The sequence below is a fragment of the Triturus cristatus genome, chromosome 3_2 (assembly GCF_964204655.1).
Source record: "Triturus cristatus chromosome 3_2, aTriCri1.1, whole genome shotgun sequence".
Classification (NCBI taxonomy): Eukaryota; Metazoa; Chordata; class Amphibia; order Caudata; family Salamandridae; genus Triturus; species Triturus cristatus.
The window spans coordinates 865488752-865560840 of NC_140584.1; the positions used below are offsets into that span (position 1 = coordinate 865488752).

General features: G+C 44.5%; 1 protein-coding gene across 1 annotated transcript; it reads right to left on the reverse strand.

Annotated features, from left to right (window-relative positions):
- Nucleotides 1-25710: 25710 nt before the first annotated feature.
- LOC146858339 (beta-crystallin B1-like) lies at nt 25711-36540 on the reverse strand. Its single transcript, XM_085649199.1, has 6 exons — nt 36498-36540; nt 34914-34990; nt 33620-33738; nt 31819-31951; nt 30153-30295; nt 25711-26783 (listed from the first exon to the last, which is right to left on the reverse strand). Exons 2-6 carry the CDS (start codon nt 34980-34982, stop codon nt 26615-26617), a joined length of 633 nt encoding a protein of 210 aa, XP_085505325.1. The 5' UTR covers nt 34983-34990; nt 36498-36540; the 3' UTR covers nt 25711-26614.
- Nucleotides 36541-72089: the final 35549 nt, after the last annotated feature.

Here is a 72089-nt window from a genome sequence, read left to right on the forward strand (position 1 = left end):
TGAAGCATCCTTTCACTGAATCAATTTCGATACCAAGGAATTCCAAACAGGTGGACGGTCCAACCGTCTTCCCCGGCGCTAGCGGAACCCCAAAAGCCCGCATGAGCACACAAAATTCCTGCAACGCCCAAGCACACTCCTGAGATCCCGCCGCACCTAAGAAAAGGAAATCGTCCAGATAATGCATAACCTGCCGGTGGCCCGTCGCCTCTCTCATGACCCATTCCAAAAATGAGCTAAACGCCTCAAAGTAAGCACATGAGATGGAACAGCCCATGGGCATACATTTATCCATATAGAACTTGCCATCGAAAGTGAAACCTAAGAGATGGTGGTCCAGAGGATGGACTGGGAGGAGACGGAAGGCAGATTCTATGTCTGATTTTGCCATCAATGCCCCTGGCCCCAGCGCCCGCAATAAGTCAACTGCCTGGTCAAATGAGGCATACTTTACACTACAAATCCCCTCATCAATCACATCATTCAGTGACGCACCTCTAGGTGCCGACAGGTTGTGGATCAATCTGAACTCCCCTTTCTCTTTTTTGGGTACTACCCCTAGTGGAGAACACACAAAATCGGGGACAGGCACCTTCTGGAAAGGGCCAGCTATCCTACCCAGGGACAGTTCCTTGCTAATCTTAGCAGCCACCACTGCGGGGTTATGTTGTACTGACAGTTGATTCCTGCAATGTGCGCTACCTGTGTACCCCCCTGCCGGGATCCTAAAACCTTGAGAAAAACCTTCCTGAAGTAGAGTGGCCGCTGTGTGATTCGGGTACCTATTCAACCAAGGGATCATTGCCAGAACATCTATAGGGGTTGGGATATCCAAAATATCTGAACTACACTGGCTTCCCCCTCTGACTGTGGTTGCCCTGCTTAGACCTGCAAGATGACTCGGGGTGGGAGGGGTGACCGCAGACTGAACATGCATGTCTGAATTTACAGGTGCCAGGGGCCCTTGTGCAGGTGCGCTTATTAAAATCCCAACACACCCCTTTTCTCTCAGACCCCCCCCCCTACTCCTACCCGGGACCTCGCTCCCCTGGGCCGCCCAAAAGGGGTGTTGAGGTCTGGTGGAGTACCCCCTGACCGCACTGGTGGACTGGAGTGGGGCTGAGCTCCCTGAGAACTGCCTATGCCATGACACAGAGTCAACCTTGTCCCATGTCAATGATGTGTCAAATTCCTTAGCTTTCCTGAAATTGACATCATACTCCTTCCAGGCATCCCCCGGGTACTGCGCGCTCCACCCCACAATCCTACTCTGGTAGCAAGCCAATGGCGCCTGCACATTAGGAGGCCGTTCGGCCATGATGGTCGTGAATACTGCGAAAGCCCTAACCCAATTGAGCAAAGTTTCCTCTACCCTAAATCTAGCACACTGTGCCCTCCATTCACTTGGATACATCCACTCCTTTAGTGTCTTTGCCTGTTCCATTTCCCTGTGATCCAGTAGCAATGAAAAAATGTAAATATATTTTCCCGCCCAGATCAATTCTTTCGTTGCCTGGGACACATGTTGTGCCAAATTCTCACTCCTAGAGGGCAATGACCCATCACCCAAGAGAGGCAGAGCCACCTCCTTACCATTTTCTTGCACCCGGACCGGTTGACCACCATCTGCCTTCGGTTGGGCGGGGCTGGAACCTGTAAGTGAAGAAGATGAGGGAACCGCAGCTCTATCAGCCGCCGCTGCTGATTTAATCTTTTCTACCAACTGTGCTGCTTCCGCAGCATGATCTGATGACGCTGGTAACACGCCCCCCTTTTGTAGCCAAGGCAATAAGGCCGCTATTTGGGATACCAATTCAGGCGGGACCGAGTCCGGGTTATCCGCTGGGACTACGGGCGCCCCCGGGGGCATGGCTGGTGGCACTGATATGGTAGGCAACGGAATGACCAGCGGCGGCAGGCCCGGCACCGGTACCACGGGCGGGGAGGCAGGCCCCACGGGAGGTGGCGCCGGTGGCATGGCAGGAGCCGGTGCAGCGGGCTCTGCAACTACCGGCACAGGTATAAAAGGCATGGGAACCGCGGGTGCGGGTGGGATCGAAACCGGAGTTACCGGGGCTGGGATACTGCACCTGGGCTTCTTGGCCTGAGACTTCCTTGGTGGGCTAGCGAAATCCCCCCTTGGCAAGGGTGCCTTTCGCCGCCGCGTGGGCCTGCCCGAAGGACCTGGGGGATCAGCAAACCTTTCATTCATGCGGGCCTCTAATTCATCCACTTTCCCCAACCTCCTATTAATGCTGTTCATCTCACGCATCATGGCCTGCATCATAACCTCCATCCTGGATCCCCCTTTACCACCCTTCGACCCCGGCATGACTGAGGAGCACTTCCTACACTCCTAGTATTCCAACACAGATGCAAGTGCGCTTTTACCTTCACCAGCTGGAGGATGTACAGGGGGCTGTAAGCACCATGCAACCGTAACCGCAACGCCCCGGCTTATCCGGATTGTCAGGGGTGAGTAAACTCTAACGTAGACCCACCCGGCGGCTACCAGAAGCAATGTAATGCGAGCCCCCCGCTCTCCTCTTACCGTTCCAATCCTGCGCACTCCCCGCCGGAATTCGACCTGCGACCACAACCGCTGTCCACCACTCAGAGCTTACCACGTGAAATTGCAGGAATGCAGTACTAGTATGTCTAAAATAAAGAAAGTATTAGTTCCTGGAAATGTGAAATCAAGCAGTTGGCGAAAGCAGACGATATAATGTTAAACACCGAATGTAGAAAAGCAAATTAAAATTATAATAACCCTCAATATTCAAAACCAAACATTACCGAAAAAAGGAGTGCAAACCAAATTTGCCGCCCAAACCATATATGCCAGATAGCAAACACCACAATAATGTATTGTAGACCATAAATGTACCTCCACTGCCCTTGGCCGTTTCCCCTACCTTCGCAATCACCAATCACTGAACGCAAAAATAATGTCCCCTACAATGCTTAGTGAAGGACACTCCCTTTGTATTGTGCTCCACGACCAGGATTCGAACCCTGGTTCGCCACCAAACCACACCTGCTCCCTGGTAAACAAACAACTCAAATGCAGCTCCCTGCAGCCCCTCTGAGTGCTGTGCCACGTTCTCCCGCTTACAAATAATGCACCCGCCGCCTGGTATGGCCGTCCAATGCCCCCCCCCCACACCTTACCTCGCGATCGAAGCAAAACCCCAAACGTGCGTCCGCCTCGCACTTGGGCGCCGAGCTAGCGCGCCACACCTTGCTCTACCAACGACCCCTGAGCGGAATCAGTCAGGCTGGATGTTAACCCGGTCCACGCGTCAGCCCGTCCGTAGTCCGACGAAGGAAGGCGCCGAAAGCAGAATTGCCGACCAGGTCTCCCGCTTGCATCCGATGACTGCAGGAACCTCCAGCTGGCGAAACGTCCGTGGCCCTGAAAAAGAAAATAAAAGAAAATTGAAGCCCCGAACGCCGGGGCACGTCCGTTGTGGGGGAGCGTCCAGGCAACAAGGGAGTCACCTGGGCGCTCCCCACCTCTTTATTCCACAGTGGCCCGCCCCCCTCCCCTCCGACCCGGACGTCGATTAACGACATCCGGGTCATGGTGGCAACCAATTGGTGGCAGGGCGCGCCCCAGAGGACACGCCTCACCACCGAGAGGTCCGGAAGGAAAGGGGGAGGTCGCCGCACCGCCATGCAGGCGGGGGGCAAAGAGCCCCCCCTTTCCAAATGTCAACTCCACCAATGCAACCCAACCCGGAGCTGCAGCACCAGGTGCTATTCGAGTGCTCAATCACAAGCAAATCTATGCCTGGGACACCCATTCTTGACCCACAGCACTCTCTGCTCTTCCTAATCTGAAACAAGCAGCTCTCCAAATTCAGGACTGGGACCCATTCACAGCCCTGCGATGCACCTCCATTCTAAGCTCCAGCACCCACCGCAATTCCATTACTGAGATATACACACACACACAGCTGTGTCAATACACCCCAATCACTCGCGACAGTGCTGCATGTTTTTCCAGAAACTGAGATATACACATGCTGCTCTGCCAATGCACCTCAAACCTGAGCCTCACACGCCTGCTAGTTTCAGAGGGCTCGACGCTCAGCTGTACCGAAACTCCCCAGTACTGAGCTGCGCCTGCACACAACTGCTACCCCAGTAGTGCGGTCTGGATCAGTTCACTTATGCCCCGCCTGCAAGCAGGGGGCAACTGTGAGTTACCCAAACAACCCGGCTAATCCTGTCAGAAAAGTCTTTCACATGTGGAACACAAGACCACTGGGATTCCATACTGCCTCAAGAACGTGAACAGCCACCAATCACTGCGGTAAAGACAAGAAATGAGGTGGGGGGTAATCAAGGGGTCTGGAGGGAAAGTGTTTTTTGCTTTCTGACCTCTTACGTTTGGACGTCTGCTGTGCAGGTGTCTCCATTCCAACCAGTCCATCGCAAGCTACCAGTAGCTCCCAGACACCTTCAAAGTAACTACAAGGCTTAATTTCATTTTTAAATAAAAACAGGGTTACATTTTTCTTTTAACTTTAAGGTAAGGCTGTGTTTACATTATTATCATCAGGCTGCAGATAGAACTTGATAAGGAGCAGTGCTCAGTCATATTTATGGGCCAGGCAGGGTCCCAGAGGATACCCCTGTCCCCATCATCAGTCCAGGTTCCCAATAATGGTTGGTATCAGGTGAGCAGGGGAAATAGTCTTTTCAATGCTATGTTTACCATGCATTACTGAATGTGGGTGTCGGGAGCGGGCGGAGCGGAGGGGGGGGGGAATACAAAAAACTATTTGACTTACCTGGGTGCCGCCGCCTCTCCTCCATCGTCTTCTGGCGCAGCAACAGGAAGCACACAGCCTCCCAGAATCAGCAGTGTTGTGATTGGTCTGAGTACCGTGGTTCGCTGCTCAGACAGTGGCTTGGAGGCTGGGCATGTTCCCCCACCAGGCTGTGTAATGCAGCCTGGGGGTGAAGATGCAAAGTAATCAGAACTTTTATGACAGGTGAGTACAACTCAGATAAGTTCATTAAAAGGTGTTCACCATTACCAGGGTAGAGGTAAAGGGAGATACGGTCGAGGTAAATGGTGGTAAGGGTGAGTTTAGGGTTAAGGGATGGATTGATTTAGGGTAGGTAAGGGTAGTTTTAGGGTTTAGGGTTGGGTAGAGGTAAAGAAATCTAAGAGTAATTTTAGTGATATGGGGAGGGTAGTGGTAACGAGAAGTAATGGTCATTTTAGGGTTTAGGTGTGGGTAGAGGAAAAGGGCTGTAAGGGTAAATTTGGGTTTCAAGGGAGGGAAGAGGTAAACTGAGGTAAGGAGTTAGAAAAGGAGAAGTTTGCTCCCCACAAAAAATTAAATATTTATATATTATATATGTATATGCATATATTACCTCCTGGAGGTTGGCAGTAGGTGGTTGTAGTTAGGACCTGGTTGCCGTTGGAAAAGCGTTTTTTGTTTTGCTAATAACTTTGGCGCAGTTTGACGAATCTACACATAATTTTCAAAACTAGTTTGGCACTCACTTCAGCTTTCTGTCTGGCTAAGCTGTGGGGTGATTCGTCAAGTGGGGGCCAAGAAAAAGGGGGGGTCCCAAAAAACATTTTACTAATGTAATTTCTAATAGGGAGTTTCGACACGCCTACATCACAAACGGAATTACACCAAATTTGCAAGAAAGCTAGATCTTGGTCCAGAAAGATCTCTTTTTGTAATTTGGTGTAAATCCGTTCAGTAGTTTTGGAGTTTTTAAAGAAAAAAATATTTATGTATATCTAGAGACATGGAGGGTCCGTGGATCTGACAGATCTCAAAATGAGATCTGATTGGCTGCCACCACTTCAACTAGGAAGTGGTGGCAGCCATCTTGGGACACGGACTTGGCCGAGTCCCAAGAAAAAAATGGGAAAAAACCTATAAGGGGCAGTGTTGGAATACCCTGACCCCCCTCCCCAAGGTCTGGTGGTGGGGTCGCACAGGCCTGAGGCAAAACATGTTTTTATTTAATTATATTTGATTTTTAACCGCAAATTTGCAGTAAAACAAATAAAAAAACATGTTTTCCCGAGCTTGTTTTTTATACCCTGCGGATACCCCAAGTCTGAGGGGGGAGGAAATACATAGATTTGGGAGGAGGGGGCTCGTGCGGCCCCCCTCCTCATGCTGAATACAGCCCAGGGACCCCATCTCCCTGGGCTCAGCCTTTAAAATATACTGGGAGGGGGGACGTTGACTCCCTCCCTAGCTGATTTCAGTGGCAGCAACCTCAATCCCTGGGACCAGGCTGTAGATTCTGAGGGGAAGGGGGCATGCATGCCCCCCTTCCCGGGCCGATTTCGGCCATGGGGGCTCCATCCCCTCAGACCTGGCCAAAATTAGAAAGGAGAGGGGAACCAGACGGCGCCCCTCCTGAAGCCATTAATAACAACTGGGGGCCCCATCCCCATGGGCCTGTTCCAGCGATCTCCAGGGGTGTCCACCCCTAGTACACAGTGGTTTCCCTGCCCGCACTGCTGTGGGCAGGGCAACCATTGTTTGCTCCTCCTTGGCAGGAGCAATTTCAAAGCTCCCGCCAAACGAGAGCAAACATGAAGTCTGCTCCCAGTGTGCAGGGGCATGAAAAATGCTCATGCCAATGGGAGTAGACTTCAGATCTGTTTTATGAATAGTGCTTCCGGCCTCAAGGAGCAGCATTTTTAGCTGCTGCCTGCGGACAGGAGCAATGCTGACTCCTGCTGGATGTGGGGAACAGGCGGGGGCCGTGGGAGCATTGGGACTCCCCCCACGGCCCTCAACTAGTACATGGTAGGTGCCTTGAATGGGCACCAGGGCAGCCACCCTTTATTGGCCAGCCCCTGGGGTATGGGGTCCTCGATGTCAAATCTTCCCAGGGAGATGTGTGGCTCCCCACCGTCATTAATTATTGGCCGTTCCCTAAGGGATAAGGCTCCTGGGGCCAAAATCAGCCTGGGGGGCAATGCACCCCCCAACCCTTCTTAATCATTGCTAGGGCCTGTGTGATGGTGTCCCCTGGAGTGAAATTGGCATGGGAAGGGGAGTTGTGCAGCCCCCCTCCCCCTTTAGAAATTGGCTGAGTCCGGAGGATGGGGTCCCCGAGGCTGATATTTGCCCAGGGAGGGGGGGTGCAAAGCCCCCCTTTAGTAATCGGCTGGGTCACGGGGGGCTGCATGCCCAGGGCTGGACTGGGAACCAAAACCGGCCCTGGCAAACTGCTTGTCCCCCCCCCTATGGTGAGGTTGGTGCGGCCGAGCAGTTTGCGATGGCCGGTTTCGGATGATTTTGTTACAGGGGGTCGATATTGCCGACCTCTGGTAAAAAAAACAGCCCCCAGGGGACCAAAACCAGCCCCCACCCTAGAGGCCCACTGGGGAAACGCCCGGTGCCCGCTACGACCAGTCCGGCCCTGTGCATGCCTCCTCCTCCTTATTTACCTTGGGCAGGGGATGGGATCCCTGGGGCCAAAATCGTCCCAGGAGGGGGCCTCGTTTTAATAAGGCCAGGCCCAAGGGTATGGGGTCACTGGGATGCAATTGGCTAGGGGAGGGGGGCTGCGTGCAGCCCTCCCTCATAATTACAATGGTGGGCCCTGGAGGATGGCGTTACCAGGGCTAAAAGCAGCCTAGGGTGGGGGCCAATGGGCTGGCTGCCTTTGGGGGCTTAGCCACAGGGCCTGGCCACAGTCCAGGCCTTGTGGCCATCCCTCCACTGGGAACAGCCAAAGAGGGAGTACGGCGTGGTGTCAGCTGCATTCAGAGGGTTGGCAGCAGGGCACAGCCAATTGCCAGCCCCCCTGCCTCGCACACACTACGGTAACAATAACTTTCGCCTTTGCCATGCACTGCTAATTACTCCATATATTGTAACATTGATGACATCTTCTATGACATCATTAATATGACTGCAACATTTGCAGTAAAATTATTGATGAGAAAACCGTGCATGGCAGGGCTCGAGTTATAGTTACCTTAGGGCACAAGTTATTATTTCTTTAGTTAAGTATAACTAAAACACTAACGGTTTTGTGTGTGTAAAATCTGAACCTAACTATAACATCCCTTTTTAGTGAGCGTCAGCCGAAATGCTTTGGTCGTTTAATTTTGAATTATTTGGTATTTCGAGAATAATTTGGGAAATCACACGCAAAACAGAAAAAGCAGATTGAAATAAAAAATTAATAATTACTCCTGGTTGCCGAAAGCTTGCTGTGCCGCTGCATTGGTGGTTCCTGAAATAAACGCAGTGAAGGAGTGTGTGTATATATATATATATATATATATATATATATATATATATATATATATATCTTTGTGTGGAAATAATCCGAGAAATCTCAGTAAATAATCCAGCGGCACACCCAGGACAAAACAATAAGTTTATTATTGTTTCAAACGTTTTGAAACAATAATAAACTTATTGTTTTGTCCTGGGTGTGCCGCTGGATTATTTACTGAGATTTCTCGGATTATATCCACACAAAGATACAAAAAACGGAGTTGCGACTGAGGCTGGCACCGGCGTCGATAGGAAGGAGAGCGGAGGTTCGCAACAATCTTCTCGTAAACGATATATATATATATATATATAATATATATATATATTATATATAATATATATATATATTATATATATATATATATATATTTTATATATATATATATTTACTGAAAAAAACGTAGGTTTCAGGGGCGTTATAGTTAGGAATTAGCATTTACAAAACCTTAGAAATTCACTGAAAAAACCATAGGTTTCAGGGGCGTTATAGTTAACTGGACTTTTCACTCGTACAAAACCATTGAAATTCCCCCGTTATAGTTAGTTCATCTAGCTATAACTTGCGCGCCCGCAATGCACTGCTGATGACATCACATATTACATCACTCATGACATGGTCAGTGACATCACTCATGACATCACTGATGACATCTCAAATGACATCACTGATGACATCATCGTTGTGATAGAGTGGCAGACCTCCTCTCCCCCTAATATAACCTTTGATACACACATTCAAAAATAGAAACAACATTTTTCAAAACAATGGACATACCAATATCAGTTACAACAACCTATTCAGTAATTCTAAGATCCACATACACATCCACTCATTCACCAACAGCTGCGTTGCCCCCCTCCTCAGGCCACTTATGGCCCCGGGGACCCCATCCCCCGGGGCCGGCCTTTGTTTTTTATTATTTAAAAAAAATATATATTTATAGAAACACCTAGGACATGCTGGACAAACCGTATGTACCTATCACCATGACGATTTGCGTGATATTCATTAAAAAGCGACTATGCATAGAATGAATCCACATGGAATGTATTTACACCGTTAGTAAAGCTCTGACGTGTCTGACGCCCTACCGTGCCTAATCCCGGCGCCCCCGCCGGTGGGTACTCTCCAAGTAGACACCCTTGTTGTTTATTTATACAAACATGGGTAGCTATTGACGGGCACAGTTAATATACACGCACACCAAGCCATTCAAAGGGGATTCGACAAAAATTCGACCAAACTATGCAAGAAACCCCCCTCACGGTTGATAAAACACACATCCACCGCCGGATGTGTAATACTTTTTATTTTACTCTCTGGAAAGGAGACGAATCTCACTTGAGAGTCACAGCGTGCTCCTGGCTGAGCCCAATGCTGTGTTACACCCACCAGTGCCCGCCGAGTGCCTCACACCTCTGTGTTGTATTCCACCAACTAGTGCATATGCTATGACACTCTCTAGCCCATGTGCACTGTAACACCACTCCGTGAATATGTCATGCCACACTTGCCTTCGCACGGGTTATATTGCCCCATCTAACGTGTCTTCCTCGATGCCTATGTTATAACGCACAGCGCTATGCCATACATATTACAATCTGGGATCCATATCTTTGTCACAGTGCATATGCAACGTTACACTCCCCAGCACATATTTTATATTACAACTTTAGAGACTAGTTAGGTTACCCAACACTGCCCTGTGCATATTACACTCCAAGGCGCATATCGCATAGCACGCGCTAGTGCCTGTGCTATCTCGCGCTCTCCAATGAATCTGTCATTGCGCACAATGTATTGCATATTATATTTCACGCCCCAGTTCATCTTATATCACACTTTTTGGTACATAGTTTATACCATATACTATATCTAGTTTTCATTTTCAATCGTGCTCTCAGGACTATGCTCTATATAACACTGCGTCCACCTACCCTTTTCACGGGCATTACATTTTGCGATGGGGGTGGAGGGTCAGGGGGTGTTTCTGCCAAGTGAGCCCGGAGTCACAGTCACAAACGTCCTCTTCTTCCTGAATAAAAGTGAGATTATGCTGCATACTTGTTCATATTTTAAGTAGTTCGCACAGACACTCATTTTAAAAACAATAAAGTTCCTAATACCCACCTTCTCTGAACAGTTAGCTTGCTGCCCCATCCACCTCCTCCCTATCCTCTGTTGTCTGAATCCATGGACTAGCCTCCTCCCTCCTGCCATGCATGGTCTGATGTGCTGCCACTGCCCTCCATTTAGCATGATGTACCAGTCCACTCCTCCTGCCCTCCATTGCCCAATTCTATGGCCCATCATTGACCTCCTGCTTAGCCTCTGTGCTTAGCTTGCTGCCCCTATTCTCCTTCCCCCTGCCCATCGATGTCTTTGTGCATGCCCCAGCTCCATCCTTTTTGCCCACCATGTTCCATGGATCTGCCACTCCTATCTACTCTGAGTGTTCTGTTGTGCTGCCACTCCCCTCCCACCTGCCTAGCATTGTCAGATGACTGTAACCTGTCCCTGCCACCTCCACCCTGCCTGTCCACATGCCATGCCCCTATCCCCTTCCTCCTGTCCTCCATGGTCCATTTTACTGCCACACCCTTCTGCCCTCCCTGGTCTGTTGTGCTGCAACTGCGCCTCCTGCCTGCCCCTCGCGGTCTGTTGTGAGGCCCCTTCCCCTGAACTCTCTTGTCTGTGCCCAGGTCCTGACCCTCCCTTCTATCCTCCATGGTCCTTTGTGCATGCCCCTGCACCCTCCTTCTTGCCCATCATAGCCATTGTGCATGGTCTTCTGTGCTGCCATGGCCCCTCCCACCTTCCCTGTGTGGTCAGCTAGCTGCCCCTGACCCTCTCCCACCTTCCCTCCATGGTGTGTGTGTATGCCACCATAGTCTCATTGTTGCTCTCTATGGTGTGTCTTGTTTCTAGTGCCCATCCTGCCTGACCTCCATGGTCATCTTGCTGCTCCTGCCCTGCCCCCTTGCCCCCAGCCCTCTGTTTCCATGTGCAGACCCCTATTCCCTCCCTCCTGGCTTGTCTGTTCCATTGTAATGCCCCTGATCCGCCCCTCCTGCCCTTTATGGTCTGTTATGCTGCAGCTTTCTCTCCTGTCTGTCCATTATGGTCAGCTAGCTACCATTGCCTATTTCCCCTCTGTTCTCTGTTGTCCATGTGCATGGTCCTGTCCCCTCCCTATTGCTTTCTATGGATTGTTGTGCTGCACTCCCGTCCCGCATGCGCTGTGTGGTGTATTGTGCTGCTGCAAACCCTGATGCCTGCCCTGTAGGGTCAGTTTGGTGAACCTCTCCATGTCCCTCCTGTCCTCTGTTATCCGAGTCCATGTCCCTACCCCAATTCCTCCTGCCTACCATGATCCAATGTACCATACTTGCGAACATTTTGAACTTGGTAAGAGGGAGATTTTGAAAAATAACTGGGGTATTGATTTTCCCCTTTGAGTTACATTGAAAAAGAGGAGATTGTAGACAGGAGACAGATCAAATAAAGCCCATTTGAGCTTAAAAACATTGGACGTTTCCTGGCTGAAACGGGTCTGTTGGCATGTATGGTTGTACTACCACTGCCTCTTCCTTCTGCCCACAATGGTCTATTATATTGCCACAGCCTCTCTTGCCAGTCCTGTATTGTTGGTTTGTTGCCCCTGCCCCCCTTTCCACTGCCCCCCATAGTCTGTTGTGCTGCCACTATCCTCCCTGCCTGCCCAGTGTGATCAAATTGTTGCCTCTGCACTCTCCTACCTGCCTTCAATTTTCAGAGTCCGTGCCCCTGGCCTCTGCCTCTCAACAGTATCCCAATGAACAACTAGATTGCTAACATTCTATATTTATTACAAAAGTGTGGAACGCCTGACGTCATCTTGATGTAATCAAAACTGTAATACCTAGAGTATTTCCTTTAGAAATTACATATGAGAGGGTCTTATTTGCATCAAAATTATGGTTAGTGCTCTAAAAAACTAAAATGAAGACATATTTTCTGAGTTTTCAAATAGCGACAAAGAACTTTTAAATGATTTGTAATCTTTATGTTTTTTTATCCAGTTGATCACTTGATTAAATGTTGCACCTAGGGGAGAGGATGTGGTGTTACTTCCAGAGCTGCAGACTTTGCAACTTGGGAACCAGCTTGGAGTTTCTGCTTCAGCTCAACATTCTGTGATTCTGGTCAAATCACTTAATCTCCCCATGTCTACAACCAAAATTAATTTGATCTTGTGTGATGTAACCAATGCTCATGTAAAGCACTCCAATACCTGACAAATCTGCACTATATAAAACTGCAAATACACACAAAAAAAGTGTTTGCACACTTCTGTCATTGGGCTACATGTGAGCTACATCTGGGTGATATTTGTGCTGCATTTGGGCTCTTTTGTCTCTGGTGGCCATCTTGGGAGATTTATTTGTTATGAAGTTTCCTAATTTCCTCATTTACTGCAGTCTCCTCAGTAGGAAATGCTTTCAGTTTTTTACTTTGATTCCATCAAGAAGGTATTCAGATATGTCACACATTTGCCATAAATTCTGAATGTTAGCACTCTAGTTGCTCATTAGATCACTGTAGTAAAGCTACTGCTCACCAGGGAAGTCTGCTGCTGGTATTAAAGGTGCATGTTTCAGTCTGCATATCAGAATTTTTTAATGAAATAGAAGAGGATTTGAGAAGTCGCTCAAAATGTGCCCTAATTTTTCTTTCTTCAGCACTAATCATAATTTCTATGGCAAAAAGAACCCCCTCATTGTGTTCCATTTTAAATTAAATGTTGTAAGTGTTACCACTTTATTCCAATCAAGATGGCTTCAGGTGTGCCATACTTTTGTCATAAGTAAGACAGTAAGCGCTCTAGTTGTTCTTAAGAACACTCTGGGACATTCTGTCATTGGGCTATACTTCGGCTACATCTGGGTGATATTTGGGCTACATTTGGGCTCTTTTGTCTCTGGTGGCCATCTTGGGAGATTTATTTGTTATGAAGTTTCCTAATTTCCTCATTTACTGCAGTCTCCCCAGTGGGAATACTTTCAGTTTTTTATTTTGGTTCCATCAAGAAGGCATTCAGATGTGTCACACATTTGCCATAAATTCTGAATGTTAGCACTCTAGTTGCACATTAGATCACTGTAGTAAAACTACTGCTCACCAGGGAAGTCTGCTGCTGGTATTCAAAGTGCATGTTTCAGTCTGCATGTCAGAATGTTTTTATGAAATAGAAGAGGATTTGAGAAGTCAAAATGTGCCCTAATTTTTCTTTCTGCAGCACTAATCATAATTTCTATGGCAAAATGAACCCCCTCATTTTGTTCCTTTGTAAATTAAATGTTTCAAGTGTTACCTCTTTATTCCATTCAAGATGGCTTCAGGTGTGCCATACTTTGTCATAAGTAAGACTATTAGCGCTCTAGTTGTTCGTTAGAACACTCTGGGACATTCTGTCATTGGGCTATACTTGGGCTACATCTGGGTGATATTTGGGCTACATTTGGGCTCTTTTGTCTCTGGTGGCCATTTTGGGAGACTTATTTTTTATGTTTCCTAATTTCCTCATTTACTACAGTCTCCTCAGTAGGAAATACTTTCAGTTTTTACTTTGATTCCATCAAGAGGGCATTCAGATGTGTCACAAATTTGCCATAAATTCAGAATGTTAGCACTCTAGTTGCTTATTAGATCACTGTAATAAAGCTACTGCTCACCAGGGAAGTCTGCTGCTGGTATTGAAAGTGCATGTTTCAGTCTGCATGTCAGAATTTTTTAATGAAATAGAAGAGGATTTGAGAAATCACTCAAAATGTGCCCTAATTTTTCTTTCTGCAGCACTAATCATACTTTCTATGGTAAAATGAACCCCCTCATTTTGTTCCTTTTTAAATTAAACATTTTAAGAGTTATCACTTTATTCCAACCAAGATGGCTTCAGGTGTGCCATACGTTTGTCATAAGTAGGACTGTTAGCGCTCTAGTTGTTCTTTAGAACACTGGGAAGCTGCAGTAGAACACAAAGGAATCAACTGACAGTCTCTGCCCTTGTTGGATGTACATGTTTTACTGAGAATGTCAGACTTCATTCTCACATGACTGAGAAAGATAATGTGAATTTACAGAAAATATGCTCTCAGTTTAGCTTATAGATCACCTTCCAAACCTCTGTGGGAAAAGCATGAGAAAATAGTTTTCTCTCAAACATGATTCATGATATCACAGCAGAAGGCTTTTTCACATGGTAAAATCACCTTAGAACACACCACAATTCCTAAAATGAGTATGGTGCCAAATTTGGTGTAATTCCGTTCAGCACTTCGGGTTGTAGCTGCGTCAACAGGTCCTATGGGAAAATGCATTGGGAAAACGCGTTTTGGGACCCCCCTTTTTTCTCGGCCCTCACTTGATGAATCACCGTGAAATTTTCAGGATAGGAGCGGACCGGAGCTGGCCAAAAGTTTGGAAAATTTCGCGAAGATTCATCAATCGACGCCAACGTTATTCCAAATAGAATGTTGCGGATTTCCTATGGAAAATAGGTCCTAACTATAACTACCTACTGGCGACTGCCAGTAGGTAATATATATATATACATATATATATAGGTTTCAGGGGCGTTATAGTTAGTTGGACATTTCCCTCGTACAAAACATGTTTAATTCCCCCGTTATAGTTAGTTCAGCTAACTATAACTCGCGCGCCCGCAATGCACTGCTGATGACGTCACATATTACATCACTCATGACATGGTCAGTGACATCACTGATGACATCACTGATGACATCACTGATGACATCATCCAGTGAATGTGTGTTTTTCTGAAAATTAAATATGTTTTATATATGTATATCCCAAGGTCGATGGAAGAATAAATGGGTATATAAGTGTCTAAATGGATGATTTTTTTTTGTAAAATTTTTTGTGTAATGGACTGATTAAGTGTATCTTAGTGAATACATGGGTTAATGAGTAATGTTTAAATATGTAAATATATGTATCAGTCTCTCACTTTGTGTAGCTACATGAGTGTCTATATGGGTTATTACTTGGTTGTTCGAGTATCAGTATGAGTGTCTGAGTGTCTGTATGGTTCAGTGGAGGGTATTACTTAGTGCATAGATGCATGAATGAGTGCATCACTGTTTGTATGTGTTGAAGACAGTATGTGTGCAGGACTGTATGGGTGGATGAGTGTGTGTATGGGTGTGTTAGTGAGTGAATGACTGTCTCAATAGTGTCTTTATAAGTAACTACATATATTTTAAACTAGTATATGTGAGTATTGGTGTATATAAGTGAGTATATGTGAGAGTGAGAGATTGGAAGAGTTCCTGTATGAATAAGTATGTGTTTCTATAAGTGATTGTTTAAAAGAGTAAGTATGTGTAAGTTTCTGTAGAAGTAAGTGTGCTGGTGTGTGTATAACTATATATGCAAGTAAATGGATGTTTGATTCTTTATTAGCATGAGTGACTATGTGTGTGAGTAACTCTATGGATGAGTGGCGGTGTGTAACAGGATGTATAGGTGTATGTGTACATATGATGAGTGAGTACATGTACGAGTGACTGTATAGGACTGTTGGTGAATGAGTGGATGTGTATGTAGATCTTGGAATTACTGAATAGATTGTTGTAACTGGTATAGGTATGTCCATTATTTTGAAAATGTTAGTTTCTATTTTTGAGTGTGTGTATCAAAGGTTATATTAGGGTGAGAGGAGGTCTGCTACTCTATCACAAGGATGATGTCATCAGTGATGTCATCAGTGATGTCATTTGAGATGTCATCAGTGATGTCATGAGTGATGTCATTGACCATGTCATGTGTGATGTAATATGTGATGTCATCAGCAGTGCATTGTGGGCGCGCAAGTTATAGTTAGCTGGACTAACTATAACGGGGGAATTTCATGGGTTTTGTATGAGGGAAATGTCCAACTAACTATAACGCCCCTGAAACCTATGTTTTTTTCAGTGAATTTCTAAGGTTTTTTTAAATGCTAATTCCTAACTATAACGTTCCTGAAACCTATGGTTTTTTCAGTGAATTTCAAAGGTTTTTTAAATGCTAATTCCTAACTATAACGTGCCTGAAACCTATGGTTTTTTCAATGAATTTCAAAGGTTTTTTAAATGCTAATTTCTAACTTTAACGTAACTGAAACCTATGTTTTTTTAAGTGAATTTCAAAGGTTTTTTAAATGCTAGTTTCTAACTATGCCTACAGAGGTAGGACATGTGAAGAAAGAAGAAAAAACGCAGAGAAAGAAAAAAAAGAAATGCAGAAAGAAGCAACAGAAGTTCTCAAAGACGAAGAAAAGTGCAGGAAGAATTAAGACATGTTCAGAAAGAACCAACAGAGGAGCAGAAAGAGGCCTTGTTACAAAATCATCCTGTGCCCACAACTTTTTCAGACGGGTACTAGTGTTAACTGACTCTGACTAACCAGGCCTAGAGCCAGTGGTATGCTAAAAGACACTTAGAATACAGTGAAAACATCTACATACACTAGGGAACACTATGCGTTGGGGTACCCCTGTGATTAGCATGACCTCCTCTGTAAGCCCCTAGTACATAATAGGGCAGGGGGATTAAAACTACCTCTTAAAACGTGCCACGGGGTGCGTTTGCACACTGGTGAAGGGAGGAGGGGAGCCTGAGGTGACATGTGTGCAAACACGCCCTGTTAAGTTAGGGGATAAAGTCCCCTTGAATCATGAGGGTCCCTGGGGTCCAACTAGCCCACTAGGTACCTCCAGTAAGCACCACAGAGCTGCGTTGCAGAGAGGTGTAAAAAGGGGCACGGCCTAGACCACCTCTCTGCAACGTAGCGCAGCTTGGAGTGGTTTGGAGTGTTGACAACCAATTAGCATACAGCTCGTGATCGGGAGGGTGGGCGGATCCTCCGCGGCCATAGATATAGAAACTTTTTTACTTTTGATTTTCTCAACAACTACTGAACGGATTTACACCATTTAACAAAAAGGGTTCTTTCTGAACCAAGAACTACCTCTTTGCCAAATTTGGGGTAATTCCGTTCAGCAGTTCGGGCTGTAGCCGTGTCTAAAGTTTCCTCTCGGCCCGCATGTCGAATCACCCCGAAACTTTCAGGATAGGAGCAGACCGGAGCAGGCCATAAGTTTTGAACAATTCGCAAAGATTCGTCAACCGGCGCCAAAGTTATTGGGAATGGAATGTTGCGAATTTCCTATGGAAAATAGGTCCTAACTATAACTATCTACTGGCGACCGCCAGAAGGTAATATATAGATATATATACACATACATATATATATATGTGTGTGTGTATATATATGACAGACATACAGGTACTTTACCACCACTCCTGTTAGTAATTACCTAGGCATTACTGACCTTAAACCTCCCAACTCAATCGCATTTAATGTACCTCCCCTCCCATGACTCTGAGACACTTACACACAGTAAACTCACAATTGTATTGCGGGTCAGGTGTGCTCACTTTATTAGAAAGAGAGGCGGGACTATTTAAAGACATTGCTAGTAGTCCACTGCAAATTCAACATTTGGCATTTGAAAAAGGTATTGCTCCGAAACGCGTCATGCCACAAATTTGATTAAAGCTGCCTCATCGTGCTCCGCTGTGTCCCTCGTCTTTTCTTCAAAGGGGAAGATTTCTTGTTCATATGTGGCGTGTTTGCCTATGACACACAGAAGGGAACCTTCCATTAAGCGTCCTCAGCATCACATGCAACAGTGGCAACACTTTTTTGGATTTCCGAGTTATCGGCAGCTGAGGACCGCCACTCGACCTACGAGGCAAGTGAAACTGCTGGCAGTGACAGTCCATCACTGTATGGAGAGACGTGGGCACTGTGCCGTTGTCTCCAGTTTTTGCCCATAGTGGGAAAGTGCGGCTGGAAGTAGGGGCAAGTGAGGCAGCCTTAGTGACATCTGGACTTGCATAAACATCCCTGACCTTGCTCTCAATTGGCCCCTCACTCACTGTGAGTATTGTAATCCAGGCAACAAGCATTACCCGCCCCGGCCGAACATTGCGCTGCATTGTGGGAGATGCCGTTTTCCATCGTAATCTGCATGGGTGGTGCTGGAGCGCATTGGGGGTCAGGTGTGCTCACTTTATTAGAAAGAGAGGCGGGACTATTTAGAGACCTTGCTAGCAGTCCACTGCAAATTCAACATTTGCAATTTGAAAAAGGTATTGCTTCGAAACGTGTCATGCCACAGATTTGATTAAAGCTGCCTCACCGTGTTCTGCTGTGTCCCTCGTCTTTTCTTCAAAGGGGAAGATTTCTTGTATATATACATATTCACTGAAAAAACCATAGGTTTCACACATGTTATAGTTAGCTGTACATTTCACTCGTAAAAAACCAATGAAATTCCCGCGTTATAGTTAGTGCAGGCAACTATAACTCACGCGACCGCAATCCTCTGCTGATGCTAATACTGTATTTCGACACTTATTTGCCCATGTCTTCTTCCATTAAATTTTAGCTATACATATATTACAAATATTTTTTTTTCATAAAGACACATATGTCATCAGCAGAAGATTGCGGTCGCGTGAGTTATAGTTGCCTGCACTAACTATAACGCGGGAATTTCATTGGTTTTTTACGAGTGAAATGTACAGCTAACTATAACATGTGTGAAACCTATGGTTTTTTCAGTGAATTTGCAAGGTTTTTTAAATGTTAATTCCTAACTATAACGTGTGTGAAACCTATGGTTTTTTCAGTGAATTTGTACGTTTTTTTAAATGCTAAGTTACTTTACGCCATTCGTGGCGTGCGCGCCCAGTTAACGCAGTTCGTTCCGTGCGCGCACAGTGAGCACGCGGTGCGCTTCGCGCACCGCGCGCCCACTTTACGCAGTTAGTGCCGTGCACGCACGGTGGTCACGCGGTGCGCTGCACGCACCGCGTGCCCACGTTAAGCGGGATGGGCCATGTACGCACGATGCGCTTCGCGCACCGTGCGCACATGGGGGACATATTATGCGCATCTTTGTGAAATGTATTCTTTGTTAAATTCATAAATGCAATATGCATTCGGGCACCATTTGCACACGGGGTGGGGAGAATGTGGATAATTTTTTTTTTTATGAATTTTTACCGTACGCGTACGGTAAGCGTAATCGGCGATTTTCCGAAAAAAAAAAAAATATTTTTTTTGGGCTTAGGGGTGGTTTGGGGACCCCTGTATCAATGCTGGGTGGTTAGGATCTCATGAAACTGCCTCTTTACACATTTTTGGGGTTCGTTTTTGCTGCCCAACTCAGGGAGCGAGAGAGAAAATGGCGGCCGCCGCTTCCTGGTTTCGACCGATTCGAATGTTTACTAAGAGCTAAGAGCCAATCAAAATCGCGCTCGCGCACGCCACCGTACGCGTACGGTAAGCGCACCGTAAGCGCACCGTAAGCTGGCTCAGATATATATATTGATTTAAAGGCTATTTTCTCAGAATCTACTGAACAGATTTACACCAAACCTACAAAAGGCACTTCCTTGACCTGAGGACTACCTCTCTGCCAAATTTCAAGTAATTCTGTTCAGCCGTTCGGGCTGTAGCTGTGTCTAAAGGTCCTATGGAAAAATGCATGGGAAAAACGCGTTTTGGGACCCCCCTTTTATCTCAGCCCCCGCTTCACGAATCCCCCCGAGACTTTCAGGGTAGGAGCGGAGCGTAGCGCCCCACCTATTTTGAAAAATTCGCAAGGATTCGTCGACCGGCGCCAAAGTTATTCAAAATAAAATGTTGCGGATTTCCTATGGAAACGTGGTCCTAACTATAACTACCTACTGGCGACCGCCAGTAGGTAATATATATATATATATAGGTCCTCGTTTCTTTCCTCCTGTCGCTGTTCAGCCTTTTTCTCTTTTGCAGGTTCTTGTACTAACTGCTCTGGGGCTGCAGCAATGTTGTAGTTTTCTACGTCTTTTGCCAGTCTGTCCTCTGCTTGCTTTAGGTGTTGAGCTTTATTTGATAGAGCAGGTGAAGGTATTGGTAGCGATGGTGGTGCTACATCTGTTAGGGGTATGATCACTGGGTGTAATGGTGATGGAAGCCCTTTTAGTTCAGAGCTGTTGCTGTTTAGTATGCCCCCAGCATCCCTTAAAAAAGAAAATATCGTATATATTTTGGTGCTGGAATTGGTCATCTTTAATATATATATGTATGTCTGTCATATATATACACACTCATACATATATAAATATATATATATATAAATATATATATATATATATGACAGACATACAGGTACTTTACCACCACTCCTGTTAGTAGTTACCTAGGTATTACTGACCTTAAACCTCCCAACTCAATCGCATTTAATGTACATCACCTCCCGTGACTCTGAGACACTTAACACACAGTAAACTCACAATTGTATTTTCTTCGTAAATTATCACGTTGTAAATCCAATGCAGTGACTTTTTGTGATTTAATTTGATTTACATTTCGTATTGTATATAATTTGACAGGATGATTAATGCAACGAAACACAGTCTGTTTTCACTTACACTTGAGCACACTGCGACGTGCAAATTTCGGAAACCGATATCACTTCCTGGGTTCAGGAAGAGGTCATGTGACCATGGCTGCTTGACGGCCGAAACACGTCTTTTTGTTGTGATTGAAAATAAAGAAATTGATTTACCAGAGCAATCACTGTGGCTCGTCCTTCCCTGCCGGAGGGAGTGTGGGGGATATATATATATAAAAACAGTACCCTTTCAGGCATAGTGATGCATAAACTATGCAAAAAAAATAAGCAGAGAACTCTGGGTTGTTCTCAAGTTTAGGTGGAAAACAGCTCCAGTATAGAGAACTCTCAACACCAGCGACAATCTAAATTTGCTCACCTCAAATGTCTGCTTTTCAATCAAAGTCTTTAAGCATAGGATGAGCACATTGTCATCCACGCCGAGACAGACTGTCCACGTTTAGCCTTTAAGGAAGCGTTTTCAGACTGGAGGCATTATTTTGAAGGCTCTCCTCATTTCGTAATAGTGTGGACAGGCCACAAGCATTTGGAGTTGTTAATAAAATGTGCCACCCCTAGAAATACCTATATGGTCGTTATCTTTTACTCACTTCAATATCATCTATTATATGCCACGGCATTGTTATGGAAAGGCAGATGCTCTGTCAAGGCAGGAAAAAGGAGAGAGATCGCTCAGATTCCACTCCTATCATTCTGACTGCAATCCTTATATGGAGGAGACCACTTTCCTATAGAACCTGGAAGTAGTTCAAGGAACCTTATATCGAAGTGAACCGCTTAAAGAATAACCTAATAAAAGACAGAACTGTTAGTGATTGTTCTGTAGAAAAAAAAAGAATATTTGTTAATTGTTCCTCATTACAAAAGGAAGTACTTAGTTGGTGTCAAAGCACTCATGTAGCCCTCACCCTGGGGAAACAAAGACATGAGATCTATTGAATTGAACCGGTAAGTCTAGTGGCCTAATATACAGACAGGGTTAAAGAACATATGAAATCTTTTTCACATGCACACCTTGGGTTGCCATCTCAATAGACTTTATTGTTGAACTAACACTGTAGAATAGCCATATAATGATATCATTTATGGTGGATTAAGATGGAACATGTTATTACTATAACGAAATTACCCACAGTTAAAGCAGTTCAGTGCTTAATTTGTGCCAGTGCTTTCCGGTGCTCAGCACCGGCACTTAAGTGCCAGCACCGGGGCTTATGACTGTCTGCCACATGGTAGTGGTGTCTGCCAATTTAGATACAAGCACACAAACTTCTGTTTATTATTTAAATTTAAATTTCCAATTAGTAGTATGTGCCTCCAAAGCCATTCTTATAGCTTTGGGGGCCTGTAATAGTATGAGTCGTCACACTTTTAACAGTGTGATGATTAGTAGTGTGTTGGTACTGTAATTGGCAGTGCTGCCAACGGATGGTGCAAGATCTAGTGTCCTCCTGTCGAGGGCCCTGGCACTAAATTTTTGTGCAAATTAATGGGCAGATTATCAAGCCAGGCGATAAAATTATCGCCGCTTTAGCGGCAGAAAACTGCCGCTAAAACGGCGATAATGGGCTTGATAATATGCTCTATGGAATTCCAATTGAAGCCCATGTTAGATGTCCTTCACATTTAACATGGGCTTCAATTGGAATTCCATAGAGCATATTATCAAGCCCATTATCGCCGTTTTAGTGGCGGTTTTCTGCCGCTAAAGCGGCGATAATTTTATCGCCTGGCTTGATAATATGCCCTTAGTACTGAAGCAGTTGTCAAATATATTCTCCAGAATATATTTTGATTTGATTTTTGTGACCAGAAATATTTTTTCGAAATCAACCTATGTGCTAGTAAGTCATTTTGTAAAATTCCAATTTGGAGTGTGGCATAATCTGACCTATCTCACGAATATTAATGAAGTAGGTTGCAATTTGCGACTCACATCACAGCGATGGTTGCCTGCTGGGTCAGCACACTACCATGCCTGTGATCCACTTTCAATAAAGGAAACGGTGCTGCGTTTGACCACTCCAACTCAAGAGTCAGTAACTTCAATTTTTTGAGATCAGATTTCAGTATTAAAACATTGAAATATTGAATATCAAGCGTCCTATTTATGAGGAGGTTTGCATCACGTTTTCACCACGAAATGTGGTACAAACCCTCGCAAACCTTAAGTAAGATTTATGCAGCCATGCAAAGTCACTCTGCTTGCCCTGAGTGGGTTCAGAAATCTGGAGTAACAAATCACTGCGTTGCATTACTCTGCCCTGGGAAGGCATTGCTTGGGTGTTCCCACCCACCTCCATTGGTTTTTGATGCATTCCCAGATTTACCAGTACTGGTAAACCTGAGAATGCGCCAAAACATTACTCCTTCCCAGGGGAGGCGTAACGAGGAGAAAGATCTCTATTTCTCCTCTTTTCTTCCTATTTGTATGTGTAGAAGGAGGAATATCCCCCCCCCCGGTACGTTTTTGTGCCGGAAGGTGCCTCTTCCTGCACAATAACAATCCTGCATGCAACGCAGGCACCCCTGCACATTAGAGGGTGACTGCCTTAGCGCTAGGGCTAGGCTGCTAAAAGGGTGCCAGAGCATGGTAAATGACAGGAATGTGCCATATTGCATTAAATACACCACATTCCTGCCCTTCCCTTGTCACTCAGTACAGCGCCACAAGGTGACTTGCTGCGCTGCACTGCGTGACTTCTTCATAAATGAGCCCCCAAATTTATAGTTGAAAGGGACACTTACTGCGTGCCCATTCAAAATACTTAATTGGTATGGGGTCACAATCCCATTTAAGGAGTCAGCAAAAATGTACAAATTCCTAAAATGAGATTAGTACAATAAAAAATAATTTTACAGTCGCAAACTGCAAATCAAACCATTTGTGATGGTCAAAATACTTTTGACAAGAGTGGCATAAAAGACCTAGATGGTTGCATGATCATGGAATGGACGATATATGAGGCCAAAGGATGCCCGCAGAAACACTCCAAAATATGGGAAGCCTGAGGCCAATACCAAGGGATTGTTCTCGGCCAAATCACTTCACCAATAACAGCCCTGGATGAGTCGGATCAAGGGTATGAGGCCTGACCACCCAAGAGGTGGTTATCCGTGAGACTCAGTCGGCGATTACTGCACAGTCTAGAATATGATATTGACTGTGGGGTGGGCAGGAGGTTGTGGGAGACAGGTCATGGTCTGTGTTCCTCCTGTTGCATCTGCCTGTAAGTACAGATCGAACAATTCAAAATCTGTTATAAATTTAAAATAAATACTTTGTACATCGGGTCCTAATTTATCATGGCCTTCCAAAGTGAATCTTCTGCTAACTGGTGCATTTGTCCTGGTAGAAATCTCTTGGATGCCACATTATTGTAGGTCCATTGTGCTGTGAAGACTAATTTGAAGATTGAAGTATTGCAAACAGTGGGCCAAGTCACTTTTTCTGGTTAGGATCAGCTCAAAAGCTTAATTTCCTGGCAGCTGACCGTTAGCTTGACCCTTTGGTCAAGGAAGTGTATGCTCATGGCAACTTCTCAATGATTTTTAAGTACACTCTCTTAGGGCCTTATTACAACTTTGCCGATCTGACCACCAGACCGCCAAAGCTGTGTGCACTGCAAGACCGCTGTGTCGACGGTCTTAAGACCGTCATGTTCTGATGAGACCGGGGAGCGGGCGCTGTGCCAGCCACGGTCTTGCACTTTCGGCATGCTTTGGCTCACTGAGTGAGCCTGACGGCAATGCAGCAGCCCAGCTGGGCTTGCACTGTTGGGCGCACACTGCTGGTATGCACAACAGTTTAGGAGTAGGGGGGCACAACATGTACCCCTAGTCATATTACAAAAAGGGCACCAATGCCCAGGGTACCTGTTTGAGCCCTCTCCTTGCCTATCTGCCTGCTTTTTCATAGCGGTTTGACTGCCATGAAAAAAGCTTGTAGAAGGGCAAGTTGTGATATGGACAGCGGTGCCGGGCTCAGCACCGCCTCCATTCCTCCCCACTCTGAACACCACCAGCCCTGCGGGATCCAGGATCGTGGTGGTGCTGGCTGTGTTGTAGCGGGCTGGTTGGGGTCTGAACACCGCACTCATAATACGGTGGTCAAACCGCCGAGGTCGGACCGCAACCACAGGTTTGACGGTCTTGAGACCGCCGAACTCATAATGAGGCCCTTAGTTATACAATACATAGTTTGACTTTAGTGTCTTATTGTCTCTAGAACAGAGCTAGTAATAGTCTGCTTTGGGTACTCCAGGCGCCACCTTTAGGGGGATCTAGAACCCAACACCCCATAGCAACACATCCCCGCCAGTATTACACTCTGCGTGTATGTCATGGTCAACTGGTCGGAGGCTCCATCAGCTTCTGTGTGATGAAGACTTCGAAAATGCTATAGGATCCCCTACTCTTGTCAAAAACCTTCTGTTGTGATATCAATTTAGATTTGTAATTTGCAATACCAAACTCAGAAATGTGTACTATTAATACTTCTTTCACCATAGACAGCGCTGTACCAATTACATGGCTTGTTCGCTTTGCCCTGCTATGATTCTACAGAAAGATTGATTGAAACCCCCAACTGCTCACAATCCAGATCTTACCTCCCACTTGCACTCTGCCATTAGCTTTCCTGTGTGATGTGTGAATTCCTCCACTTGAGAATAACCCTGGCATTCAATCACTGCCTCCCCTGCTGTAAAATCATCTGTCTGCTAACCATGTACAGCATTATGCTCATCTATGCACACCTGCTCCAATTCAACTATTCATATCGAAAGTACAGACCCATGAGCCATGGCTCTGCACAAGATAATGTACATATCTTTGCGTTTCTTTCGACGTTCAAACACATAGTATCATGAATGGAGTTAAAGTCAGACACCACACCAAGGTAAGAGACATGTTTTTTATTATGCTGATTTCTGTACAGAGGTGAAGGGGGTGAAGGGGGTGATGGATACAAATGATGTGTGAGATGTATACAGAAGGCCAGTGCTTGGAAGCCGGGAACAGGAGCTCGGATACTGATGGCTTCTCCACTGAGGTCTCAATGTTAAAAGTTCCCTGAGAAAAACAACACATAAAAAGTGTTTCTGAAAAAGAAATGAATTGACAAAACGCTGTTCCTGGGCTGCCCTTCTGCCCTTCCATTGGCAAATGAATTTGCATTGTAAAATGTACTGATGAACTCTGTGGATTCCTGCATTTCAGGGCTGCCTACGCTGAGTCACACCCAATGTGGGAGGGAATGGTTAAAATGACAGCAATAATGGAAAGAACTCAGAATTTTATCTCCCGAGACTTCATCCAGGGCAAGGACAAGCCTGTCATGTGCATGACATGTAAAAGGAATGGCGAAGGGCGTTGTACTTAGGTTGGAAGACACTACGAGGAAGTATGTTCTCCGATACTTGGGTTCGCATTGGTGGTACTTTCTAAAAGGATGCCGGATGATCCTAGAAGGGTAAGCAGATGTGTGCTCCAAAAAGATAGGAGTGCCCTTTTCTATCCCTCTCTCAGAGCCCTGGCTTGAAGGGCCAAAGTTTGTCTCCGGATTTGTGCCACAAAGCCTCCGTCGATCCAGATAAATGCCCCAGCTCTCAGTTCTTTCTTTCAGTGATGCCAGAACCTTGAATGTAATGTCCTCACCTCTCCCGTAGGTACACCGGGTCATTCCCTTGTTTCCAGGTGTGAGTTCATGTGAAGCTTTTGAATCATGACAAAATGAAGAAGCTTAAAAAAGAAAAGAAACAGGTCCCTTTTTGTTGCTGCTAGACTCCGTCCTGGGCGCCAGGTCTAGTTGAAGGCCTCAAAGTTGCCTCGTCTGTACCACTGGCTGTCCTTCACCCGCCGGATAGACTGCATCTGGGGCTGGGTGGCACCCCAGTTGTTCCAGTGCTTGTAAGGTCCACACTCCATGAGGTACTGGAATCCTCTGTAGCCAGGATACTGATAACCAACCCACCTGAAAAGAAGAAGAGAAACTTAGAGAACAGGCAACTCGTCATCAGAAGAACAAAACGTCACCATTACATCTCAGTACCTTGGGCGTGCAGACATAAAAGGAGGGTTACAGGAGGAATGGTATTAAATATCATACTCCTAAAATATCACAGCAAAAGTAACTACGACAAAAATATCAGTATGGTAAGTATACATTAGTAAGTGTAGGTTTACTGTCCTTTACTCCACATATATTTACCCTGTCGATATATATCTTCATTATATGTGGATGTGGAGTCAAACATAGTAAATCTGTGCTTACTGATATATATTTACCGCCACAGTATTTTAGCTGTTGATATTTTTGTTGTGAGACTCTGGTTGCACGAAACGTGTGTAGTTGCCATTGTAGCGTACAACATTACAGAAATATGTACAGTCACAAGCTGAACCCACCGTATCTCAGAGTGTAGTATACTAAATCTTCTGCGTACTGCCAGATTACCAATACTACACGGTCTCCCCTTCTTCCTTGTTCCATGCAGTGATATAGATATGACATAGCACTGGGCTCTCTCACATTTTACAGCCCCCCAGAAGATGAGAGGCGCCCTTTCTGCCCTTCTTTTTGCATGGATTACGAGATCTAAGTGACTGCCTCAGCTGCCATACTGTAGAAGACACATGGCCTCCTGTGTACCCCATAGCACCCTGCCCGGCCCCACAGACAGTACACCAACATCCCCAGTTTCCTAATCTTTTGAAATCCCTTTTCTAAAAGTGTAAGGAGCCAGACTGATAATCCATTCCTTGCCCTTAGGGCCGCTCTGTAAATCACTCAGTAAACTGAACTATGAGTCAGATGTACTAAACTTTTTAGTACTCTCAAACCCTCGGGTTTGTAAAAATCAGAAGTTTTGCAATTGATAAAAAGCTATTTGCAATGCACCCATTACACCATTTTATAAACAGCGACTTATTTGAGCTGGTGGTTGCAGGTGGGGCCCAATGGCACTAATTGTTGGGTACGTATGCCTGGTTTTAAATCATCCAACATTGAACCTTAGCAAGAAAAAGACAGGCAGAAACAGTTGAGAAAATGCAGCTGGCTTCAGACAAAAAGTTAGACACTGCCATTTATTATTTTACAAATTAAGCAGTGTCGATAAAGTGTAATTGTCGCCTAAAATGGGTTGGAGTCCTGGGGTAATGTAAGGAGATATCCTTATATATCCGCTTTCCCAAACCCCTACATGGTATGCTGTTATTAAAATTTCGGGTGGCATTGAATTTTCGATATCTAAAACAGGCGAAGTTTGACCTACTATTTGATTCTAATAACATCTGTACCTGTGGGTTACGAGCGCAAATTGTTATGTTTATGTATTTTTAGATTATTTGAATTTTCATACTACTCGATAATTGATTTTAAAATCACTTTTTTTTCAAATATAATATTTGTCATCACAATGAGGCACTGGAACTTCTCATGAATATGAAGTTTTTATATGTGGCTTGTGCATTAGCAACATTCTTAAAAACAAGCTTGGGCTAGAATTATTGTTAAAGATTAGTATTGGTTAATGCTGACCAAACCCTGGGTTGACTCTGTCGAGGTGTGTTACGCGTCAAACTTATTATTGGTGGAAATGTGCAGAATCGTTTAAAATGCGCTTTGACATAGGGGGCATGAATAGGTTGTTTTAATGATTGTATAATGGCCCGGGTGGTGGGGGGGAGGTTTCTTGGGTAGGGAGTTTTTATTGTCAATGTGTATTTATTGTTTAATAGACATGTGTCTAAACAATAAGAAAGATTTTTTTACCAACCTCAAATGGGTTTAGAAATGTATACTAAATCACAATTTAGAAGGGGAGTGTTTGAGGCATCCTTTTCAAATTGTTATTTGGTACCCCATGTACCCTTAACCCCTTTGTGAATCAGGGTGGCAGTTTCAGGGGGTACTAGACAGTAATCCAGAGGACTATTGCCAAATCTCATTGAAGTTTTTTTTTTCTTTTTTAAAGGAACCGCTGATTTTGCTCAGGAAACTAGGCCGGGAGTAGCTTAGTTAATGAAATTCGAGGGGTGTGAATCGTAAATTTCCAGACTAAAAAACAGTATGCCAGAGGTTGTAGGGATGACCGCAGTTTGGGATACACTGTTCTCATGATGAACAAGTTCAATACGGATTTTCAGTAGGTGGGCTCCTGTCTAAGTTCCTGATAAAAAAATAATAACATTTGAAAACATTTTAATCAAACGAGGACCAACAAAAGCATAGGAGACTTGACTCAGGGCCCCCAGACCCCACTCTCAAGCTAAGAATGCATTTATTTGGGGGAGTGTCATACCCCAAACACCCACCTGGCCGAAACTACGCCCCTGAGATTGAGCTGCTTCCAAAAAACGTTTTTAAATTTTGGAAAAGCAACCACCGGGATTGCTGTCTGTTGACCCTTGCGATTTTATCCAATTGTAGAGAGTCGCAAAATATGACCTGCCAACTCAATATTCTTTAGAAAGGAAGGTGTGCAACCCACTAATGTTCAGTATTTTGTGAACCAACCTATCAGTAGTTAGGTCAGTCCGCACAAAAAGATACTGTTTGCAAAATGTAGAGGTGCAACGTGTGATAATTTTTCTGTCTTAGTACATCTGGCTCTATGTGTTATGATCCTGCTAAGAAAACTAAAAAAATTATAGGTGAGAAATGTGCATGAAAGAAATACTTTCTTGCATTTCTACTTGAAAGAGCCCTCTTCAGTCCATAGTGCTACTGCACCGACCCTTTGTGTATCAGAACTTCTTTTCATCTAAAGATGCTTACTTTTGACTCTATATTTGCTCTCTGGAGAGGGACCCTATATATCTGTATTACATGTCTCTCTGCTCTACTCCTTATGGGTGTACACAGTTTTTAGTAGGTCTTTACCTTAACCCTATCAAAGATATGTGTGGTCTCTGTGCGTTTTCTGTGCTCCTTCTGGGTGATAGTTTTCAATATACACTTAACCTGTCCCTAAAAAGTGAAGCCACTAATACTATCATACACATTCTAGTCGTACAATAGATACTTACCTGTCCCTGATAAGGACACTGTAGCACTTCAATATGAAACAATCTCACCTTCTGTATGTCTAAACCCCTAAGAGGATATTGCCTCTTGAAACTCTAGGAGCTTTTCAACAGTGAATTAGTTCTCTTCCCAGGGATGCACCCACTTTCTCGCCTTCCCCATTTCTTCACTCACAATTGGCCTATTTTAGAAATGCCGCAAATTGCTCCATTGAAGTCCTCCCATATCTCATCAGAACCACCACTAGGAGGCCTCTGGGTTTTCTCAAGTCTACCCCAATTTTTTATTCCCAGAAAAATATATAGAACTTACGTTCCTCCTAGAACTTGGAGGCTGGCAACTCGGTCTTGGAATCCATATGACCATAGGCTGGGAATATCCTCATCGCAAACCTCCATTTTTCTGCCTTCAAAGTTGGGACTTTCAAACATGCAGATCTTGTAATCCTGGTTGTCCTGTGGCATAGCGCAAAAGGAAAGGGATGAACATTAATAACAACATTGGCACCTGCTCCACCGCAATACATTCATTCCATCTTTCATGTGTTTGGAAAGACACTCCCTATTTTACCCTTTTTACTCCCTATAACGTCAGATGATGCTACACAAATTCCTATACCCATACTGGGGCAAAAGGGCCCTTTGTGTGCGAATGCATACGACACTCCCGGCGACTTATTATGCATACGGCGCACTTTCTCTATTTGCACCACGGCTCAGCTTTCAATAGTGCTCTGGGCGCAAACAGGGACAGTGACCCTATTACAAAGAATGCGTGCCCACCTGGGCAGCCTTGAACACGTGCTGCCCTCATGGCAGCACATTCAAGTGAAATACAGAGCGGCTGCTTCAAAGCCGCTCTGTGTTTTACAGTGCAGGTGGCATGACGCTTGAACTGTGAAGAGGGGAGTTAGTGACTGCACCCGCCTGCATGGGGATGACTGGGGGGTCCATGGGACATGCTTTCTTCCCTCCAGAGGGCTGCCTTTAGGTTGCCTTTAGGAGGTGCACTGAACTGCACCTGCTAAGGGCATGTTGCCTCTGCAGCCGCATCCCTAATATTAACAGGTTCAGAGGTAAAGTTATTCTATCATTTGCATGGGGCCACGCCACCATGTAAATGAAGGAACACCCTCTCATGACGGTGCTGGCACTACATATGCCCTACGGCTATCGGTATTACAGAAGAGGACGCACAAGGGTCTGCTGCCCCTTTTTGTAATACCTCTAGAGCGCAGAAAGTGGGCACACGTGCCCTTTGCGTCCCCAGTGTGCAATGTAAAAATAAGGTCCCTGTTGACCTATTCTGGTTTGGGTGGCACAGGTGGAGTCTGAGGTGTTTTCCGAAGGCCTAGAATGAGATGGAGGTAATTATGTTGGATCGCAATGGGCTAGGTTTGATAAGGTTGGTTTGGATTTGAATTCGGGAGGATTGATTTGTGTTGGTTTAAAGTAGGTAACATTGGATTAGGATGGATTGGGTTTAGTTATATTGGTTTGGATTGTCTTCTACATGGTTGATTTGTGTTGAGTTCCATTAGTTTGGTTGGATACAGTTGAATTATGTTATATTGGGTTAGCCTGGGCTAGAATGATTAGGTTGGGTCGATTTGGTTGGGCTTTTCTCAGAGTTTCATATGCAGTATGTTTCAGGTTTCCGGGAATAAATGCCAGAAATACAGGTCTTCTGTGGTGGAGATGGAGAACAGGTGGCTGGTGACGTTGGGAGGTGGACGTCACATTAACTTTGGTTTTATAGTGAGCTATTCATTCCTTAATATATTGTTAAATGTTATTATCTTTGTGGGGGTAGTGAGAAGTTTGAAAATGGACCAAACTTTGACAGGAGCCAAGACAGGACATTGTAGCCGAGGTTCACATGGACTTACTTCTTGTTTTAGACATTTGGATTTTGTGCTCATTACTACCTGTGACTAAAACTGGGATGATTTGAACAAAAAGTAACAGATGCGGTTTACCATGAGGATGGGCCGGATAGACATGATCCTGTCGGCCCGAAAGCAGTTGGACCAGGAATCCCAGCGTGGATATTCTCCTTTCTCCAAGATAAACATTTCACCACCAAAATCCTTCTGTTCAAAAGCCACCCAGCTGTGAAGAGAAAAACACATATCACACTGAGTAACAAACACATGGGTTTGGGACAGAAAACTAGGAACCAATGAAATTTGCCACTCAAAACCTGCCACACTGACTACATTTCTCAATAATCATCCTCTTACTTTTTAATTGTAATCTCCTCTTCTTTAGCATTTTGGAATTTACTCCATTTTGTTTTTTGTCTTTCGGAATTGACTTTATTTTGTTTTTTCCGCTTTGTATTTCTTGTGAAAACAAAAGCTTATCTGCATTTCTTTCAGGAACAGGAGACTCCCTTTCATCCAACCCATTTAGTTGTCATCCTTCCTACCTTAGACAGTCACACATCCCCCCCTCGGTACTGTGTGACTTCTCTTTAAAAGACAGATGCATTTCAGATTTCGAAATTACAACTTTGGCCTGTATTTATAGTTAACAGTAGTAGATTCTTGAATCTGACAGGAGCATACTAAGCTTAACCTCCTACGAGTACAAAAGTGTGACCATGGCATAATTTGTAAAATAATGAATGCGGGTGCCCAATGTTCTGCTCAGAAGTCCATGGCCGCAGCTGTTACATGTGGGTGGATAAATACTAAGGTTGCGTAATCTGGAATCCATCTCATGCCTCTTTAATTGACTACCAGATACCCCCTGCCCTTTATCTCACTCTTGCAGGTTTCAGCTTTCTTTCGTTGCAATAGTCTTGCTCTCGGGAAATGTCGAATGAGGAAAAATAAGTGCTGGTCCCCCAAAATTAGTGTTGGGGGCTCCAGCAGCAACCACCAGCTCAAAGTAAGCACTGGTGTGGCTTTTAGTCCATTTTTGGGGGCAAGGAACACATATTTCTCAATAAAGAATTCGATTAGTACAGAGTAACAGCTTCAATCATGGGAAAATACAGCTCCCAGCTAGAGTGCTAGGGTCACACTGCTGCTTGACATTCGTTCAATAACGGGTGATCAAAAACTCAATATGGGGTGAACATTCGGGATGCAGAGAGACTGAAACTGATTGACAAAGCGTAACTGATTCCTTCTGAGATTATATTTTAACCCTGGCATCCCAGGATCCTATGCACAGTCTGAAGACTTATAGAGTTACAAACCTGAGTGATTACTAGCTAACTCTCCCAAATCAGGCACCTAAACTTGTCACACTGGTCATCCTGCAGCAACAGTTCCGCCAACCAAAGGTGATCCATTAGGCACTTGCATTACATGCCCAGCTCTGTGCCTCAGGTTGCTTCTTAACCATTTAAAGTTTGGGAAAACATTGAGATCTTTTTGAACCCAAGACTTATACTCATTTGCTGCACTGGATAAAACTGAAAGAAGGAATGTGGCATTTGAAGTAATATACCTTAAATTTAAGAGCTGCAAAGTGCTGAGTGAGAGCCCAGTAACAAATGTATAAATTATTAAATATAGACTTGGGCAACAGCAGATTTACACCCTGAATTCAAAGATATAGGCTTATGCTCTGCCACACACTGATACCGGTCACACTAATGATCTTTCATAGCTGTACAAAGTAAGGAACATCTTCACTACCAGACGTGTGTACACCTGTTACTCCTTTCAGGGGTGATGGCTCAATCTCTTATGGACCATTCCTCTACTGATATAAAATACACTGACAGCGGAGGATGTATGCGACCTGCAGAAAACAAACACTTACGGGCCAAACTCCACGCGGATGGATTTCACTTGATCAAGCCCTCGGTCACCCATATTCCGGCACTCAGTGGTGAACTCGGTCTTCCTTCCTTGGAAGTTCTCGTACTCATAGCAGAAGACCTGGGAGTGAAAATTGGATTACTCTGGGCTCCTTCTACTCCCAGCCTACCCTGGAGGCTTTCCCAACAAAATATTTCAAGAGCAGGCAGATGGGGTTTGGAAGAGACTGGGTGAGAGCAGGGGCCATGAGAAATGGGGTCAGGGACAAAAGGTCAAGGATAGACCTGGTAGGATGAGACAGGGTTTGAGTGACAATTTAGTAAGAAAGAGACAGAGTAGAGGAGGGAGACGTGTATGGAGATGCAGAATCTTGGACGTTTGGAGATGGGGTATTGAAAAGGCACGGTTACAAAGCAAGGAAGTCAAGGACAAATGGTTAATGAGTAATATTAATAAGCGGAGAATGGATCAGGGAGAGCTGGTCAGGAAGAGAGCAAACAGGTCCTAGGAGGGGAAGGCAAAGAAAAGATGGAGTAAGGGAGAGACAACATTAGGGAGGAACAGAGCCAAGGAGAGACAGCACAAAGAGCGGTGGTCACACAGAGACAGGGTCAGCGAGATGGATGAATTCAATGAGAGATACAGTAAAGTGACAGGAAAACAGAGCTCTCCAAGGTATCAGTCTACCAGTAATATTCAACATCAGACATCTAACCATGCTGCTCTCTTACCATACTAAACCACATACAAGACTCACTGTCACCGGGAAGCCTGCGGAGCATGGAATCTTTAACCCAGAAGCCATGTGGGACTCATTATTTTTAGCTTGAGGTTTTCGAATAGTTCCATAGATTAAAATAGTTGGTTGGTTGGATAAAATACACCCATTTTTGAAGGGGGGATAGCAGAACCCACCACCATGGGGAAACACCATGTTTTGCTACAAGTATTTTTATACCATAGTTCTACCATTTGTGTGGTCCCACGGTGCTTTCATAATCTGGGCACACTTTATGTAAGCGATCGAAAACAGTGGCGTGAAAGTATTATAACCCATGGCATCATAAGAACATGGCTGATTTAATGGGGTACGGTTTGTCAGTGTAGAAATTACTGCTCAAAGGCCTTACCTCCAAGATTGTGGAACCTGTCCTTCACACTTCCAAGTGTGTAAAGAAGTTCTATAGGGCTGAATATTTACAACACACTTTATCATTTGTAATTCTCGGTTCTGTTTAAATGGCCAATGCAATTATCATTAGTGCATCCGGGGTTCTCCCCACACATGGACTTACCTTGAAGTTGTTGTTATTGGCGGGGGTAGAGTGGCTGCCAACGCTGCCCTTAGCTCCACTGTGAGACATATCGGCAACTGCCAAAGAACAAGCACATATATGTGAAGAAGGCAAGGCATCGCAACACACTATAGTTTTGGTCGAAGTTAAAATCTATATCGTGATAGCGGCACTGCCTCCTATGGAGGGTCCTACCTCATGACGTCACTAAATTAACTAACTAAAAGAATCATTATGCATGTGTGCCACAATCACTACATTATTCTATCACCGTTACTCTGAGGCACATATACTGTGTCTGTGTGTGTGCACTGGTATCACACAACTTTCAGCGACCTCTGCAGTGCAATCATAACGTCTCTGCAACACAATCACAGTGTGAGCCTTTGTCAAAGTCACTGCTTCTCTATGACAGCCACCGCGTGCCTGCCTCGTCCTTTACTAGTGTCACTGTAAACCCCCTTCTTCCTAATCACTGTAGGTTTTCCTCAGTCCCAATCACTGCTATTTCTCTATGAAATTCGCTGTGTCTCCTGATTCTATTTCACTGCATCTTCCTCTATATCGCATCGGCAAATTCTCCCTTACCACGATAACTACACGTTTGTTTATCGCAATCTATGCATCTTCTCTTGCATTAGAATCACAGTGTATTTCCTTTATCACAATCAACCCTTGCCTTCCTCACACTATCTGTACTTTCCTTGTATCTTAGTTATTGAGTATTTCCCACCATTCCAATCGTTACATTCTTAGGTTTGTTCTCAAGCACTCGCCTCCTCTCTCTGGTACCACACCTCATGACTGTAGCCACCAGCACTGAATGTATGCAATTCTGCAGCCACATGTTTCTGCATAATTAAGGATTTGTCACTTTCACCACGTATTGAACCATTTGCTGCATGATAAGTAGATTTCACCAAAAATGCTTCCCGGGCTCACTCGGTTCATAAATTACTAAAAACAAGTTCCACGCTTTGTTCTGCACATTGACAGACTCTTTGCCAAGGATCATTACCCACTGTTCAGTGGCAGATTGCTCTAATCCGATGTTTAACTGGTACTTACAAGATGTAACTTTGCCCAGATAGTTCCTAAAATTGCACCAATACCAAAATAATGATAAAACACTGTCACATATTGTGTTGCTATAAACTGCATGCTTGGTCATTTCGTGCTTCATAATTTTGTCAACTCTGCCATTGCCACACAGTACCAGAGGCCCTGTTTTTACATAGGAAAGCCGCAAATACTGGCAATGTTTGCCTACTTAAGATTATTTTTCCGCCATTACAAACGCACAATCCCAACGGAGCAGCCTGGGTACCACGGGCCCCAATGGAAGCAAAGAAATGGGGGCCCTCTCACCTGCTTTTGTAAAAATGACTTCTCTCCTACTAATTGGTGTGGTGGAGTGGGCCCTCGCGCTCATGGAACCCTGTGCCACTGCACCTGTTGCACTATTGACAGCTATGCATATGGTGCCTCCCGAGGTGACCCAGAGATTATGTTCAGACGCAACCAGTCAACCACCCTTCACCCGCCCTGGTTTCCAGTATAAAACAGCCTGTAAAGGTCACTTACAGTGAAAGTGGCTCTCGACACGACCGACCACAGGGATGGCACGTAAGAAGTTCTACCCTAAAAAAATCCGCCAAGCGCTTTTATACTGCGCAAAGCCGCTTACACGCGACCTTTGCTTGCCCCTCGCGGGGAGGGGGAGGCGGCCTGGGGGTCCGATTCAGGGGCCCATCCCGTACAAAGGCTCGTTTGAAAGGCCCCGGCTCTGCAGACCCGCGTCCGGAGCTGACAACGTTCATTGCTTTGTGTTCACTCGGCCTGTTAGCGGAACACAAAAGAGGCAGCCACACGTGCCGTGCCGCCTCTTTGTGTTTATGCGGCGAAAGAGTGCTGACCGCAGGGTCTTGGAGGCCGCTGTCTCGTGACCGCTCCTGCTGACAGAGGGGTTCGAAAGGGAAGTAACCTGGTTCATATTCAATGTGTTCAGGGAGCCAGGTACACGGCACACCTCACCCGCAGCCCAACCCTAAACCCTAAAGAAAAACATGACAGCTGCCTCGTGAGCACCGTGTGTACCTACAACCTGCATAGGAGACCTCAGACCACTCCACTGACCCCCCAGAGCCGAACCAGGAGTTCAGCCTCAAAAGAGAAACATGGCCTCTGTTACGAGGGCTCACTTGCTGGCCCACGGGCATCAGAGCGCTTTATGTGAGCCCCAGATTACTTTATACAAAGTCAAATTAATGTTTTCTAGGTACGGGGAGATTAAATGGTTTGCCAGAATCACAGAATGTTGGGCTTCTGCTGGGGCTGGAACCTGGCCCCCAAGTTCCAAAGACCACTTAAAACCTGGGTCCAACATTTGAAGACAAACTTAGCCATGGCCTCCTCTTGGTCTCCATGTCGGTAGAGGTTTCAGATGGGAAGTCAACCTTTCTCACCTTCAGTGTGCTCAGGGGTCCTCAAAGCCTCACACCTGGGGCCTAACCCTCAAAGTCTAGCATGCAGGATAACTCGAGGCCTCACTCTTGCCAGGGGCTTCAGATGGGAAGTTAATCTTGCAATGGATTCCGGGGAAGGGGCGGAGTGGCAACGCCATTGCATCCAAAGCTCCAAACCTGGACCCTCGACCTAACTGTCGAAGGCAACTATGATAGCTCCCTTGTGATCTCACTATTGGCACAAGCATCGGATTGGAAGTCAACCTCGTTCCCCTAGCATGTTTATCATCATTCTTCATGTCAACCCACCCAGAAGGGGCCTTGTGCAGATGAGAGGTTGACATCAATGCAGGGGGTGGGTCTCCCTTCTTATGTAGCTTTCACCAGAGGTCATCCTTTTTACAGCCAGTCATGAGGAGTCCATAATTCTGACCCATATTCACATTGAGATTGTTAGAGAGCACGAATCAAGCGTGTGCTGTTCGCTGCTATCAGCTGAGTCACACAACAGCACTACATGCCTCCTCTTGGGTGGATCCAGCAGATATACTACCATAAAGTACTGAAGCTCAACACAGGTTAGGGTACTTGCAGTGGCGGTTGTTGGTGGAGATTTCTATGGCGTGGCGCCCAGGCTAAAAGACGGGACGTCAGGACCAGACTTTGCCATGCAACCTTCTGCCATATTGGCAGGGATATAGACTGGTGATCTCTTGGGGAATTACAAAGTTAGTTAACCTTTCCTCGAAGAATGCATCTTAATTGCATGCTATGGAAACCCTTTAATACCCATTAAAAAATTAAAAGGAGAACACCCCATCTTTTGGTAATTATGTAGTGATTTACCAATGAGTGGTGTCCCAGCTCTCTTCAGGCTATAAATACCCTAAGTAAAAGCTTCTACTTTTCATCAGCCTTACATGCTGAACTACTTTAGGGTCTTATGTTGGTGTTTGTAATAGGTGTTCATCCCCTCAATGAATTTCCGGTTACCCAATTACAATTGGTTTCTACTAGATCCATTGTGGCATTTGGGTTTTTGAAAGTTCTCCAACGTCAAGTAGGAAAGGAAGGAACATTTAAAGGTTACAAAATTAAAATACACCAAGTGAAAACAATAGCTCCATTAGTCTCCAGTGCTCAAATGTAAGATGCAAATGGAATCAAATGGAATTTTCTGCTTCGCTGTTTATAGGGCCACCAATATTCAAAAGCACGTAACTGGATTCAATGGAAACCATTCGTAACTGGCCAGCTGAAATGTATCCATGGGTTATGAGGACCTGGGATATTTTCTGATGCTGGTGCCAGATTCTCACATGGGCCATCAGCTCACATCAAACCTGCTCAGAAAGGGGAGGGGACAGCCATAATCGTCATTTGCTTTTCTTTTTTGATTACCAAAAGAAGCACAATGCTTACTCTTATCACAGTTGTTCCAATACCGAAATTAAAGTCATCCTGATAAGTGCTGGTACTACCTTATTAAAAGTATTGGAACTATAACGGGAAGTGCCAGCGCCTTGAGAAGAAAGGAAACCTCAGGGCCAGAGTCTGATTGCCTGCCCTTGAGGACACAGCACAGAAGAGAGTCAGGAATCTTTGAAAAATAATGTATTTAGGGCCTAACTTTGGACTATAAGCTCCTCCCTAGAGGCCATCTGTTTCAGTAAAAAGTGGGAGAGGCTCTTTCACCTAGCTGCACCTGCCTAGGCAGTACGTACAGGGTCAGACTGATTTGCATATGGCCATGTCTGAACTGGGGTGGCAGAGGGGGCCAAAGAACGGTGATGGATCAAACCCAGATCTGCTGACTGGGTGTGAGTGTTTGATTGGTTCTGATGCTCCGTCCATCACCACCCCCTTTTGTAGGCAGTACGTAGGCAGTCTCTCAAGAGCGCAGGATACCATATGATCTTAATTCTTAGTTCACCTGATTCAAGCCTAGTATCTAGGCTGGTTGTTTATGACAGAGAAATTACAATTTGTAACTGCAGCTTAGATACTCGAACCCAGTGTCTACCCTAAACAGTCTCAGACAAAGTTTGTCTCAACCTCTAACGTGATCTTAACCTGTTTGGACCTCAATATTTGCTCACGCTACCCATTAAATTGTCTTCAACAACAGATCACCAAATTCTGGCACCTTTGTCAAACCACAAAGAGGATTGGTGGATTGTTTGAAAGGTCTCAGCCACTGACAATCAATCAGGTCACAATCCAGATCATCAGCAACCACCACGCCCAGTCCCTCCTAGACAGGAAGATAAAGAAACCGAGACTGGTCACAGCCCTGTCTGTTGGGCTTCATCAGTGAGCTTGAGATATCTGGCGTAACAAGGGAACAGTTCCACAAAATCTACTATCAGCAAGATTTAGGCCAGCCGGCACGCAGTGGCATGCCAGCGGCACTCCCTATACTGCAGCGGATGCGTTGTGACCAGGCTGACAAATTTCAAAAGTGATTGCTAATCTGACACTCAAAGTGACAAATCAAGGAGTTCCAAAGTTCAACATCTCCAATTACAGTGTATTTTCTCCCAAACATCTGAACAGATGACAAAAAAGAAAGAATGCAGATCTTTAGGTCTTGATGAATAGGGGACGGTGTATAGACTATGTGGTTGGATATCCTTGAAAGCAAATGAATAGATGTCCGGAGCATCTCAAATTTCCACGAAACATCTTTCATCTTATATACATAGAAGAACATCTACAGAGCACCAGCGTTTTAGAGAGGCTCGGTGCAAACAGGATTTACTAAGCCTTGAGCTTGAGATTGAACGGATTATGTCAATGATGTGCCAGGTATCTTCTATTTTATTGCAGAGCAAATCTCCACGATTTGGGCCCAAAGTCTTCCCTTCCATTGTTTCTTGGATGAGAAGTCAATGAATGTCCTGGAGAGCAGTCAGTGCAGGATTCATATGATCTATTGTGTTTTTATAGCGTTGTCATGGTGACTTTCTATGCCTTCTATGACTTTCAATGCAGCACCGACACTGCACTGGCATTGCACACTGAAACCATCCATGAGTGCAACAGCAATAAGGGCCCACAGCTGGTATGACTTGCTATGGCATCAGCTGCTGCAGAACAGATGGGTGTTGGGGCGCGCTTCAGTGTGTACATCTTATGTTAAAGACCTGTTAGAAGAAGAAAATTTCTCCCTCATTTCAAATATTGGTGCAGAAGTTCTGGTCTCAGGACACACCACACTAGAGGCCTGGCCCCTGCAAGGACCAGCCTGCACCACACTCTGCACCGCTGCATGGATTATTTGGAATTACATTTATCTCAGGTTTTTATTTCTATTACTTATTCGCTGCATACGAGACACTAAATTGCCTCTATGTAATAATACCATGGAATGCAGCCAATGAAAATGCAGATGGACGAGGAACGTTACACAAAAGAGAAAGGTCTTCGAGATTCCCTAAAAAGACAGCCGATCAGTAATGAATCTCCTATGCAAAGAAACCACATTCCAAAGTCTTTGGACCTAACCAGAAAACACGTCATCTTCTCGCCATTACACTTGTTCTTTAGAAAAAGAAGACGATCCTTATTGGTTGACCTCAAACATGACAGGGAACAGGGTACTAGTTTCTACTGAGAGTACACAGGGGCACCTAAGGGTATGGGAGGGTTAGTTAAAATATACCCCTTTTATTCCTGAGGCCAGGTACACCTCCATAGTTTAAACATGCTGACAGTGAGCAAGTTGGTACGCTGGAGGTCCAACATATCGAGCACTGGCATAGTCCCACTTTGCATTGATCAAGACTGCAGCTGTCTCTTTATATTGATCCCTATAGATAAAGGGGAACACTCGTTTCTATACCCACAGGATTTTAATATGTGTGCCCGGTATCCCTACATCGTAGTGCACAGCTCAGTCTGGTTTTCTGTTTCTGAGGAGTTGTTACAATCCTACCTGTGCCCTGTCATCCTCAGGTGGACCATACTAATACAGTTTAGCATGCAGGAAGCTCTCTTTGAACGAGTTCTCTTTTGTTGAAGTAAATCCAATGTTATCCTTTCTACAGTAACTCCAATCTGCCTGAAAGAACGCCATCTCGAAGAACCCATGCGTATCTACCTCTACTGACCCTTTCAATGGGTGGATAGGTGGAGGGGGCATCACTGTGAATATATATTCATAAATTGTGCTGTTATGAGTTTTCTGGAGGCCTGGTCAAGTGTTTGACTAATCTCTTGCCTTAGTGCCTGGATGCCCTTTCTTCAATCAGCACACTCTTCACATTTGATCCTTGGCTTACCTGTTGTACCAGGAGGCTCAACTCATCTGTTTCTGCTCCACATGGTTCTGGTGTGCTAGTGGTCCCACTCTTCCTTGGAGGAGGGGTTGGGTGGGGGCGAGGTGGTGACCTACTCAGTGCTACCGACTGCACCATCACCCAGTCCTTCTTTACACAGACTAACATATCTTGGGGCCTTTGCTGTTGTGTCAGCTGACTCCTGCTCTCATTCGAGCCTGGTGGTTGCCTTCTGTTCTTTATGCTGTCAGATTAATGTACTGCACTGAATCTGTGGTTGGCAACAGAGGGCAGAGCCGCATCTCAGTGCAGACCACCCACCTATGTTTCCTGTTCGTTCTGATATGCTACAGTGGGATGAAATTGTTTCCACCAGCCATCTTCAATTCAATCACTTTTCATGAGCACAGTGCCGCACCATGTCAACAAACAATGGTGAACAAAAAGTTGACAATAATTGAATCCTTTCTTACTAGATATGGGAGTTAATTTGCATACCCACAGTATTGGCCTATAAATTGGTTACTTCTCAGAAGGTGTATCCCCTCACCCCTATGCAGAGTTGAACCCTTTCGGAACCTTTTCTGTCATACTTACTAACTACATTACCGCGCTATCTTACTTTTTGTAGCTAAAGTATTGAACATAGATCAGTGGGATATAAACCATTCTAAGCTGGACAAATTTCACAAATGATCCAAGGAGTGTGTGGACACTTGCTGCATGGAGGATCTTGCTGAGGCCATGGATGGTAAGGTTGTTACTCTGCATGTCTAGTGAGTTTAAAGCAGAATCAAGGTAGTATCCATCAAAGTAGGCTTGCACGGCAACTTGAGAGTTCTCAGCACAAGACTGAGCAGCAATATGTCCATGAGTTAGATTTTGAACGTGTTTGAAGGATGATGTATCCTAGCATCATGTACCTCTTGACCATATTAAGAGGGAGCTTGATCCAATCTTGTTTCTTAAAGATGAAGAGTGTGAGGGCTGTGCCACGTGGAATAATATTACAATTGTGAACATTTCAGAATATACTTAAACTGCGCAAATAGAGGGAATTTGTCAGGGATCCTCTGGACAACCCTCCTTTCTCTAGTGTTTCCATAACTGATTGTGCACTCTGTTGATTGTGCTTAGGAACTGCCCTTAGCCAGGCGCCTTGGCCTTTTATCTCACAAACGATGAATTACAGTAATGGAACTCTCATTAAGGTAATAGAAATCTCACCCTGCATGCTATCAGGTGGAAGGGGGAACTGCAGTTCAAATATTGGAAATTCTTCATATATCCTGACTTTAGCTTGTAGCAATCCAGAATGGGATGTATTCAGGTGAAGAAAGCCCCAAGAGAGAAAGACTTTCAATACTCCATGCTATTTACAACCAAACAGAGGGTCTTCCAGGATGGAAGGACAATCTTCTTTACTTCAGCTGATGAGGACATACATGTTTTGTTTCATGCGAACGGTCAGCAGGACTCACACTAAATGGAAAGAGGTTTGCTTACTACTTTGTTTAATGGGGTTTTGTGTGCTTCTTAGCGCACTCTCTAGATGATGCAAGTTTCTCAAATGTCCATGGTGCATGATATATTATAGTGCTGCGAAGCTTTTTCTGTAATGTTCATTGAGACACCCAAAAAGTTGTTTCTCCGTCTTAAGGGGCTTGCTCATGAAAAGGGGTGGGCAAATAAATTAATAAATTCTTTGTGGACGTTGAATGAGTTTTACTTGAACACGGTCTTGAATTTTAATGAGGCGCATCTCATACTTTCTCTCCCATGCAGCTTTGAGGGTGAATGATGTTGATGATGACTATGGCTATAAGGTTCTTCAATGAGTCTGTAACCCTAATGTTAGACGCTACTCAGAGTACACATCAACTCTTGATGCCCTTTCGCACATTGATCTTATTCTCACTAACATGTCGCTAATCTGCAAAGTTATAGCCACTAATATTGTTCTCCAAACCCTCTCTGACCACTCTCCAGTGGTCTGCTCAGTATGATTGCTTCATTCACTGACATAATATATAAATGCTGCAAGTTTAAAGGTGACGCATTATCTGATGCAGTATTTTAGGGCTCCCTTAGAGAGGACATAACACTTCTGTTGACCCTGTTGAGATTGGGCGATGCTGTTGGAGATTTACAAGGCTTTTGGATTGGAATATGTTGGACCTGTGGTGTTCTGAAGACCACCAAGTGTATTCACAAATCGAAATCCTAGATCTTGCTTTCAAAGAGCTGGAACAGAAATGTACTGTCCCCAGGGGCTGTGCTGGTCGAGAGTATGTGTCATTTTTTGATTTGGAGGTTTTTGTATTGCACTATTGTAGAAGAGCCACGTTTTGAACCCCACATGAAAAGAGTGTTTTGGTGCGTTTTAGAGGTTGGAAGCACAGTAAGGAAAAGATCCGCTGCAAAAACAGGAGCGGGAAATGTTTGGTGCTGTGAGAGCTCCTTGAGTAGCAAGTCTTAAGGACGGTCTAAGAGTGTGTGGCAGGAGACAGGAGAAGAGACAAGCTGGCGCTATTGTTAAGGCATTGGGTCTCGAGGACGGTACACCTATGGACAGGAGATCGATGCGACTTCTTTCGTTGAAGAAAAATTAAGTCTGACTAGCCACTGCATTTGACAAAATGTGTAGTTTTGAAATAATGTTCAATAACACTATTCCTGACCTAGGATGGTGTCCCCTTTTAGCACCACATGTTGACACCAATGGGTTTCTTAAATTCAATACTTTAGTCGATTATTGCTTATCACAATCAGTAAACATTCATAATCCACTAAGTAATCCAAGTTTCCAATTGCTATTCCATGTCTTTAATTTCATGAATTCCATGAACTCCCTGATGAATGATCTTCACGGGTGCGATGCACTGGGGATTGGATTTGTACTAAATCACATGGTAAACACTGGAATGCACCTTTGAATGTATGCATGTGGAATTTATGAAAATAAAGACATGGAATAACATTTGGAAACTTAGATTACTTAATGTATTATGAATGTTTTACTTATTGCGATAAACAATAGTGGACTAAAGTATTCAATTTAAGAAACCCATTTGGGGTCAACAGGTGGTTCTAAAGGGAGACACTATACTAGGTCAGGTGGGTGCTACTGAGCACTATAAGAACTGAACGTGACACTTTACAAGCACACTATTAATTTGAAAGAAACAGGATTTTTTTAATCATATGGAAGAAAGGAGTACGCTAGTACTTACAAAAAAATTCTTCTAGTTTGGAAATAAGACATTTAGTCATGTCTACCTAGAGACTATTACCATGGCCCAGGCATGAGGAAATTTTGGTGTGGATTACATCTTTCCAAAACTGAATAGGAAGTAGTGAAATGATTTTCTTCTGCGTTTTGAGCACATAGAAACACCAAGAAGTGGCCCAGTTAACTTGGGAGAGAGAAAGAGTAACTGAAAATGCAACCAGACTATGAGTTTTAGAGACTTGATTAACTCTAGAGGAATGGCCGTGATGCTAAATTTAATTGCTGAACACAAGACCGAAGCTATTAATGACTTTATAGGCAGAAAGTCCCAGAGGCCTAATGGAGTTGATGACGGCTTTTATAAAGCATATTCTGATTTAATATCGTACCCACTAGATGTAGAGGAGTAATTTCTGTATGCCTGGCTTTAAAATTCACTACACCTGAGGAGCTGATCATTCTTCTCTCTAAACCTGGTAAACCTATCTCTGGGTGTAGGTCATGTCAATACTTATTTCTCATTAACTCTCCTTAAATAATGAATTATTGCCCACCGTTTTTTGCCATACATGGCTTGTCTACATCTACTATACCCTTCTGGTTTTGTTACCCAGAAGATGCAATTAAAGGATTTGAGATTAAACTTTATGTTGTACTATAAAAGTAGACCAGTAGGGCTGCATACCGAGATCAAAAATATTGACTTTAAATAATACTGTATCAACTACATCTATCTACCACTAGATTGGAAGGTAAGCATATCATTACTATTCTTAACCCCATCTATACATACCTTGGAAGATGAGTATACATGGAATTAGGAATAGCAATTAAGTACTTACCTTACAGTTTAGCGATGGATCACCGCAGTAAACACAATATTATTGCCATGCAATATATGAAATACAATATAGTAACCCACACATCCTGGATGTGGCTTCTCCTATAGATCCTAAAAAGTCCTTTGACTCACTTCAAATGGCCAGATTTATTTTAGATTCCCCAAAGTTGAGTGGTAGGAGACTATTTCCTGTCATTGTTCCTTACCATAACCCAGCTACTAGGATATATAATAATGACACTAGTGCTATCCCTTTTTCTCACAACTGAGGCGCTAGCTAGGGATGCCATCTCTCTACCCTACTTTTTGTTCATTGGAACAAAATCATGCAAATTAATTCCCACAACAATCAGTTTGTATATGAGTCGCTGGATACTGCTTCTTACTTTGTCCGTCTATTTTAAATTATGTCTGACATACGTGCTTTTAAAGACTATTCTAGTCTGTGCATAAACTCCGACTTGTTAGATTTTGTTTACCTGTCTCAGCACCATGGATCTTTAATAAATCAGGTTTGAGGTGGTCACCACAATATATACAATACCTGGGAGTCATTGTTTCTTGCAACTCTATCTGTTTATACAGTTATCTGAAGACTCCTGAGAGCCTGGAGCTGACTGCTGAATGCTGGATCAATTTGCCGCTTCTTGCTCATCAAGGTAGTCCTGCCGCCTAAAATGCTGTATTTCAAAATGATCCTATTGTAATATCCAAACTATTCTTCAATTTTATGTGATCTGTAATAATAAGACTCCTTGGAGTGGGCCGTCTGGCTAGGGTAGTAACAGTGCTCTCGAAGCACTATACAAAACGGGTGGTTTATCAGTCCCTGATTAGAAAGACTTTTGTGGCACGAGCACAGTATGCTAAATGTTGACACTCTCCTTCAGCAAAATTCCGGCATATTGGTTTTGAGAAGTGGGCTATCCCATCCTTCTCCAGTTTTACACCCTAGTAACATGGAACTTAAACTATCTTGTGATGAGATGCAGATTTAACACACCCTGATATGATGTCATGGGTTAAACTAATTGACTTCCGATGTTTGACATTTTCCAGTCACCAGCATGGGAGGACTAGAAATAAACTTGGAATCTAGTTCACACAAACATTTTATGCTCTTAGATTCAATAGTTTTGGTGATCCTTTTTTATGTTGCTTTTATGACCATGGGACAACATAGGGGAAAGCTTCAGGTATCCCCCTGTCTGTTCCATTTTGGTCTGTGCCTAGATAGTTACATTTTGGCACACATGTAAGTTACAAACTGGCATTTTAGGTTTATGTACAGGAAGGGACACCTTCCTGTACATAAACAAACCTCCCTGCTTGCAGAGTGCAAGGGTGCCTGCATTGGCGCTAAGTTGAGAAATTTAGCGCCATCGCAGGGGGAAAAGCAAGGCTGCACCATGTCCTTGTGAATATCGTGCAGCCTTGCTTTTCCGAAGTGGCGGAGAGAGGCGTTAAGCCACGAAGGCTAACGCCTCTCACCTCCACTTCCTTGTGAATATCCCCCTTAGTGGTTTTAGATGGGCTCTGATGAAATATACCAATATGCTAATGGTGTGCCAGGCAAACCTCACCCTCCCAGTGGTGTTTTATGGGTTCACCATCCACCAAAAACTTAAAAAGAATTGGGATATTTTTCAGCAAAATTTCTCTAAAAAGAAAATGGCTAAAGAACTGTAGGTGTTACAGGCACTTCATAAATTTGGGGTAAGCAAAATCACATCTTAACTTTTTAATCAAAATTTATGTTGCATTTTTCTCACTTCACCCTTCTTCCTTTCATTTTTTCAGCTACTCATTTCAATGTAAATCTCATAATCTGAATGTGTAGCCAGTAGAACTAGACACATTTTGCAGGGTCATGCAAGAGTGTTTCTCTTCAACTACCAAAAGCTTTATAGGATCCATACGCAGACTGGCAGCCTCAGTTTTACAACCTCAGACCTCATGTAGCAGAAGCGATATCATAACATTTTTTATCAGTATAAATTATAAAATGCCTGGACATGATTAAAAAAGCTAGTCATAGCAGTAAGCTCACTCTGGTACCAAGAAAAGGCATCATGGGACACGCTTGCCATCTTTGGGAACTTTAGGTCCCAAGAACCACTGCTGCAGTGCCTGGTCACACAGCCAGTGGGGAGAAGACAATAGACTTTTCCTATAAAGTGCTGCGTGAACTACGCTGCAGGGGACATACTAGCCATCTTTTAGGATTCCAGATCAAAGGATTTGCCGCTGCAAGACCCCGTCACTGCCAGCAGGGGACGATACAATAGACCTGTGCTATAAAGCGCTTCTTGAGCCCTCCTGTAGGTGATGCACTTGCAATCTTTGGGGGCTCCCGGCACCAGAAATCACCGCTGCATGATAGGACCTGGCCTCACTACCAGTGAAGGAGGAGACAACAGACTCACCCTATAAAGTGATCCTTGAACCCTGCCATGTGGGATATGCCTGCACAAAGCCTGGGCAAAGGCTGGGGCCCTTTTTCGCCCGGGAGAGGTTGGGGTGGGTCACCCCTCTAGGCACGTTACTACTCAACTTAATTAGCAGGCAGACGCAGAACTGTTTTAGAGAGTACCTTGGGTTTTCTTTGTTATGCCTCTCCCACTGAAGTGCAGAACTGGTAGAAGCCACCCACAAAGCGGGCTGAGAGGGCCAACGCATTAACAACCTCCAGGTGCCTTGAACATTTTTTTTTTGCGCCATAGCACCAAGCAAAGTGAGGACCCAACGCCCCTCAAGAAATCGGGGGTCAGCAAAAGTGGCACCAAAGAGGAACCCAAGGCGCGAAACCCATGTGCTACTCAGGGCCCGGTAATTGTTTGAATCCCCTTATGAGGGGGTAACAGCCTAACACAGGTTGGGGGAATGGGGGTTATAAGCACCGCTGCCCCTTGAGTCTGCTCACTACAAGGAGTGGGGGTAGCGCGCTATCACAACTGAAGACCACCCGCACCACACCTGGAAAAGAAGCAATGTTGCGGTCTAAGGAAAGAGGAGGGAGCGAATGCACATGTGAACATTTTTGGATGAGGATCCCAGTTTGACACGCAATTATTCCCCTTATTGCCTCCCTTGTGCTTGGTGGAACACCATCCCCTTTCAATACACTAAAATCAATAAAAATACAACGCATCAAAAAATTGGGAATTGAATGAGTCCAATCAATGAAAAGTTAAAGGGATTGATTACAAAATTTTAAAATAAGCCAAGGAACAAGTGCTGGAATAAAGACACACCCCGACAGGCGATGTGCCGGATGGAGGCTACTTACCTGGGGATGCCTTACGGTAGTGTAAGTCATCCGACATGGGGAATATGCGGAGCAGGGCACTCGCAGCCCACACCAGCCGGACAGCAGGGCACAAATGGGCACACAAGGTAGCAAGTTGAGCCGAACAGCGGTGAGAGGCTTCCCCCGCACGGTCAGAGGATAAAGCCCAACACAGAAACTCTACCTCCCATAATTGATTTGTATGATTGATGATATAGCAACAGTTGAAGTGCGTTAGGAGTTATGACCAAGCATGATGGATTTATGACTGGGTATGATTTATGACTCTGACAAAATGATGTATACCCCTGTCAATGGGATTCATGGCCTGTCAACGTGATTTATGGCCTGTCATATTGATTTTTGACCCCCAAATTATACATGAGAATAAACAACTGCAGCCAATAATTTCCAAAACACAACCTACACCTCATGTTTTTCTAATGTAAGTCATTGTAATATGAATGTTGGAGTGGTCCAAGTGCAGGGGTTATTAGGAAATATGATTCTCTAGCGAGAGCTTTTCATTTACGCAAGGGTAAATGTTACTTTCATGGAAGTGAAGGAAGTGGACTGTCGCCATGACGTGGGGACCGCTCCTCGCATTGTTTTGTATTCTCAATCTCGTTGACCGGAGACGGTTGAGTTCATACCTCATAAGAAACCGTTTGCTTTGGTAATATTTTATACCCCACTGTATATGTTGCTGGGGTTTTTAGTTTCGGGCTGATAGTGGGCTGGGGGTAAGAGGCAATACATTTCCATTGGTCAACTAATGGTGAAACGGAAGGGCGTGGACAACCCTCACGTTGTTGTTAAAATATAGAAGATAGCCAAACTACCCCGGGTCTATTTGTAATTGAACAAAATCGATGTATTGATTGAGGAAGTGGAAACCATGCTGAATCTAGCAAAAGTCCCCACGTGCAACCTAGCGCCAAGCCCCAGAAGTTAGCTAAAATATTCGAAAAAACTGCACCCACAAAATGGGGCATCTAGGAAGTAGTGTAAGAGCTGTTCACAAGGCAGATAAGGAATTAGAAGTACAATTAGAACCAAATCCCCCTCCAACCCTCCATGCTAGTCCCCTTAGAACCTAAGGTAATATGGCAAAATAGGTACCTGCCATTAGCCAATATGGAACAGGTAGTTTCACCAGCAGTAAGGGAAGCTGAGAAAGGAAAACGCAACAATGTCTCAAATATGAACACTGGTAGCGATCTGTTATTTTTGAGTTGAAGGCCAAATCTTTTCAACTAAAGGGGCTTGTTAAAAGCCTAGAAGCCAAATTTGCCAAAGTTATTCCCAATACTGCTTGTGGACAGAGAGACACAAGAGCTGCAGCTAAGTTCACACATACACATGATCTAGAACCCATTCTACTCCTTTAAATGCAATTACATTTGATTAGCAGGAACAATTGATATAATAATAAAGCAATATGTATAAGGAATTAGGCAACATATAAGCAAAGAGATGTGGGAAATTAGATCTAAGGTCCGCCAAGAATATTTCAGTTGGGAATGGAAAAGATCAGTAGGGGAAACTTTATTGATGAGCCCTGCTATCTATTCTCACCTTTATCACAGTTTGTTTATTACAGATTGAAGCTCCCACGGACAGTATGAGAAGCCCAGTTGCTGTTTTGTTTGCCCTACGAGGGGCTAAGAGCCAAAGAGGAGCCACAAGGGGGCCGGAGTGTGGACCGGGTGCTAGGGGAGTGCAGGACTACACTCCCCAGCATCCCTTGCAGCATCCAGCGCAGCCGCCAACGTTTGACCTGCGCCAGGAGGCGCCTACTTAACCTTCCGGGGGCTCCCGTGGCGCGTGCCCGGGAGAAGCCCTGGCCATGGGCGGGCCCGTCTGCGCCCGTCCGCGACCGGCTGAGGCCGGGCCCTCTCCCTTGGATCTGCTTATTTCCCCTTCATCCTCAAGCTTTTTGGATAGCCTGCTCCGTCGTGGCCGCAACAAACCAGAGCTAAGGCATACTGAGGCTGGGACTCCTACAGGCAAGCGAAGGGCAACCCTGAGACCAAACTGTAAGTGACCCCAGTCTTTTGTTTCCTTTTCCAGTCACACTCGTCCAAAATTGATTGATGGCCTCTCCCCTCTCTCAAACTTGTCACCCTAGCGTGGTGGGGCACTCAGCAGTCCAATACCAGGTACACTCAAGTGTTTCCCTTATTGTACTCGCCCATCCTGTCGACATGGGGAAACAGACAACAATTGCTCTATGTCATGCACTACCGCGGCTTGTACCCCCCCCTTATCGCACACATCCATCGACAGAATGCTCCAAAGGGCAATAGGTGTTGTGGCAAATGAGATCGAACTCACTGAACGCAGACTTTCATTAACCCCGGACTTCCCACAGAGTAGTACTATCAATGACTTACCTGATACACAATATGGCTCTTATCAACCCTTTGAAACAGCTAAACTGTCCCTTACCCCAGGGTTAGACACCAGCTCGATCCCCAAAGTGGTTACTAGGAGGAAGGGAGCCACTAAGGGTCCAGCAAAAACTACCTGCTACTAAGAACACTATGGCCGGGGTCAAGCGAAAGAAGACCAACGATGGTTCGCCAGACGCAACTGTGCCAGAGGGGGAATCCCAGCCTACAGACTTGACACCACCAGCATGGGTAGCTCCCATGCAGGATACATTACGAGGCCAAATTTGTGAGATTTTGAGAGAGGAACTTTCCCAGGTATCTGCCCACTTGGATGTACTTTCCACCACATGCATCTGTACTACTGGGTCAGTATCTAAGCCCCTTACATCGGCAAGAGAGACCGGAAAAGCGAACATTGATCCAGCCGAATCCGGAATAACTGAGATCAGAGAGAAGTCCATTACTACCAGCGGGGACTTAAATGCCATACAGGAGAGCCAAAATGACCGGTGTGAGAAGGGCTATAAAGCAAGGACGAGTGCACCTGAAAACGAGGGTACTTCTGGGCTATCTTCTGATAATGGGGGGTTGACAAGACCGAAAGGCAGGGTAGGGATGGATCTGCCAACTATAAACCTTCCACCAGCCTCAAACCCATATGTCATCGTTCTCACCGGTGCTCCATCACACAAAGAAGGACAGAGGGAAACCCATTTTGAGCTGAAAAATAAATGTTTACATTTTTTTTGCCAGAAATAGCCAAGCCAACTTTGTCAATGCTGACGAAATACTATTGACACGTAGAGTGAGCTGGGTGGGTAACAGACCCAAAGATGATAGAGGGGACTGTATTATAGTCAACTTTAGAAACCCCATTATCGTGAAAAATGTATTGCATTTAAGTAATTGCCTTCCCCTTTTGGGTTCTGCTATTAGACTTACCCCACTCACCCACTTTTATGTTCCAACAGCTTTCCAGGAGGACAGGCATGATCTCAGACCGTTGCACTACACATGGCAACAGTCTCGGAAAATGACAGGACAGGGTCCCCCTTATGCCCCAGTCTTTCCCCATGATGTAAGGGTTGATCCCAGAGCCAGACACAACTTATGGCGCCAAACTCGGAAAACGACAGGCCAGGCTCCCCCTCAAATTCAACCCTATGTTTTTAATCTGCAGCTGGCGAATAGATTTGGGGCCTTAGAAGAGGTTGATTGACTCTTGGTCAAGGGGTCACCTAGGCCATTCCATGCTAGGGAACATTCAGTGGAAAGGGTTTTGGATCTTAAAAAGAAGCTACCTAGCCCCCTAGAAACTGCCCCTATTGTGATTACTGAAATTGCTGACACAGGGAAATAGCCCTCCGTGAACTTCCCAAAATTCCATCAAGATCTGCCAGCCCTACACTCTTCACCACCACTAAGGTCACACAATTCGTTACCATTACACATTCACTATCCCAGACCCACTCACGTGGAAACAGGGAAAGAATGGCTACATAGACGAGGGGGTAAACATCACACCAATAACTGATTCCCCGAGCAAGTTTCTAGCAACAACTCTAGGTACTGCATTAACCCCAGTTACTGCAGTTTACTCAAATACTCTAGCACAGGGAGATCCTACAGCCGGTGGGAGTGCAGCAAACGAACTTAAGATTATGTCCTGGAATGTAGCTGGTATCAAAAAAAGCTGGACTGCCCTAACTGGGGGGGCGTTTGTGGATAAGTGTAAGTGTGATATCTGCCTCTTCCAGGAAACCTGGTCTGTGGTGAATTCGAACCGCAAGGGTTTTGCTTCATTTCATACACCGGCTGTAACCGGGGGACGAGGAAGACCATCGGGGGGCTTTGCATGTGGGTAGGGAGCTATCTGTGATGTAGGATTACCCTAGTGCCGCCCAGCTCACCAGATATAATGTGCCTTGTACTGACATTTAAACCTGAGCTAACAATCGCCTTAATTAATGTATGCTCAAGGCCGGTTAAGGTCGGTCAGGAGTCGGCAACCCTAGAACATCTAGACAATCTGTTAGCTAGCCTTCCGAATAATGCCCTAGTGCTGGGTGGTGATATTAATTGCCAATTTGAACCTCTGAAAGATCTAATGGGTCCATCAGCCACAGAGGAGGACGAGCTGTGGACCATCCCCGAAACTAATATTCCTCCAATAAGGGCTTGGACACCATTGGCACTCCAAATCAAGGCGCTCACCCTAAAGTATTCTCTGTTAGCCTGTAATGGTCGCTTTAGCTCAGACTCCCCTGGGAATCACACTTTTAATAGAGTGGGCTATTCCTCTATTCTAGATTATATTTTCTTAGAAACCAGGCTATGGCCTCTTGCCAGAGATTTTATTATCTGCTCAAGGCATGATAGCAACCACAATGACTTACTCTTAACCTGCCATCTACTGGGAATAAACCTGCAAACCATTCTGATGGTGACTACAGTATGACCCTCTCAAATAATAGGAGAAAAGTTAGGTGGTCCTGGGTGGAAAAATCAGACAGGAAAATGGCCCTTCTATTAACTACCATCATTCCCAACATCGAGGCCCTATCAGATTTAGTCAAATTTGTAGACCTAGCTGCGTTTCTAGCTCAGGTCAAAACAATATATTTATCCACATTCATAAAGCTGCAGGAGATGTTTTGGTCAATGTGTACTAGGTGCCGTGGGAGGACGCCAAAGCAATCCTGTTATAATGAGGATTGCCGGGTGGCTAAAATGGCACTAATAGAGGCCATTAAAACAATGTGCAAGACCACAGTAAAAGCAGCCAGATATGATTATAAATCTACTATTGTAGCTGCTAAATCCTCATGGAAAACAGAACAGTGGGACAACCTAAAATCGGCTCTAGAATCTAAAGATATGAAGTTATTCTGGAGCATTGTTACCACTGGCAGTAACAAAGGCCAAGCGGCTCTTGAGCCAAATATTGCAGCTGACTGTTGGAGAGAACACTTTCTAGCCCTCTATGCCTCACAAGATGACGCAGAGAGAAGCAAGACCCTAGCAATCCTGACACCTCTGGGGCCCGAGACAGCCACTACCGAGATAACCCTGTTGGAAGTCCATAAAGCCCTAAAGAAAATAATACCTGGCAAGGCTACCGGCCTGGACAAGATCCCAGGGGACCTCTATCCGGAAGAACCTAAGGTCTGGGGCCCTTACTTTTGCAGTTCAAATATTGGAAATTCTTCATATATCCTGACTTTAGCTTGTAGCAATCCAGAATGGGATGTATTCAGGTGAAGAAAGCCCCAAGAGAGAAAGACTTTCAATACTCCATGCTATTTACAACCAAACAGAGGGTCTTCCAGGATGGAAGGACAATCTTCTTTACTTCAGCTGATGAGGACATACATGTTTTGTTTCATGCGAACGGTCAGCAGGACTCACACTAAATGGAAAGAGGTTTGCTTACTACTTTGTTTAATGGGGTTTTGTGTGCTTCTTAGCGCACTCTCTAGATGATGCAAGTTTCTCAAATGTCCATGGTGCATGATATATTATAGTGCTGCGAAGCTTTTTCTGTAATGTTCATTGAGACACCCAAAAAGTTGTTTCTCCGTCTTAAGGGGCTTGCTCATGAAAAGGGGTGGGCAAATAAATTAATAAATTCTTTGTGGACGTTGAATGAGTTTTACTTGAACACGGTCTTGAATTTTAATGAGGCGCATCTCATACTTTCTCTCCCATGCAGCTTTGAGGGTGAATGATGTTGATGATGACTATGGCTATAAGGTTCTTCAATGAGTCTGTAACCCTAATGTTAGACGCTACTCAGAGTACACATCAACTCTTGATGCCCTTTCGCACATTGATCTTATTCTCACTAACATGTCGCTAATCTGCAAAGTTATAGCCACTAATATTGTTCTCCAAACCCTCTCTGACCACTCTCCAGTGGTCTGCTCAGTATGATTGCTTCATTCACTGACATAATATATAAATGCTGCAAGTTTAAAGGTGACGCATTATCTGATGCAGTATTTTAGGGCTCCCTTAGAGAGGACATAACACTTCTGTTGACCCTGTTGAGATTGGGCGATGCTGTTGGAGATTTACAAGGCTTTTGGATTGGAATATGTTGGACCTGTGGTGTTCTGAAGACCACCAAGTGTATTCACAAATCGAAATCCTAGATCTTGCTTTCAAAGAGCTGGAACAGAAATGTACTGTCCCCAGGGGCTGTGCTGGTCGAGAGTATGTGTCATTTTTTGATTTGGAGGTTTTTGTATTGCACTATTGTAGAAGAGCCACGTTTTGAACCCCACATGAAAAGAGTGTTTTGGTGCGTTTTAGAGGTTGGAAGCACAGTAAGGAAAAGATCCGCTGCAAAAACAGGAGCGGGAAATGTTTGGTGCTGTGAGAGCTCCTTGAGTAGCAAGTCTTAAGGACGGTCTAAGAGTGTGTGGCAGGAGACAGGAGAAGAGACAAGCTGGCGCTATTGTTAAGGCATTGGGTCTCGAGGACGGTACACCTATGGACAGGAGATCGATGCGACTTCTTTCGTTGAAGAAAAATTAAGTCTGACTAGCCACTGCATTTGACAAAATGTGTAGTTTTGAAATAATGTTCAATAACACTATTCCTGACCTAGGATGGTGTCCCCTTTTAGCACCACATGTTGACACCAATGGGTTTCTTAAATTCAATACTTTAGTCGATTATTGCTTATCACAATCAGTAAACATTCATAATCCACTAAGTAATCCAAGTTTCCAATTGCTATTCCATGTCTTTAATTTCATGAATTCCATGAACTCCCTGATGAATGATCTTCACGGGTGCGATGCACTGGGGATTGGATTTGTACTAAATCACATGGTAAACACTGGAATGCACCTTTGAATGTATGCATGTGGAATTTATGAAAATAAAGACATGGAATAACATTTGGAAACTTAGATTACTTAATGTATTATGAATGTTTTACTTATTGCGATAAACAATAGTGGACTAAAGTATTCAATTTAAGAAACCCATTTGGGGTCAACAGGTGGTTCTAAAGGGAGACACTATACTAGGTCAGGTGGGTGCTACTGAGCACTATAAGAACTGAACGTGACACTTTACAAGCACACTATTAATTTGAAAGAAACAGGATTTTTTTAATCATATGGAAGAAAGGAGTACGCTAGTACTTACAAAAAAATTCTTCTAGTTTGGAAATAAGACATTTAGTCATGTCTACCTAGAGACTATTACCATGGCCCAGGCATGAGGAAATTTTGGTGTGGATTACATCTTTCCAAAACTGAATAGGAAGTAGTGAAATGATTTTCTTCTGCGTTTTGAGCACATAGAAACACCAAGAAGTGGCCCAGTTAACTTGGGAGAGAGAAAGAGTAACTGAAAATGCAACCAGACTATGAGTTTTAGAGACTTGATTAACTCTAGAGGAATGGCCGTGATGCTAAATTTAATTGCTGAACACAAGACCGAAGCTATTAATGACTTTATAGGCAGAAAGTCCCAGAGGCCTAATGGAGTTGATGACGGCTTTTATAAAGCATATTCTGATTTAATATCGTACCCACTAGATGTAGAGGAGTAATTTCTGTATGCCTGGCTTTAAAATTCACTACACCTGAGGAGCTGATCATTCTTCTCTCTAAACCTGGTAAACCTATCTCTGGGTGTAGGTCATGTCAATACTTATTTCTCATTAACTCTCCTTAAATAATGAATTATTGCCCACCGTTTTTTGCCATACATGGCTTGTCTACATCTACTATACCCTTCTGGTTTTGTTACCCAGAAGATGCAATTAAAGGATTTGAGATTAAACTTTATGTTGTACTATAAAAGTAGACCAGTAGGGCTGCATACCGAGATCAAAAATATTGACTTTAAATAATACTGTATCAACTACATCTATCTACCACTAGATTGGAAGGTAAGCATATCATTACTATTCTTAACCCCATCTATACATACCTTGGAAGATGAGTATACATGGAATTAGGAATAGCAATTAAGTACTTACCTTACAGTTTAGCGATGGATCACCGCAGTAAACACAATATTATTGCCATGCAATATATGAAATACAATATAGTAACCCACACATCCTGGATGTGGCTTCTCCTATAGATCCTAAAAAGTCCTTTGACTCACTTCAAATGGCCAGATTTATTTTAGATTCCCCAAAGTTGAGTGGTAGGAGACTATTTCCTGTCATTGTTCCTTACCATAACCCAGCTACTAGGATATATAATAATGACACTAGTGCTATCCCTTTTTCTCACAACTGAGGCGCTAGCTAGGGATGCCATCTCTCTACCCTACTTTTTGTTCATTGGAACAAAATCATGCAAATTAATTCCCACAACAATCAGTTTGTATATGAGTCGCTGGATACTGCTTCTTACTTTGTCCGTCTATTTTAAATTATGTCTGACATACGTGCTTTTAAAGACTATTCTAGTCTGTGCATAAACTCCGACTTGTTAGATTTTGTTTACCTGTCTCAGCACCATGGATCTTTAATAAATCAGGTTTGAGGTGGTCACCACAATATATACAATACCTTGGAGTCATTGTTTCTTGCAACTCTATCTGTTTATACAGTTATCTGAAGACTCCTGAGAGCCTGGAGCTGACTGCTGAATGCTGGATCAATTTGCCGCTTCTTGCTCATCAAGGTAGTGCTGCCGCCTAAAATGCTGTATTTCAAAATGATCCTATTGTAATATCCAAACTATTCTTCAATTTTATGTGATCTGTAATAATAAGACTCCTTGGAGTGGGCCGTCTGGCTAGGGTAGTAACAGTGCTCTCGAAGCACTATACAAAACGGGTGGTTTATCAGTCCCTGATTAGAAAGACTTTTGTGGCACGAGCACAGTATGCTAAATGTTGACACTCTCCTTCAGCAAAATTCCGGCATATTGGTTTTGAGAAGTGGGCTATCCCATCCTTCTCCAGTTTTACACCCTAGTAACATGGAACTTAAACTATCTTGTGATGAGATGCAGATTTAACACACCCTGATATGATGTCATGGGTTAAACTAATTGACTTCCGATGTTTGACATTTTCCAGTCACCAGCATGGGAGGACTAGAAATAAACTTGGAATCTAGTTCACACAAACATTTTATGCTCTTAGATTCAATAGTTTTGGTGATCCTTTTTTATGTTGCTTTTATGACCATGGGACAACATAGGGGAAAGCTTCAGGTATCCCCCTGTCTGTTCCATTTTGGTCTGTGCCTAGATAGTTACATTTTGGCACACATGTAAGTTACAAACTGGCATTTTAGGTTTATGTACAGGAAGGGACACCTTCCTGTACATAAACAAACCTCCCTGCTTGCAGAGTGCAAGGGTGCCTGCATTGGCGCTAAGTTGAGAAATTTAGCGCCATCGCAGGGGGAAAAGCAAGGCTGCACCATGTCCTTGTGAATATGGTGCAGCCTTGCTTTTCCGAAGTGGCGGAGAGAGGCGTTAAGCCACGAAGGCTAACGCCTCTCACCTCCACTTCCTTGTGAATATCCCCCTTAGTGGTTTTAGATGGGCTCTGATGAAATATACCAATATGCTAATGGTGTGCCAGGCAAACCTCACCCTCCCAGTGGTGTTTTATGGGTTCACCATCCACCAAAAACTTAAAAAGAATTGGGATATTTTTCAGCAAAATTTCTCTAAAAAGAAAATGGCTAAAGAACTGTAGGTGTTACAGGCACTTCATAAATTTGGGGTAAGCAAAATCACATCTTAACTTTTTAATCAAAATTTATGTTGCATTTTTCTCACTTCACCCTTCTTCCTTTCATTTTTTCAGCTACTCATTTCAATGTAAATCTCATAATCTGAATGTGTAGCCAGTAGAACTAGACACATTTTGCAGGGTCATGCAAGAGTGTTTCTCTTCAACTACCAAAAGCTTTATAGGATCCATACGCAGACTGGCAGCCTCAGTTTTACAACCTCAGACCTCATGTAGCAGAAGCGATATCATAACATTTTTTATCAGTATAAATTATAAAATGCCTGGACATGATTAAAAAAGCTAGTCATAGCAGTAAGCTCACTCTGGTACCAAGAAAAGGCATCATGGGACACGCTTGCCATCTTTGGGAACTTTAGGTCCCAAGAACCACTGCTGCAGTGCCTGGTCACACAGCCAGTGGGGAGAAGACAATAGACTTTTCCTATAAAGTGCTGCGTGAACTACGCTGCAGGGGACATACTAGCCATCTTTTAGGATTCCAGATCAAAGGATTTGCCGCTGCAAGACCCCGTCACTGCCAGCAGGGGACGATACAATAGACCTGTGCTATAAAGCGCTTCTTGAGCCCTCCTGTAGGTGATGCACTTGCAATCTTTGGGGGCTCCCGGCACCAGAAATCACCGCTGCATGATAGGACCTGGCCTCACTACCAGTGAAGGAGGAGACAACAGACTCACCCTATAAAGTGATCCTTGAACCCTGCCATGTGGGATATGCCTGCACAAAGCCTGGGCAAAGGCTGGGGCCCTTTTTCGCCCGGGAGAGGTTGGGGTGGGTCACCCCTCTAGGCACGTTACTACTCAACTTAATTAGCAGGCAGACGCAGAACTGTTTTTGAGAGTACCTTGGGTTTTCTTTGTTATGCCTCTCCCACTGAAGTGCAGAACTGGTAGAAGCCACCCACAAAGCGGGCTGAGAGGGCCAACGCATTAACAACCTCCAGGTGCCTTGAACATTTTTTTTTTTGCGCCATAGCACCAAGCAAAGTGAGGACCCAACGCCCCTCAAGAAATCGGGGGTCAGCAAAAGTGGCACCAAAGAGGAACCCAAGGCGCGAAACCCATGTGCTACTCAGGGCCCGGTAATTGTTTGAATCCCCTTATGAGGGGGTAACAGCCTAACACAGGTTGGGGGAATGGGGGTTATAAGCACCGCTGCCCCTTGAGTCTGCTCACTACAAGGAGTGGGGGTAGCGCGCTATCACAACTGAAGACCACCCGCACCACACCTGGAAAAGAAGCAATGTTGCGGTCTAAGGAAAGAGGAGGGAGCGAATGCACATGTGAACATTTTTGGATGAGGATCCCAGTTTGACACGCAATTATTCCCCTTATTGCCTCCCTTGTGCTTGGTGGAACACCATCCCCTTTCAATACACTAAAATCAATAAAAATACAACGCATCAAAAAATTGGGAATTGAATGAGTCCAATCAATGAAAAGTTAAAGGGATTGATTACAAAATTTTAAAATAAGCCAAGGAACAAGTGCTGGAATAAAGACACACCCCGACAGGCGATGTGCCGGATGGAGGCTACTTACCTGGGGATGCCTTACGGTAGTGTAAGTCATCCGACATGGGGAATATGCGGAGCAGGGCACTCGCAGCCCACACCAGCCGGACAGCAGGGCACAAATGGGCACACAAGGTAGCAAGTTGAGCCGAACAGCGGTGAGAGGCTTCCCCCGCACGGTCAGAGGATAAAGCCCAACACAGAAACTCTACCTCCCATAATTGATTTGTATGATTGATGATATAGCAACAGTTGAAGTGCGTTAGGAGTTATGACCAAGCATGATGGATTTATGACTGGGTATGATTTATGACTCTGACAAAATGATGTATACCCCTGTCAATGGGATTCATGGCCTGTCAACGTGATTTATGGCCTGTCATATTGATTTTTGACCCCCAAATTATACATGAGAATAAACAACTGCAGCCAATAATTTCCAAAACACAACCTACACCTCATGTTTTTCTAATGTAAGTCATTGTAATATGAATGTTGGAGTGGTCCAAGTGCAGGGGTTATTAGGAAATATGATTCTCTAGCGAGAGCTTTTCATTTACGCAAGGGTAAATGTTACTTTCATGGAAGTGAAGGAAGTGGACTGTCGCCATGACGTGGGGACCGCTCCTCGCATTGTTTTGTATTCTCAATCTCGTTGACCGGAGACGGTTGAGTTCATACCTCATAAGAAACCGTTTGCTTTGGTAATATTTTATACCCCACTGTATATGTTGCTGGGGTTTTTAGTTTCGGGCTGATAGTGGGCTGGGGGTAAGAGGCAATACATTTCCATTGGTCAACTAATGGTGAAACGGAAGGGCGTGGACAACCCTCACGTTGTTGTTAAAATATAGAAGATAGCCAAACTACCCCGGGTCTATTTGTAATTGAACAAAATCGATGTACTGATTGAGGAAGTGGAAACCATGCTGAATCTAGCAAAAGTCCCCACGTGCAACCTAGCGCCAAGCCCCAGAAGTTAGCTAAAATATTCGAAAAAACTGCACCCACAAAATGGGGCATCTAGGAAGTAGTGTAAGAGCTGTTCACAAGGCAGATAAGGAATTAGAAGTACAATTAGAACCAAATCCCCCTCCAACCCTCCATGCTAGTCCCCTTAGAACCTAAGGTAATATGGCAAAATAGGTACCTGCCATTAGCCAATATGGAACAGGTAGTTTCACCAGCAGTAAGGGAAGCTGAGAAAGGAAAACGCAACAATGTCTCAAATATGAACACTGGTAGCGATCTGTTATTTTTGAGTTGAAGGCCAAATCTTTTCAACTAAAGGGGCTTGTTAAAAGCCTAGAAGCCAAATTTGCCAAAGTTATTCCCAATACTGCTTGTGGACAGAGAGACACAAGAGCTGCAGCTAAGTTCACACATACACATGATCTAGAACCCATTCTACTCCTTTAAATGCAATTACATTTGATTAGCAGGAACAATTGATATAATAATAAAGCAATATGTATAAGGAATTAGGCAACATATAAGCAAAGAGATGTGGGAAATTAGATCTAAGGTCCGCCAAGAATATTTCAGTTGGGAATGGAAAAGATCAGTAGGGGAAACTTTATTGATGAGCCCTGCTATCTATTCTCACCTATATCACAGTTTGTTTATTACAGATTGAAGCTCCCACGGACAGTATGAGAAGCCCAGTTGCTGTTTTGTTTGCCCTACGAGGGGCTAAGAGCCAAAGAGGAGCCACAAGGGGGCCGGAGTGTGGACCGGGTGCTAGGGGAGTGCAGGACTACACTCCCCAGCATCCCTTGCAGCATCCAGCGCAGCCGCCAACGTTTGACCTGCGCAAGGAGGCGCCTACTTAACCTTCCGGGGGCTCCCGTGGCGCGTGCCCGGGAGAAGCCCTGGCCATGGGCGGGCCCGTCTGCGCCCGTCCGCGACCGGCTGAGGCCGGGCCCTCTCCCTTGGATCTGCTTATTTCCCCTTCATCCTCAAGCTTTTTGGATAGCCTGCTCCGTCGTGGCCGCAACAAACCAGAGCTAAGGCATACTGAGGCTGGGACTCCTACAGGCAAGCGAAGGGCAACCCTGAGACCAAACTGTAAGTGACCCCAGTCTTTTGTTTCCTTTTCCAGTCACACTCGTCCAAAATTGATTGATGGCCTCTCCCCTCTCTCAAACTTGTCACCCTAGCGTGGTGGGGCACTCAGCAGTCCAATACCAGGTACACTCAAGTGTTTCCCTTATTGTACTCGCCCATCCTGTCGACATGGGGAAACAGACAACAATTGCTCTATGTCATGCACTACCGCGGCTTGTACCCCCCCCTTATCGCACACATCCATCGACAGAATGCTCCAAAGGGCAATAGGTGTTGTGGCAAATGAGATCGAACTCACTGAACGCAGACTTTCATTAACCCCGGACTTCCCACAGAGTAGTACTATCAATGACTTACCTGATACACAATATGGCTCTTATCAACCCTTTGAAACAGCTAAACTGTCCCTTACCCCAGGGTTAGACACCAGCTCGATCCCCAAAGTGGTTACTAGGAGGAAGGGAGCCACTAAGGGTCCAGCAAAAACTACCTGCTACTAAGAACACTATGGCCGGGGTCAAGCGAAAGAAGACCAACGATGGTTCGCCAGACGCAACTGTGCCAGAGGGGGAATCCCAGCCTACAGACTTGACACCACCAGCATGGGTAGCTCCCATGCAGGATACATTACGAGGCCAAATTTGTGAGATTTTGAGAGAGGAACTTTCCCAGGTATCTGCCCACTTGGATGTACTTTCCACCACATGCATCTGTACTACTGGGTCAGTATCTAAGCCCCTTACATCGGCAAGAGAGACCGGAAAAGCGAACATTGATCCAGCCGAATCCGGAATAACTGAGATCAGAGAGAAGTCCATTACTACCAGCGGGGACTTAAATGCCATACAGGAGAGCCAAAATGACCGGTGTGAGAAGGGCTATAAAGCAAGGACGAGTGCACCTGAAAACGAGGGTACTTCTGGGCTATCTTCTGATAATGGGGGGTTGACAAGACCGAAAGGCAGGGTAGGGATGGATCTGCCAACTATAAACCTTCCACCAGCCTCAAACCCATATGTCATCGTTCTCACCGGTGCTCCATCACACAAAGAAGGACAGAGGGAAACCCATTTTGAGCTGAAAAATAAATGTTTACATTTTTTTTGCCAGAAATAGCCAAGCCAACTTTGTCAATGCTGACGAAATACTATTGACACGTAGAGTGAGCTGGGTGGGTAACAGACCCAAAGATGATAGAGGGGACTGTATTATAGTCAACTTTAGAAACCCCATTATCGTGAAAAATGTATTGCATTTAAGTAATTGCCTTCCCCTTTTGGGTTCTGCTATTAGACTTACCCCACTCACCCACTTTTATGTTCCAACAGCTTTCCAGGAGGACAGGCATGATCTCAGACCGTTGCACTACACATGGCAACAGTCTCGGAAAATGACAGGACAGGGTCCCCCTTATGCCCCAGTCTTTCCCCATGATGTAAGGGTTGATCCCAGAGCCAGACACAACTTATGGCGCCAAACTCGGAAAACGACAGGCCAGGCTCCCCCTCAAATTCAACCCTATGTTTTTAATCTGCAGCTGGCGAATAGATTTGGGGCCTTAGAAGAGGTTGATTGACTCTTGGTCAAGGGGTCACCTAGGCCATTCCATGCTAGGGAACATTCAGTGGAAAGGGTTTTGGATCTTAAAAAGAAGCTACCTAGCCCCCTAGAAACTGCCCCTATTGTGATTACTGAAATTGCTGACACAGGGAAATAGCCCTCCGTGAACTTCCCAAAATTCCATCAAGATCTGCCAGCCCTACACTCTTCACCACCACTAAGGTCACACAATTCGTTACCATTACACATTCACTATCCCAGACCCACTCACGTGGAAACAGGGAAAGAATGGCTACATAGACGAGGGGGTAAACATCACACCAATAACTGATTCCCCGAGCAAGTTTCTAGCAACAACTCTAGGTACTGCATTAACCCCAGTTACTGCAGTTTACTCAAATACTCTAGCACAGGGAGATCCTACAGCCGGTGGGAGTGCAGCAAACGAACTTAAGATTATGTCCTGGAATGTAGCTGGTATCAAAAAAAGCTGGACTGCCCTAACTGGGGGGGCGTTTGTGGATAAGTGTAAGTGTGATATCTGCCTCTTCCAGGAAACCTGGTCTGTGGTGAATTCGAACCGCAAGGGTTTTGCTTCATTTCATACACCGGCTGTAACCGGGGGACGAGGAAGACCATCGGGGGGCTTTGCATGTGGGTAGGGAGCTATCTGTGATGTAGGATTACCCTAGTGCCGCCCAGCTCACCAGATATAATGTGCCTTGTACTGACATTTAAACCTGAGCTAACAATCGCCTTAATTAATGTATACTCAAGGCCGGTTAAGGTCGGTCAGGAGTCGGCAACCCTAGAACATCTAGACAATCTGTTAGCTAGCCTTCCGAATAATGCCCTAGTGCTGGGTGGTGATATTAATTGCCAATTTGAACCTCTGAAAGATCTAATGGGTCCATCAGCCACAGAGGAGGACGAGCTGTGGACCATCCCCGAAACTAATATTCCTCCAATAAGGGCTTGGACACCATTGGCACTCCAAATCAAGGCGCTCACCCTAAAGTATTCTCTGTTAGCCTGTAATGGTCGCTTTAGCTCAGACTCCCCTGGGAATCACACTTTTAATAGAGTGGGCTATTCCTCTATTCTAGATTATATTTTCTTAGAAACCAGGCTATGGCCTCTTGCCAGAGATTTTATTATCTGCTCAAGGCATGATAGCAACCACAATGACTTACTCTTAACCTGCCATCTACTGGAAATAAACCTGCAAACCATTCTGATGGTGACTACAGTATGACCCTCTCAAATAATAGGAGAAAAGTTAGGTGGTCCTGGGTGGAAAAATCAGACAGGAAAATGGCCCTTCTATTAACTACCATCATTCCCAACATCGAGGCCCTATCAGATTTAGTCAAATTTGTAGACCTAGCTGCGTTTCTAGCTCAGGTCAAAACAATATATTTATCCACATTCATAAAGCTGCAGGAGATGTTTTGGTCAATGTGTACTAGGTGCCGTGGGAGGACGCCAAAGCAATCCTGTTATAATGAGGATTGCCGGGTGGCTAAAATGGCACTAATAGAGGCCATTAAAACAATGTGCAAGACCACAGTAAAAGCAGCCAGATATGATTATAAATCTACTATTGTAGCTGCTAAATCCTCATGGAAAACAGAACAGTGGGACAACCTAAAATCGGCTCTAGAATCTAAAGATATGAAGTTATTCTGGAGCATTGTTACCACTGGCAGTAACAAAGGCCAAGCGGCTCTTGAGCCAAATATTGCAGCTGACTGTTGGAGAGAACACTTTCTAGCCCTCTATGCCTCACAAGATGACGCAGAGAGAAGCAAGACCCTAGCAATCCTGACACCTCTGGGGCCCGAGACAGCCACTACCGAGATAACCCTGTTGGAAGTCCATAAAGCCCTAAAGAAAATAATACCTGGCAAGGCTACCGGCCTGGACAAGATCCCAGGGGACCTCTATCCGGAAGAACCTAAGGTCTGGGGCCCTTACTTTTGGGTGATCTTTAATGCCATCTTGCAGGGAATGGATATTCCCGCAACTTGGCTAGGTGCTGAGATCATCCCTTTGTATAAGAAGGGATCTCCCCTGTCCCCGGCAAACTATAGACCGATAAGTCTGATCGATGTCTCGCAGAACTTTTTTGCTAGGATACTCTTAGAACAGCTCCAATACTGGCTTGAAGAGTTCAAGATCCTGACTCCCCTGTAGGCTGGTTTTAGGGAGAAAACATCAACAATAATCAGGCTCCAGCTTCTCTATTGGAAAACAGTCCATCTAGAAGGGGGTAGCCTGTATCTGGGCTTTGTTGACCTTAAGAGTGCTTTTGTCTTGGTACCCAGAGATGCTTTATGAAGGGTTTTAAGTCAGTTCGGACTTCCCCCCCACCTTTTTAATATACTTAGAAGGCTACACAATGGAAACTTTGCACAAGTTAGATGCGGGAAAAATGGGGAACTGACGCAGCCCATTCCTGTAAATAGGGGGGTCAGGCAGGGATGTGTACTTGCCCCCACCCTGTTCTGCATATACATCAATGGCCTGATTGATGCACTGAGAGTCTGCAAGGACACAGATGCTCCCAAAATCTCGCACAAGCACTTTCCCTCCATGATGTTTGCAGACGATACTCTCCTCCTTTCTAAGTCGCCAATAGGTATACAAAGAATCTTAGACGGATTTTGTGAGTTTTGTAGGAGTAGGGGACTAGAGATCAATATAAACAAAAAAAAAATTATGATCTTTAATCCTAGCAAATCCACACGCTCTAACCCGCACATGAACGGAATCCCTCTGGAGCAGGTCACTGTATCTGAATATTTGGGCCTAACTCTCACTGAAAACATGACATGGGGGCCCAAATAAACACGTCTAAGCTTGGCTAAGTTTTTCAGAAAGACCTTCCACAAACCAGTGAGTCCGGCTATGGAGATTTATAAAAGCCAGGCAAGGAGCTCTGCCTTATATGGGGCTGAACTCTGGGGGCACTCTGACTGTAGGTCTCTGGTTGTTACCGAGAAGAACTTCCTTAGACAACTACTCAGATTACCGAAAAGCTCACCTCTGGTCCCACTGCGTATGGACCTAGGGGTGAGATCCATCGCTGAGGAAATTGGGTGCAGGCCACTACTTTTCTGGCGGCGCCTGTGGATAACACCGGAACTGTCAGAGTACAGATCAGAGCTATAGGAAATTATGAGACTTCCCGGCTCAGAAAAGTTGCCCTGGCTTTCATTTATCAGGGAGAGCCTAAGAGAAATAGGATTAAAAGAACAATGGGAAAACCCTGACACTGCTTGTATGAGAACATCATGCAAACTATTAACTTCCAGCTATTGGGGGAGACTAACCGCAAAACTTCATACAGAACCCGCCCATGGCACTCTTACCTCACTTTTCCTGGAAGTTAAAGATACCTCCAGGATGGAGGCATGTCTTGATGAAATCCGCCTGGGCATCAGGCAGGAAATTATATGTGCAGTTTCGCCATGGCTGTCTCCCCCTGCGTGTTTTTACTTGTAAATGGTCGGGTGGTAATCCAACTGGGTGTCCAGCCTGTAGCACGTGTGTTGAGTCTGAACTACATGTGTTCTTCTTTTGCCCGGGATATCATCTAATAAGACAAAAATGGTTGGTCCAGCTGTGTACAAATCTAGGTACAAAACATTTTATGGAAGCTTTTAGAATTTTAAAATATAACACTGACTCCCACATAGTTTTTGCAGTTTCACGTTTCTTGAATTCCATGTGGTGGGCCGGGAGAAACTTCCTTAAGAATCTAATCGAAGGTACTGACAATTGACTGTCTTTCTTATCCTTTTTTTAAACCCAAAATGAATTATCTTAGATGAAATATTTTATCTCTTTTAACTTTCTTTTAATCATTTTTATTGTATGTACGTATTTCTGTGTGTTCTTTTATGGTGAATAACTAAAATAAAGAAATATTGGATCGGATTGGATTGGATTGTTATGAGAAGTCAAAAGAGATAGGACACAGGGCTACATACACAGATGACGTAATTACAAGGGACCCACTCTAGGTGAGGGTGGATTGATTTACATGGTTAATGTGGACAGACCAGCAATAGGTGTGATAGAAGAAGTGGAGTCCCTAACTCATAAGGTAATTCACTGGCTTAGGAAGTACTCATCAGGCAATAATTTACGTAGTCATATCTGATGTTACGTGTTGTTCCAACCCCTTGATAAAAATGGATTATATTGAACTACGTTGGACCTGGTACTCTTTGCAGGGTCTGCCCCAGAATGTTTTGCTCTCTGTTGCTGAACCCGTTTTTGTTGGCACTTTTTCCATGCTAAGAGGCGGTAAGGTGCTTGTGCTGTGTCCCTAAAACATGGTACAATTTGCATGTAACTGATTGGTACACTTAATTTACTGGTAAGTCCCTAGTAAATGGTGCTACATGTACCCAGGACATGTAAATTAAATGCTACTAATGGGCCTGCTGCAAAAAGAACAGATGATGACGGAATGCCGAACAAATAAACATCACCCCAGTCACAAATCTGAGTCAAATCCATTGTTTTCTTGCTTGCCACGCCATTCCAGTTTAGACCAAGCAAGATGCAAATCAGTCTTGATCTTACTCCCCATGGGAACAGTCCAGTTTGAACTTCCAGGCCAACTCCTCCCTGGACTAGAAACAAGCATCCTGGGACCAGTTTCGGGGTATCACCCCTCATCAACCAGGCTAGCGTGAATCTGGTGGCATAGCGAGTACGGGATCCACGTCTGGGCATACACTTCCCACTTAGGACGGAAAATGCAAAAAGAACAAATGATGGACGGAATGCGAAACAAATCAAACATTCACCCCCAGTCACAGATCTGGGTTAAATCCAATGGGCCCAGTTCACAAAAGTAATCTAAGACAAAATCCTAATTTTAAGACTTTCGGTTTTCACAGAAGTCATTTAGGAGTACTAAAGTTAGGATTTTGTCTCAGTCAATCTTAAATTTTGGTCTTAAGTTAAACTTAAGACAAACTTAAGTTTAACTGACACAAAATCCTAACTTTACGACTAGGATTTTGTCTTAGTTAAACTTAAGTTTGTCTTAAGTTTAATTTAAGACCAAAACTTAAGTTTAACTGAGACAAAATCCTAACTTAAGTACTCCGAAATGCCTTCTGTGTATACCGAAAGTAGTAAAGTTAGGATTTTGTCTCAGATTACTTTTGTGAATCAGGCCAATCGTTCTTTAGCTCACTTAGCCACCCAAGTTCAGACCCGGCCATATGCAAATCAGTCTTCACCCTGCTCCCCATGGGAACAGCCCAGCCTAAACCGTAAGGCCAGGTCCTCCTTGTACCAGAAACAAGCATCCTGGGACCAGTTTCAGGGTATCACCCCTCATCAGCCAGGCTAGCTTGAATCTGGTGTCCGGACCTACGTATGGGCATACCCTTCCCACTTAGGGTGACAAATACAAAAAGAACAGATAATGGATGGAGTGCCGAACAAATCAAACACTCAACCCCAGTCACAGATCTGGGTTAAATCTATTGATTTTTCTTTTTTGCAGCAGAACTCATTGTGCCACCAACTAAAGTAGCCTTTTAAAACATGTCTCAGGTCTGCCACTGCCAGTTTAAAACTGTCCTCCATCGCAGTCAGCCTGAACTTTGGATTTACCCTGGCGCAGCACGACCTCAAGTAACCCGCTATTTGCTTCTAAGCAATACTTCTTGATTTATTCTTTAAATATTCATAACTCCGTTTCTACCAATTAGATTGTTGTTGTTTTGGTCTTGTTTTACTCATAAAATATAATCTATTTTTGTGGTGTATTCATTATGTTACTGTGTGTGTGTTGCACACACGATTTACACATTGCCTCTTTAGATAAGCCTGACTGCTCTTTGACAAGCTACCAGAGGGTGAGCACAGGTTATCTTTTACTGTGTATCTAGCTAACCCTGACTGGAGTGGTTTTGACTGCTTGTACAGGTTGCATACTCTAAAATGTGCTTTATTTGTGTTCCTAATTCAGAAATATTCTGAAATACTTACACAGTTAATTTAAATGTTGTTGCGTGCTAGAAAAAACTCTATCCTACCCACAATATCCAGCAAGATTCTCACATAAATCCTCTCTCCTTATGAAGACAAAAAAAGAAAAGAAAACAAGCGCCCTTGAAAGACAGTGCCTGACGTTTGACCTCAGTCTTTGAATGCGCAGCAAATGTGACGACATGGAAACAAGATTTACAGACCTGTTTACAGAAAGGGAGCACTCGGTAGGATACTGTAAATAATGTTTGGGCAAGGGAAGATACAAACTCAAGCTGGACAGGCTAAAACAAATGAAGCCAGGAAATGGAAGGCAAGAAAACCTGAGTTACAAACCACAAAGTCAATGGCAAGCATTGGACAGAATGCATTCCTTGGTCAACTTTCTAAATGTACCCAAGATATCTTTAGCGTACTAGACAGCTGCGCTGTCTGGTAGGCTGCAACATAAACATACAAGTCAAATCTAACAAGAAAGTACTCCGGCATTGGGGATCTATCGATGCCAAAGCGTTCGGAGCAGCCCTATGTGGAGCAGAATTTTTGGGACGTTCTAAAATCCCACGGTTATCCTCTTCCATGAAACAATCCATGAAATGTTTGATCAGTTTCTCTCAGAACTCCCCTTTGCTCCCTATTTAGTTGGATTTAGGCCAAAACCCTGGTGCTTATATAGGCAAAAATGTGCCCTTTATTTTACTGGCATGGATTGTCCTCCAAGGAAAAATCGGGCCCCTACTGAATGGCCTTGAGAGAACTTTTATACGTAGCATGCCACTCGAAGATACTGTGGGTTAAATGCATGATGGATATGCAATGCCTAATGGGGTTGGAAGAGTTGGAGTCAAGGCCGGAAATAGTGTTATATTCTACTTGTTGGTTAATGCATCCTCCCTGTTGTTGTCCTCTGCCTTACTGCCCAGCCAATGAAGAGGTCATTGGAATGTTCAAAGTGGTTGTGCTTGAGGAAGAATCAGTTGGAGTGGATGGGCTGAGCAGCAAGGAGGCTGCTCCTGGTGGGGCATAATATGGAACTTACCATCTTCCTGTAACTTGTAACTGAAGCTGTAACTTGAAGAATACATTTACAACCCTTTTCTACAAGACCTGTCTATGTGGCATGCTTCATTTTAACACTGGCGACGAGAGGAGAAGACCCACGTGTTCAGGAAAGTTAATGGAGGACCACAAGAACTCTGAAGTGTCACTAGAAACAAAATAAAAAAAACACAAGTAAAAGTGTTCCATTCTTAAAACAGTGGGTGCTCACCCACGTCAACTCACACTCCATACACAACTTAGCACAGGGAATATCTCACCCCTCAAACAGCGGGTACCACACCACTTCACTACCACAGGGTATCCACATCGCCTCACACCAAGGCAAAACTACACACAGGGTATATTCGCAACCCCTAAACAGTGGATATCTCACATCACCTCGCCTCACACTCAAGGGACAACTCTAACAGCAGGACCAGGGACTCCAAACCCTCTACTGCACTTACACAACTCACGGCAGGATAGGTCTAACCTCAAAGCTAAAGGATATGGCTCAACCCATACCATAGCAGGGTATCTTTAAACCCAACACAATCACAGGGTATCTTTAAACCCAATACATTCCCACTAACACAGGGAAACTCAGAAAAATGTAGCACACAACGCATGGTCCTAAACACCTCACACAAGGCAAACAACTACTCACAGGGTATCTCTCACCCCTTCACAGTGGGTACCACAAACCCCACCTAGCATAAAGA

What these genes read in the sequence shown, in the direction of transcription:
- LOC146858339 (XM_085649199.1), bottom strand. Translation starts at nt 34,982, where the DNA reads ATGTCTCACAGTGGAGCTAAGGGCAGCGTTGGCAGCCACTCTACCCCC. An exon ending in CCAATAACAACAACTTCAAG is followed by an intron (nt 33,739 to 34,913) that starts GTAAGTCCATGT and finishes TTTCACTCCCAG; the next exon opens with GTCTTCTGCTATGAGTACGA. An exon ending in CTATCCGGCCCATCCTCATG is followed by an intron (nt 30,296 to 31,818) that starts GTAAACCGCATC and finishes GCTATGCCACAG; the next exon opens with GACAACCAGGATTACAAGAT.